This window comes from Ictalurus punctatus, chromosome 24 (assembly GCF_001660625.3).
Source record: "Ictalurus punctatus breed USDA103 chromosome 24, Coco_2.0, whole genome shotgun sequence".
NCBI lineage: Eukaryota > Metazoa > Chordata > Actinopteri > Siluriformes > Ictaluridae > Ictalurus > Ictalurus punctatus.
The window spans coordinates 15,312,724-15,373,671 of record NC_030439.2 but is presented as its reverse complement, the minus strand read 5'-3'; the positions used below and the strand labels follow the sequence as shown (position 1 = coordinate 15,373,671).

Sequence of the window (60,948 nt, the reverse complement as noted above, 5' to 3'; positions counted from 1 at the left end):
AAATCCCTGAGAACTTAACCCATCCTCCACTGGGGAGAGAGAGATGGAGAGATGAACCATGGCAACACCCCCTCCATATTGCCACTAGTGCTACTTGCAAGCAGCAGCACACAACACCGCTACACACAACTGCTCTGCTCATGCATCTGTCACATACCAGACATGTGTTAATACACAGGAAGAACAGGGGGGCAGATACTTATTATACATATGTTCATATTTACACATATGCAGGCAGAACCGTTCCTAGACAGACCATGAACAGTCATTATAAGTGAATACAGACAAGTGGAATAGGTTGCTGTTGAGCTCCTCTCTGCTTCACAGACTCATTGATGCACTCTGCTGGTACCAGTGAAGCTCTTTTTTTTTTCTTTTTTTCTTTTTCTTTTCAGGTTGCAATCTGTTAGACAGATGTAGCAAGATGGGGGGGGGGGGGGGTTGTGTTCAGCTGTAACACTATTGAGTTAAAAAAAAAAAAAAGATATTTACCATTTAGAACCTTTTTTTGCATAAAAAAAAGAGTATGATTAAAAAAAATGTTATAAAAAGAGAAGTGAGAGATTCTGTCAATACAATGCATTTAATAATGGGACTCCTTTACACTATCAGCTTCACTGTTTCATGTACTCATCTACATATAACATTAATGAGCATCATACAGTTGGCAGGTCACAGTATAGCAGATTATGTGTATAATGCTGTATATAATATGGGGTGAAATTTCCTGGTTTTCCTCCCACCTCACAAAAACATGCCGGGTATGTGGGTTGGCTAAGATAAATTTCCCTCAAATGTAAATGAGTGCATGAATGTTTGCATGGTGTCCTGTGCCCCGTTTTGCCGATATAGGCTTCAGATCCACCCTAATCCTGACCAGGATAAGGCTGTTACTGAAGATGAGTGAATAAATGAATGCAATTCCAAAAAATAATCAATTAATAGTCACAGCTCCATAGATAATTTTGCATATCATGTAAAAATCTGACATTCGGTTCTTACTTTACATGTCAGCTGCAGATGTTTGACAGTCATTTGCTTTAGAGCATTACTAGTGATTTATAATAAATGTCGTTGTAATTACACAAATTCTGAATTTGAATCGTGCATTTATATGAATTAGGATTTGTAGTTGTAATATGATGATTGTTGTCATGACATTTTGGTTTCAAACACACTTGCCGATTTAAGAGTATGAGTATGGATTTGGGATTTTATCAAATAAAAATGTCATTTGTATTTATTTACATACAATTATTCCACAAGACTGATGTAAGAACATAATGTTATATAGTACATTGTTACATGTTGCATTGATCTGCTGTATAAAGAGTTCACACTTATACAATGCAATGTGATCACCACATCTTAAAATGGTCAGTCATTTTTATTAGAATATTGAAATGGTCTAAACCTGTTATAAAAGACCTTTCATTAAAAAGGACAAATTGCAAAGAAATAAACCAATACAAAGTGTCTTAGTAAGGTTTTGGGCCACCATGAGCCAAGAAAACAGCACTGAAAGGTTGGAACACCATTTATTTATAAGATCTTCTATTCCCTCAGTTGGTGTTTTGATGATGGTGGTAGAGAGCACTGTTTAACACATCGCTCTGAAGTCTCCCATAGGTGTTTAATTAGTATGACTGAGAAAGCTTTGAAATGTTTATAGTCTGTTTAAATTATAATGATATTAAAAGGTGGGAGGCACAGTGGCTAAGTGGTTAGCACGTGGGGCTGGAAGTTCGAATTGTATCTCTGACCTGTGCACATGTTCTCCCTATACTTTGGGGGATTCCTCCGGGTACTCCAGTTTCCTCCCCCAGTCCAAAGACATGTTGTAGGTTGATTGGCATTTCCAAATTGTCTGTAGTGTGTGAATGGGGGTGTGAATGTGTGTGCCCAATTGGCAGCCAGTCCAGGGTGTCCCCTGCCTTGTGCCCAGAGCTCCCTGGAGCAGGCTCCACCGTGACCCGATGGATGGATGGATGGATGGATGGATGGATGGATGGATGGATATTAAAAGGTAATTGAAGCATGCTATGGATTGTAGCACACACTTTTTCCTTGTACACTTCCCTGTAAAATCACTAGAGGGAACTCTAGCACTATAATCTGAGTCTGCTCTCAGTGACCTTGTTATTCTATGCATTATCTTATCCTCCGTAGGAGTGTCCTGTGCATCAAAAGTGCTATTTATATAAAAGTATCCACTGGTTTACCTTAGGAAGTGAGCACGACTTTAAATGTGAGAGCGTGTTTAAAGCCAGTCATACACAAACATAGCTCTTAAGTAGATCATGCACAGGTCCAGCATAATAACAAAAATAATAAAAATAGCAAAACAGAAAAGTTTGCTTTGGGTTTTTTTGTTACCTTGCTCAATATGTCCATCATTATTCTCAATATACAAAATCCTATGTGTAGAATTATGTGAATTTGTGACACATCACAGTTCATATATATATATATATATATATATATATATATATATATATATATATATATATATATATATATATATATATGAACTGTGATGTGTCACAAATTCACATAATTCTACACATAGGATTTTGTATATTGAGAATATATATATATATATATATATATATATATATATATATATATATATATATATATATATATATATATATATACTGTATCCTTTTTTGAATAAAAATGTAAAATAAAATAACTCCCAATTACATGATGCTACCACCACCATGCTTCACTGTAAAGATGGTTTTCTCAGAACCATGATGAGCCGTGTTGAGCATCCACCAAACATAACACAATGCAAAAAGGTTCATTTGGGTCTTCTCAAACCAGAGAACCTTTTGCAATGTGCCTCATGCATTTTGGTAAACCCAGAATGGGATTTCATTTAAAATTCCTCTCCATAAGGCCCAGCTTTGTGGAGTGTCCAGGCTATGTTGACATGTGATCAGCTACTCCCATATCTCCAGCTCCTTCAGAGTTATCCTTGGTCTCTTGGTTGATTCTCTGATTAATGCCGTCCTTACCTGGTTACTGACATTTGGTGACATTTCCACTAATTGATTTGCATTTGCAATTATATGACGTCTGATGGCATTTGCTTGTACTTAAACTAATCTTGGGGTTTCACGGCAATGGGGGGTGAATGATTATGCAATCACAATTTTTTTTAGATTTTTTAAATTAAAATAATAATCCAGACTGTATTGATTTGTCCATTGACTTCACTATTATGTGTAGATTCACGAGTATATTCATTTATTCACAGACTTGCCTGTATTCATCAAGTTTATTGTTGCATTTGACCATTTATAAATATGAGGCTATCTCCAGCCTTGTTACATATTGCGGGAAGATCCTCGGGCTGTTACTCTCTCCAAGTAAAAGAACACTGCTTTGTGAAGAGCAGACACACATAATATACCAACACGGATATTTAGGAATTTTTATTTGATGTTACTTAAAATATCAACTGATTAAAAGTATTACACATGATAACTTAAAAACTTGGCCACTCTTACGTAAATATTCTCCACATTATGAATCTGAAGCACCATTTGGGATGTATACAGCGCTGATGGGCAGAACAACTGAAATTTATTTATATGTTCAGCACTCATTCATAAACAGTACATGCATGAAAGTTCTAAGAGACACAAAACACAGTATGAGGACACATTATAAACAGAAGGCTATCTGTAATGTAACATAGGCTGAATGAAATCAATCTCACTCATCTCGTCTCTAGTCTTTCAATCTTTTCCTTTCCGTTTGCATCTTTTCTCAGAGCCATCTTTCACTTTTCATTTCCTCTCTTGCACCTTCACTACCTTTAAAGCTCTGCCATCTTGGATTTAAAAAAATTACCCTTTCTGCAAAAGTAATGAAAAGTAAATATGTGAACCATTTCCACTCATTGTATTTCTAAGCCATTAAAAAGAAATATTTGACTACATCAGTGCAATTGAAGGGCATTTGCTTAAGTCTCTGCTGGCTTAGATACTGCTTTCCAGTTGTGAGACTTGTGATTTTAGTATCTGTTCCAATTTCTTCTATTAATTAATGTTATGCAAACGGATATTTTATTGTCATGCATTAATAATATACAATACTGAATGTTATAAAGAACTCTTAAGTGGCAAAACACAGTCCAAAACCCTATATGCAAATCATTTTAAACATAAAAACAAACTATACATGACAGGACACTTGACAACCACGAAGAACGCACACAATATCCAAAAAATACACTACACTGACATAAAACAACCTGGAATCATTTCTCACAGTAATATATGGATTAAAGTATGATATTGAATAACGTATTGAAGAAGAACAAATGCACTTAGTGTAAATTTCACATGGAGAAAAGACAACATGATTGAAACAATCTTTAATAAAAAATAGACTATTGATTATTGGTGTAGCTAAATTAAAATCAAGTAGGAGGTGGCCTTATGCAGAATTTATATTACTGTTATGAAAATTAAATAGGCTAGTGTGCTGTCATGGAGGTTGCCATTTTGGTAGGATATCCATCAGTTTGATCATTTTTGGTATGCGCGTGTCTACTGGGATGGGTACAAATTTAGGTGGAAAAAGATGCATTATTTTAAAGAACAATCATTTTGATTTATACTGCATATTAAATTATATTAAGACACTTATTCATAAGTGCTCAAATACACTCTATATATCTAAACTCTATGTTTAGATAAATATGGCCAATGTCACACAACCACTGAACCTCACCTACACACACCTCATTCCTGTCACTCTGTAGGTAAATAATTTCCAAAACCAGGATTGTATCACTGTCTAATAAGCGGAGGTGGCCAATATTAGTCTGTTAAATGCATAGCAAAGTGTGAGTCCACAAGGCAGAGACCCTCTGCATTTCCTTCTTCCTCCTCATCCTTATCCTCATCCTCTTATCTTCTATCCTCCTCATTCTCTTATCTTCTATCTGGCTCGTTCCCATGTCAGTCGAGGGCTCAGAAGATGGTACTCCAGCGTTTGGGTGGAGAACGAGATCTACTTTCTCCCTGCAACGAAAAAGGAATGCAGGTGAATGGACGTTATCGCTTATTGCTTGTGTCATATCGTGCAGCCTTTCTCCAAAATCTTCTGTAAAGTGCATGATTATGCTGAACAGGAAATGAAATATCTGAATGATAATGCCTTCCAGCTAGTGCTAACAATTCTTATGGAGCACTCAAATGGGAACACAAATAGAGATAGAAGAAATTACAGCCATCACTTGCTTCCTTTGAGTGATGAGTTGCAATTTGGGGCGCTGTTCATTTTTATAGCTTGAGACAAGAGTAAAGGTACAAAGAACTTTTTTTCTTGTAAGGATTGTCATGTGAAATACTGTGAGGGAGAAAATATGTGCATTAAAAGTTGAGGTAGGTCACTGCACTTATGCAAATTTGTATGTCTTCTATGGCTTGTGGGATTATTCCTAGATTATATACCTGAGATGCTGCTCATGCACATGAGTTTAGACATGATTCAAGGATTTATGCCCACTCAATTACATATCCAAGAAACACAACAAATAAACCAATGGATTTCAGAGCATATCTAATACATAAAATGAATGTGAATGTGACAAGAAATAAAACATTTCGGGATATGCTGTTATAGGAAAATAATCAGTGGTGGCATGGGGTATTGTGGCCTAATCCGAAGTGGATTTACTGTTATTATTAAAACGTTGATTATTTTCCTGTAACTACATGCCCTGAAGTGTTTTATTCCTCTTACACCACAGGAATTTGCCAACTTTTTTTGGCAAATTAAGATTTTTCATTTATTATTCATTAACAAAATAACATATATTTTATGATTTTATAAGATAAGATAAGATAATACTTTATTAATCCCCAGATGGAGAAATTAGGGACAATTATAGCTATAATCCATGTTCTGAACTGTCCAGAAAGCAATTTATTTCCCATTAACACTTATAGCAGCTATAAAGAGATGGGTTTTTTTTTCTCTTTTTGAAATTTCTTGTTTCTTTTTGAAACAAAAAATGCAGTTTATCCTTTTAGTCTTGTTACTGAGAAGATTTTCCCAGATGGAAAACTGTTACAAATCACTGACACTGTAGTCTCTGAAACTCATTACAGGCACCTCCACCATGTGTATGGTGGATTATACGCTTTATCTTAGTTAAGTATCACATTTTTTTAAAATCTGTTTATTATTAGCCTATAAAAAGACAACTAAAGATCACATACAGAAAACTCGTGCATAATGGAACAATTATAGTTAATAAGACAGACAAGCAATCTTATAGATTGCTAATTAGATACTGGAATAGATACCTGATTAATGAATTAATACGAAGCAGAGTCTGAAAAGAGAGTCAATTAGATTTTCCTAGAATGAATAAATCATCAGGTTGGACACCATTTAGAGCTGTGTTTCAGCCTCCAGGACAGGTGTCCTGCTTGTCCCCGGAGGACCTGGAAATGCCATGCTTGTTAGTAATGGAAATGTGAAGATAAGGATCAGTGATCAAGGAACAGTGATGTAAAATTCAGTGGAGTGAGGAAAAAGGTAGGTGGGTAGACAGGTAGAAGACATAATGAATAAGGATCTTGGGGATTAGTGTCCAGGGCTTAGGATCATGCAGGTGGACATGCAGGCAGGACTGACTGTTGACGGACAAGGAAAAGGAAAGCCGGGACAAAGGGGCTCTAGGGACACGTGTTACACTGTGATACAGTCACATTTAGCCACTTTGAACGGCTTTGAATTATAGGAAAATTTCATGCTGAAACGTATTAAATATATTTTCATTAAATTATATATGGAGCTATGGTGTTTAATAGGATATCTATCATAAGTGATAACAGTGAGATGTTATTTTCAGCTCCTAAAACCAACTTTTCATTACCATACCCGTCTATCTTTATGCAAACCAACAAGCAAACATGATCTATTTTGATTTCATGTGAATTGAGTCTTTATAAAGCTCATGTCTTAGCTCTCTCCTGATCCCTAGCTATAATCTATAATAACCATTCATAATTTGTCCTACAAGTCGACTCATGCAAGCGCTCATGAGTTTGCAGTCGTGTTGCTACAGCAGGCTCACCAGGTTGAAGATTCTGGAGAGTGTGTTCTGTTCTCTTCGGCGTCTGTGCGGTGATCTGATACTCTCTGAACCACGCGGCGATGGTGAAGCCTACAAACATATCTTACATAAACACACTGAGAGCCCAAACTGGAATCTGCGAACTCTGTGTTCTTATTGATGTTTTATTGAGTCATTTTTTTTCATCATCATATTGTAGCATAATTTTCCTACAATACACTATGTGATATTAAAAAATATATACTATTAAAAAAAAAAACGAATATTGGATTTCATTACTTTCCCCAATATGATTTCCTGTAATTCTACATTGTAAGGTCACATTTGTATTGTTTTAATGCTTTATATATGAGTGGTGTTCTTAAGGCTATTATGACACCTGCATTAGTCCTTCATGACAACTGACATAAGCCTGCATAAACATTTACAAGGGGTAATTCCAACAAGCTTCAGCTGTCATAAATATTACTTTCATTGATACTGGTGTCAAATTAACATATAAGGAAGTCACGTATTGTGGCCTTGATGGAGGTCAGTTTAAAAAAGGTCACTTAAGAGTCAGTAAAATATACATATCTATGTTGTTAGAGTGTAGTAATTATCATGGTTAAAACTGATGCATCTTGTGGAAGTGCCACATGTGTTAGATTTTTCCAATTTATCCCTCACTCCTAAAACTGTCACATCATCATCATTATGTGACTCTGATGTAGCAGAAGTACACTAAGTCATTAATCCTGACATTCTAACATAAGTCAGCCCCTAAAATGTCAACAATTTGTCACTTGACTCAGGTGTGATGTTAACCTCATGTCAAAATGAATGAATGTATTCTTTATGTCACACTGTAAAACCGGATAGTTCATTTAACTCAAAAAATTTGAGGAAACTAATTACCTCAAAATTTTTAAGTTGATAAATCAATTTCTTTAAGCCAAATACACTTAAATATAGTTAACTGAGTAATTTTTTTTGTTGTTGTTATATTGAAGTGTATTTGGCTTAAAGAAATTGATTTATCAACTTAAAAATTTTGAGGTAATTACTTTCCTCAAATTTTTTGAGTTAAATGACCGTATCCTGGTTTACAGTGTGGCGGATACTTATTATAATAAGCCTTTATTATGATAATGCTATTTGTTATAATAAATTGTCTTGAAGGGCTAATAAAAAGAATAAATAAAACAAAATAATAAACTTTCTTAATGTAGCACGTTGCATACATTAAAAATACCTTTCAAGGCGAAACAAAGAGCATGAGATGAAGCGGAAAATATAGAAATAATAAAAGAAATAGAAATTACCACCAAAAAAATCATTCTGAAAATATTAATGAATAAAATTAAATTAATAACATTAAAATTAAATAATACAAGGTAAATTAAATGAAAATAAATAATTGTATAAATAATAATAAAATGCCAAGCACGAGTTGCTAACAGAAGATGCCTGCCATATATCTGACATATGAGAATGTGCTAGTCCATATAAAAAATGTTAAAATAAATACAAGGGCATTAAATTATATTTTATATTGAACAGGATGCCAGTGAAGTGCTCCAGTACTGGAGTAATGAGGTGTCATGTAGCCCTATGAGCACTTTTTAAATAAAGTGTAATTGTGCTTTTTAATTACTATCAAAAGACATTTATAGATGTATCAACTATTAGCATTTTATGTATAAATATGTGACTGTAATTTTGAATAAATATTGAATAATATAACATGATCATCTCTCTTATTAAAAGGCTTTGATGGTGAACAGCTGGAAGGAAAAAGGTAGCATTAAGAAATGAAGAGATTGAACATTCTGGACTCATCGTTCATTAACAGTAGAATGAACCTTGATACACGTGAACACATCAATCAAAGTGCTGAGGTTATCACATGTACACAAAGTCAATAGAAATGTACGTTAGAGACATGATGAATGTGGCATGAGAGAAAAACGCCACTCCCTAGACAATTTATCTTTATTTATTTATTTATTTATTTATTTATTTTTGTTAATTTAGGAAAGTTAATGTTGCACAAAATTGTTTATAAAATCATCAATTTACGTGACTTTAACAAACAGACTTATTTAAAATAATAATGTGTTATCAATCCATATGCTATATCTTTGCATTGTTCTCTTTGCCACACTTTTCTTTAGAAAGAAGTTTTATATCAAGGAAAACTGTAGACTCATGCAGTACATGACTAAGCCAAAAGGGGGCGCTGAGGAGTAAATGTATTAAAAACAACAACAACAACAAAAAAAACAAAAAAAAAAAACACACGTCCAGACACAGATAAGGGAAAAAGCGAGGGAGTGTGTAGTGTTTGATGACTCAGAGAATGAGCTCTGTATCTAGGCCCCTAGAGGAGAAAACTGCTTCAGGCAAAGCTGTGCTGTCTCCATGTCGTCCAGAAGCACAGAACAGCTCTGATTCAAAGTTCCCAGAAAACAAATTAAATTTGAGCTCATATTGACCCTCATACTACAGTGTAAGAGTGTTTAAGTATCAGAGACACTTTCAGCTTCTGGTAGAGCTGATGGGATCAGTGGACTGACTGTCAAAGGGGCACGTAGACTAAACTCTGAAACATACGTAATTGAAATATGCTGTTATGGAAAATTAATTATTATCAACATCTTCTGCATTCAGCAGCACTGTAACATAGGTTCATATGCTCTTTTAAGCACCCAAAACCAGTAACTAAATGCTAATTGCTCTTATTACTGAAGAATTTTTTGTAGTAACTGAATAATATGCTTTAAGATGAATGGCTGAATAATAAACCAGGGATTTAAGGGGTTTGTAATATTTCATGCATTAGTCAATATGATGTGGTTAAAAAACGGTCTCAGTAATGATGTATAAAGGCCAATATTAAAGCTCTCACTGGTGATAAAGGCGTTTTCAATCCTGACTGCTGATTAAATACAGGTATAAGTGCATCAGGAAAACAAATGCTGAAATATAACGTTTTCCAGCTGCTGCTGTTTACTAAACACTACAACAATCTCTGTTCTCTATAATACATTAATAGCACATAGTAAAGCTTATCCTTTTTCTTCAAAAGACTATGCAGAACCCCAACCTCATAACGAGCTCTGAAAAGCATCTTATGTGTCAAGTTGACAGGAGTACCAAATGGCAGCAAGCTGCAATTACGAATCAGTTGTTTAGTTACTTCACAGGGAAGAGAAATGGTTGTTAATGAAGAAGACACATTAGGAACAGTAGAGAGGAAAGGAAAGCTGACTGCTCAAGCCATGGAGGTCTGCCTATGGAGATGACTGTGAACACAAACATGACTTAATTTAAAGCTGGGAGACATACCAGGCCCAAGAGTTCCCTCCACTGCACATAAAAAAGACAGAGAAAAAAAAATAACAAGATAGAGAACAATTAAGTTTCGACATATGAGGTAGAAAATCTCTTTATGGTTATAGGCTGTCTGCATCGTCCATACGATCTGCAGATCTGGGATTTGAACTTGCGTGCACTCACACACGATGTGGAAACGAACGTTAAGAAAGGTTTGATGATATCAGCGATACACTTTTAGAAAAAATCTTCAATCTAGAACCCTTATGTTCTTACTCTGGGTAGCTCTGGGTTCTGTGTAGAAACCCACAGTACAACTGAGTGTGTTTTCCTATCAGAAAGGGTTTCCATGTAAGAACATTTAACTGACCAAATAGCCCTCAAATGTTTAGTTTTTATGTGTTTTGTTATTATTTTTCAATGAGAGCATTCTCACACATGGTTAACACTATTTATCTCCTTTTATATCTCTAAACACCGAAACTCATAAAAGGTTACTTAGCACATGGACCAAAATATAAAATATGTTCATTTTACTGGTAAATTTGTGTCAAGGTTTTTTTTTTAATTATTATTATTCTAAATTGTGAGCTCTCATCCTTTAATAAAAGTCTGCACCAGATGAGACGCCATTTTAGAAATATTGATGATATAATAACGAATATAGTTGTAACTAGCATGTCATAGTGGCAGATACCACTTATATTATTTACATTGAACCTGGGTAGGACCTAAATAACTAATGGAAAAATAAACTTACCCTTGACTTAGGGCGAGGAGAGGACACCTGTGGGGTTATAAAAAAAAAATCACATTACTCACTGATCACCTAGCAGAGCACTTATACATCTAACGATGCAAATTCAAAAGGTGGATTCAAAAGCATTACATGTGATAGTTTAATCCTATTACATGCAATAAATCCAGCAATAACCACTGTGTACTTTTGTAGATGGCAAAGTTCAGTTTGGATATATAGATCAAATCTGAAACCATCAATTCACCAGAGATAAAACATTGGCTAAAATTTTACTTCCCAGGCCAAATTTCTTTAAGAAACGTCACCTTTTCCACCTTTTTGTACATTCATTATTCATGTTTATACCACAGCACTGCTGCATACTCAATTCTAATTGGTGAGAAGCTGCTAATTAATTTTCTATGACAGCAGAAACAGCAACAGTAACAACATACAGAGGGGACTTGTGTAGCAGACACACCACAAAACCAGGAAAAAAAATGGACTGGATAAAATGGACAAGCTGATTGAGATAAAACAAGGGAAACTCATTTTTATAGCTGCTACAACGTAAGTGATAACAGGAACTAATTTCTTTGATGGACGTTCCACAGTATTAAACGCATGTGTAAATGAATGGCAAGTATGAATTTCCATGCTTTAATAAATAATAAAAATTGTCATTGTTAGCAAATTGCTGTGATATAAGAAGAAACATTGTGGAAGGACATTGTGTTATTGGAAATTCAGGTTGGTAAAATTAACTCTACCTGTTCGTTGATTGTTTTCCTATAACAGCATATTGCAACAGTGTGTTCTTTTCCTTACGGATAACCTCTACAAAAACTGCGAATAGGATCTGTGCTACATCACAGCACACTACTACAAGTTACTGTTTAGCATCCCAACATCCCACTCCAAAATCCCACTTTCTAAAGCATCCGCATAGCAAGGAGAAACACAGAGGAGTGAAGTAAGTGTGTGTAATCATTTCTGTCTAGTTAGAGAAACAAGCTGCAGCATTGTAACTGTGCAAACATGAGCTACATGTCTGACATAATGACAGCTTCAGACTGCAAACGTGGGCTGCAAATGGCTCATGCACTCACATAATGTGTTGAAGAGAAATTCACTCCCAGTGGTTGTAGTTATGTTTGCCCTTTTTTTTTTTTTTTTTTTTTTTTGCTTCAATTAGAAGGAACTCTGAAAGGTAACTCAAAGTAGCCGTATGATCTCGCTGGGACAGTGAGGAATATTTTCAAGGCACGAAAGAAGTATTAAAAGGCTGATGCATTGAGACGGCAAAGGTGACACACAAAAGCGTAACATTCAAAACAACCTAAAGACCTTTCAGTGGAAAATAGGCTGAAAAAAAAGGCTGCTGCTAGGGCTTGTGGGAGATGTGCAATTACACTTTCTTTCACCTTTTGTATAAAAGTTAACTAACCAAGATAATTCTCCTTTTTAATATCAAACTGTTCCCAAAGTACCTAATTGAAACCCAAGTTGAAATTTCATATCTGATTTCTGAGAAGCATGGGATTTATGCACTTACAAAGCTCCTGAAGAAATGAAGGACTGGGTTCACATCTCCACGGCGTCGGGATGAGGAATGCTGAGGTCTTGGGGGTGAGGAAGACAGGTGACCACGGAATGAACCCTAAACATAACAGTATAGGTGTTTGTTACTGATTACACACTTAAAAAGGTTTCCTCAATGATACTTTGGATCCATAATTAAAGGTTTTTTGGTACTGAGTACACTCTTAAACAAACAAAAAAAAGGTTCCTCTTTCCTTTCTAAAGGTTACTTGGTTTTACATGTGCCCCTAAAAAAAATGGTCCTGAAACAGAGCATCTATGCAGTTTTCTTTTATTTCCTAGTTGGGTTTTTTTTTTCAGTCAATGCCACGAAGTCTAAAACTCCATCATTACATCATGTTTCTAATGTTAAAATAAAAAGATATTGACGGGCATTTTGTTAAAGTGGCATAAAAACGAATAAATTGTAATAAAATAAAAATCACAAAAAGTTGAAATTGTATTTGCTAGCCAAATAAAAAATGCCAGTGCACACGTATATCTGATATGGATTTATTATTGAATTGAAACAAATATACATATATGTTAGATTTTGATTCAAATGCAAACAAGTGAAAGAGTATTGACTGAATTATTTGAAATCATTTTCATATATCTTTAGATATGCCGATGACTGTGTAAAATTGGTCACATCTCCTCATTCCTAACCATCAATGAATAATTCTCAACCTGAAGACTACCCAACCCTCCAGAGTGCAGTACCTACTACTGTATAAACACAACATGCTACAACAGAAAGGCTGGGAAATAAAAGCAGCCAATGCAGTATATAACAGTTTCTCTTACTTTTCTAGTATGTTAAATTATTAGGGTTCTTTGCCCATAATATCTAGATTTCAACAGAACATCTGAATACCGTTATTGGGACACACCCTAATCACACACCCACATATGCAATACTTTCAACAAAGGATTCAAATTAATGGCATTATTTTAACCTACAATAATGTACAGTTCTATCAGGTCTCCTTATGGATATTTTCAATTTATTTTTTTTGTTAAGTGTTTGTATTGTTATTGTAGTGCACTGTAACACTAAAAATCTGTTTGTTCTTTCTTTATTTCTTTTTTTATTATTTCATTGAATAATTCTGCACTGAAGCATTCTGACTTGTACTGTAATTTTGGTTGCATTCACAGCAACAGACAGCATCACACTTCATACATAAAGCACTTTAGCTTGGAATTATCAGTTCTTTGTGAGAACAAGCTGTTTTCAGGTTCAAAAAGCTTATCAATATACATGACTCGGTTTTCTTTACCAGTAACAAAAGATGTCTCATTATGATGTAAACTACCATTGCAAGAACCAAAAAGGCAAAATGCATTTCTGCAAATTCCATGTATTGCCGCAGATGACATCATCACTCACCTTCCCTCTTTTCTTCTTATCACCTCCAAAGAACCTGCCAATCTGATCCATGAGACCAGGAGCCTTCTTCTTGCGTCCCAGCCCTGAGGTGCCTGCAGTTGCCATTCTGGATGTTGATCTTCTGAGCCTGGGTCGTCAATCTGCACGGCCTGCCAACGTCCTTCTCAGTACAGCCCTGTCTCCACTCTGAGGACACCCCAGCAAGCTTCTCGATAGTCTTTGGTGCATCCGAGGTGGATGGGCTGGCCTTTGAAGGTGTGGTCCCCTCAGTTCTGGGCAATCATTGGAGATAAGGTGGGTCTGTAATAGCGTCAGTGATTCTGGTTTGGTGCCAGGCATTCTTTACAGCCTGTGTACCCTTGGAGTCAGTCACTGCCCTACTCTCTGTTCAAGGAGCTGCCATTGTTCTTGACCACATCTGCCCCGGTTCTGTGAGGCCCACAACAAGGCCTGTGTATGTGAGAGTTGCAGCTCAATGCAAAACAGCCCTTAGCACAATCAAACTATTGTCATAGTGATTCATATCCTTTATACAAATAATTTATGTTGATATGACATGTATGTGCCCAATGATATTTTTAAGCATGATTTTTGAAATCTCTTGAGGTTATTTATTTATTTATTTATTTTAAAATCAGTGTAGTGATATAAGACATTAGCAAAGGTATTCCAAGGCATTATTAAGACATTATTTTCACTGATGAGCACAGGATTATATGACTTCAAGACTTTCATTTTTCATCCCATATATTTGTGAAATATTTTCCTATTTGTCTTCAAATTTTAAAACAATGACCTACCCTTAGTATCACCAACCCTAAGACTCCAGTTCATTTCAGATCATTCCCTAATGGAGCTAGGGAATAATAATAATTTTAAAAAAACACCATAGCATTAGTACATTTAGATTTCTAGACTAGTATACATTGTAAATACTCAAAAATTTGCCAATCTAACAAAAAAATAGGAATAAGTGAATCAAGCAGTGCTAGAATTGGTTAGAAATTAGTTCATATGATTGGAAGATTCTAGAACCTAATGTAATCAGAAAATGCCAAAACTTTTATGACACTGACTAAGACATTTAGACACACCACATATTCATGTTTTATATTTAATATTACCACTCCCTGTGTCTATTCTGCATGGGCTTAACAGATTTACACTGCAAGCATGCCTGCAGTTAAGAGCAATTTTTAGGATCTGAGAGCAAGCAGTTAATACAGTTCACATATATTTATACAGTAAGGTTTAGTGTTCCTTATTTAATTGATGTTCTGTACAATAATAATGTGCAATAATAATGATTAAAGTGTAATAAGTCATAAGACATACTAAATTCTTTTTGTTCCTTTCATGCTTTTCTTAAAGTTTTCTCAAAAACGTAATTGTTTTATTAAGTCTATTAAAAAAAGAAAACAGATCTTTAACTCCTCACACTCCCAGAACCTTCACCTATATCCACTCTTCTTATAAATACACGTCTATTATACTACTACCTACTACGTGCTTTTAAATGAATAACTGATTAAGAAGCTGGAAGCTGAATAAATATGTGTGTTCCAAATTCCCCTGGTCAAAAAGTAAATGTACTTAAATGTAAGTAAATATAAAACTTCATGGGAATAACCACGTAGGCAATATACCAAATTTAAAGACTCTTAATAAGTCGTAAATTAAAAAAAAAAAAAAAAAAAAAAAAAAAAAACTTGAAAAATAGTATTATCTAGACAATATCCGTCTAACATGAAAAGGATGTATCCTTGTTTAGCAAACTGGCCCAAAACTTCTCTCTCTCTCCTTTTATAGCTCTCTCGCTGGCTCTATAAATGGAGCCCAGCATGCCGTTTGATCTTTGTATCATGCCTATTGTACAGAAGCTCATCTGTTGGGTGAAGGGCTTGCTATCTCTAAATCGCCCACAAATTCTTCGAAGATAGAGAGCAGGAATGCAGGGAGTGGGTAGCATGCATTTCAAGTACCCTTGTACAATGAAGACGGCAGGCTTTGTTGCACAGAGAGGGGTGAAAAGGACAGAAGAAGAAACAATACCAGCCATGGAGTGATGCTTGTGAGACACAACCACGGGAGATGGCCCAAAACCACGAGAAGCATGTGTGCCATAACCATAACACCCACAGAGCATCTCAAAAAGCTTTCGCAAGGCTGTGTGGACTCCAAAAGCCTTGGGCTATATGGAGAAATATCCCCAGAGAAAGATCTAATCTGTTTCATATTGAATGATTAAGGAATTTAAATGTAATTTAATTATTTTAAAAAGCATGGCAAGTTGTATGGACCCTTATAATCTTAACTCTCTCTATCAGAAAGGGTTCCAAGGGTTCCAATGGGAACCATTAATTGAAAAAAGCACTTTTTCAAAGCATGTACAAGTGAATGTTTAATATTAAATACCAAATGTACAGCCAATTTTAACATTTTATTGTGACTTTTTAATATGACTTTGCTGATCAATCTTCAAAAAAGAGAAATAATCTTTATTCCTGTTGTAGGTGATATACAGTACTAATTTAATTATATTTATACAAGTTTAAAAATATATATATATACCCTGTTACAGTGTTAACACTTCTATGAAATCTCCATGCAGATTCCTACAGCCAAAAGAGAGGCATGATCTTGTTGAAACATGAAACAAATGGCGGCATTATGCTTACGTCCAGCATCGAGAGTGTTTGCCAAGTGTTGATGGAATCACTGGCCATCATCGGGGAATTAGAATTGCCTTGTTTACCAGCCTAAGGGGACAATAAGGCCAGGCTCACTGACCTCAGGCACCACAATGGCAAAGTATATTTTGAGCCACATGGATTCCCATATGCAAATTCAGAGCTATTTTATATGAAAAGGTTTTTCATTCATCTGAAACTGAATGGAATTTAACCACATCACCCTTTCCTGTTGGAAAGTACATTTTATATCTATTTCTTATGATATCAGGCTGATTAGAGAAAATGACTTGGGCATGAAATGTGCTTGTACACTGATGATTATTTATTTGTAATTATTGTCATTGACTGAATTCAGAAGCATTTTAATCTGATGCCCTCTAGCAAAAATAAATGATTACATGAACAAATCTAACATTAAATTCAATTCTAAATTTCTTGGGCTTTTCGCAGTTCCACACTTACATTCTTGTAACTCTTGTCCTTTTGGACAAGCAATGAGTGTAGGAATGTGAATGCTTCTCAAACTATTTTGGAGAGTAAGTAGATTCTACCATGGCCTCATGTAGGGTGGGCTTGTCTACTGGGTTAAAGAGTTCCACAACACATTCTTCCATTACTCAACAATATCCCCAGTAGAGGTCAACATTCCCTCGCATTTTAATAGCAGACTATGTGCATGGATTTTTGTTCCACTCGTGTGAAACGATATGGTTTCCCAGATCATCTTAGGGGCCACCCAAAAGTCTTTTTTCATAGTATTTCCATCCAATCAATGGGAGCTTGCTTGCCAATGCACAGCAGCACTCCAGGGCAAATGATGGACACAGTCGGCCCAGTGTCAACCAGGGCATACCAGCTGATCCTGCCAAGTGTGTGTGGCCTCTATAGACCATGCTGGCCCACTACATCATTCTTGTCAAGAGGCTACTGATATGGGGGCTGCATGTCCCTCACTGGGTGGCCCCCTCATCATTTCCCCACAGGTTCAGAATCACAGCAGTAGAATGCTATGTTGCAGCCATGTCATGGGCTGCTGGCTACACCCAGCTCAGTCCACCTCCTTCTCACTTGTTTCCCCATTATCCCCTACGGCCAGCATGAAGAAAAGTAAGTCCATCAGCTCTCACCTCAGCTCTCTCTGCCTTGGCAAAGGCTTGTGTGAGTAACACTTGTGTGAATGACACTAGAGCTCATGTAGTGCTCATGTAGTGCTGTATGTTCTCTGATAAGTGTGTTGATGAACACCTTTAGGGCTAGATCATGTAGTACTTCGTCAGAAAAGTAGGGGTAAACCTGCCTCACCAGGGTGTGAAGCTCAGCAGGCAACATCCGCAGACTTTCCTCCCTCTCTCTGCAGCAGTTGAACTACGCAGCAGGGGTTGGAACTTGGCTGCTCTAAAGCCATCTTGAGTACAGTCAGCTGCCTATGCTCTGCTTCAGGGATGTCCATCAGTACCTGCAGTACCTTTCTCTGACTGTCACCTGAAACCTCTATGATTCAGTAGAATCATACCACGGGTTCAGTGCCTCATAGAGTTCCCAGGGACTATTGACATTTTAGCAAAGCAAGCAAGCTATCCCTGTGGCCAAAGAGCTTGTCTGCTGCCGCTTCTCCAGCCCGGGTCACCATCAAGTCCCATCATGTTGTGAGGCGCTTCACGTCATTGTAAGGTGCTTCACTTTGTTGACCATCCTCTACTGTGGCCACCTTTGTGGCTGGCTAGCCCCATTGGGAAAATCATACGTTTGGTACCCAAATCCTGTGGGCCCTTACCACTGACCACTGCTTCAAACACTTTAAACACTGTAAAAACAAGGCACTTGGGGTCCTGTGTAACAGAGAGAGGGAGTTTATAAGAATGAAACCCAGTGATGCCACAGCCAGCCATGCCTGGAAGTCTAGAAAGCAAACTTGACAATGCTTTCTGAGTATGGGAAAGGCATTTCTCTCTCGCCAATCGGACTGACATTAATCCATTGCAGGCATCTGTGAGCTTATGAATGTGGAAGAAGACATACAACACTTCTCCCTGAGTGTGTTACTAGGATGCAGTATGAACTGCAGTTTGAAAAGGTGCAATGGCTGATTTCATATGTCCTGAAGGAAGCATGTACTAGTCCTCACCCTCCATGGTTGGTATCTGTTGTGTGATTGCTGTGAGCTGGCTAGTCATTTTTAATTGTCAAATGATCAAATAGCAGAGAAAATGGTGGTGGTGGTGGTGGTGGTGGTGGGGGGGGGGGGGCTTTGCTTTCTTATTGGCAAACTTGCTTTCTTATTGGCAAACTAATACTTACAGCACAACAGGTTTAGTGGTTAGCACAGAACTGGTTTGATAAGGGAAAAACCAGCAGCAAAACCCAGAGGAGAGATTGGAAGATAAAAAAAACATAAAGCCAGGTGTTGGGATAGTACTTGCTGGCATGGAAACTACAGATTTCTTCATTAACAAAAAACACTTATACTAACAAAATAAAGGCATTAAACATCACATTAATGAGCCATGACGGCTCATGGGTATGCAAATGAATGCCTGTTTACTATGGCACAGTGATGCTACAATACATTACAGTGGAGTGTTAGTAATATACACATGTACTGTGCAAGAGTTTTTACATTTTCAATAGTTTTCTACTGAAATAGGCTGTAGAGGCAAGTAAGGACTTTTCCTAAAATAAACCCATATACTGTGTATACATGTCAAATAAAAAGAAATAAATAAAACATAGCATGGAAACCATTGCTGTATTCACTTAACACATTACCAGTAGTTTTAGTTCGACAATAGATTTATTAGTTGTCCAATTAATAATATAACAATTAATAAACAATTCAATAAGATCAAAATACTATACTAGTAAAAAGTCCAGAACTTCAATCTTTAACATGCAATACTTTAGCTTTGTACTTAAAATAAATACCCACTCCAAATAAATAAATAAATAAATATAAAATTTTAAATTTGTAAAAATTATGTAAATTTGTAAAAAAATAAAAATAAATAAATAAATAAATATGCAATTGTATTGGCAACTTGGTCTGGAATTCTGGGCAGCTCCCGATTTGAACGAGATAGCCTGCACCACTAAAGACTTGGGTAGGAGCTACATGGGTAGAGAGTGAGATGGGTGAGGTGGTGGGTGTAGAAACTTCTTCACACTGGTGGTAAAAATGTTTTCAGGTGTGGTCTTTATCCCCCCTTTATCCCGTTAACTTTTATTACCCTATACTGTAGATTGTGAAGATAATATTTATGGAAGAATCATTGAACACTTAAGGTATAGATTACACTTAGAGTAAGCTGTGTTGCTGTAGATAGCCGACTAATACTCAAAAGTATATGTACAGAGGGACCAAAGTAATGTGATTACCAAAAATATAAAAAGTGGTCTTGACCTTGTGTTCCCTCAATTACTTTAACCCTTTCTGTTAATAATGTGGATTCCTCTAATCAGGAATCCTTGGAAGCCACAGATGGTCCAACAGCATACTGCTTGTCCAAATAGACTGTATTATGTACACATGTCAAGGAAATCTATAGGATATATATAGAGTTGCAAGAACTGTAGCCTTAGTCAAGGAAGGAAAGTGTCTCCCTGCATGCTGCATAGGACAGAGGGTGTACAATGTGGCCATTGTGGTCCCATTCATGTGCTCTTGTTTGTTGCTCCATGCTTCAAAAGCCCTCTCAGAAGATGACAATTTGGTCCCGTGGGATGATAGTTGGTATATTTTATGTACTATTGTAAGCTATGGCATGACATGTTTTAACAGCATTTTAAAAGAAAGCATGCAATACTGTATAATTACAAAGGCTAAAAAAAAAAAAATAAATAAAAAAAATTGAAGGCATTGAAGGTTCAGAATAAACATTTATGGATGCCTTTGGCATTGAGCTTTTTTATATTCATAATTATATTTCTGTAAGAAAAAAAAAAAGAAGAGAAACCTACCTCTTATAAAGTACAATACATTACACACTGTATAATTAGTACATACATCAAATAAAAAAAATTGTGGCTAGTTTGTATCCATAGTGGTCCTAAAATGCTTTTCATAAGACTACAGAATGAGTGTAAGATGATCTGGCTTCGTAGTGTACTTCCACATAAAATAAGGAACCATACTGGAGTGTGCTAAACTAATTTCTATTTGACTGTCTGATATGTCTGGGTCCTGTGGGTCGCTCCTGCGCATTAATCAAATTTACCCTAGAGAGGAAAATACATAACCGCAGATATGCTTCTGTGGGTTCAACCATAAATCCATTTGCTGTAATAAGAGTCAGACCTGTTTCAGCTCCATATACAATTGTGAGATTAACCCTTCATACAATGGTATTAAAGACACATTTATGATCATTCTTTAAATAGCACCAAGCTGTTGAAGTAGAACAATTGCTTATCTGTTTTTCACTTTTCTTTTCTTTTCTTTTCTTCTTCCTTGGCATGAAACCGAATCCAGAAGAATAGAGCATATAGTCTGGACCCCACTAGTTAATTGTAATGCACAGAGACTCCCTCACTCCCTCATCTGTTCAGCAGAAGTTCTGCACCATCACATCTCTATGTCCTCTCCTCAGATAACACTTGAACAGGTAATGAAGCAACACCCAGCCACCACCCTGAGACCATTTCCAAAGCACTGCTTGGAATTGAAAAAGCTGTGAAATCAGAAGAGCAGGGTTGGGAGGGTTACTTTAAAAATGTGTTCCATTACAGTTACAAATTACATCATAAAAATAATCAGTAACAATCCAAGTATCACAATATGAAAGTAATGTAATCTGGATCAAGAGAGAGAATCCAGGGAGACAGATGCACATGCAGAACTTTTTCAGACAACAGACCAGGGAAACAGACTCAAGGAATAGGAAACCAGGCCAACCAGAAACCCCCAAAACTATGGGACTATGGAGCAGACCAATGTCCTCAGCAGAACACATAGAAGGTGTCATATCCTCAGCAAGAGAGGGAAACAGAGTGAGGAACCCGGAAGGGTGAAGGGGCAGCGTGGGATGGTAGTGGAGAGTCTCCAGCTCTGAGCACAAACCCTCTCCTAGTCAAGTCTATTGAGATGTCTCTCCTGTTGCCGAAGGGACTCTTAAGGTATCCCCACTTCACCTCTAGAGCCAACATCCACTCCCTACAGAGAGTGGAAGTTCTTCTGCATCCATGTGTGGCTGGAGCTTTCGGTCATGTGAAGAGTCCAGGGAGATGGCAGAACGTCTTTATTGCAGACAACACACCAGGGAAACAGTCAAGGAATAAGGAACACAAGGGAACCAGGACAACCAGAAACTCAGAAAACCGGGGGGAACAAAACAAAACTAGAAGACATTAAATATAAACAAACAGTGCATAAACCAAGCAATAACAAATGTGAGGAACTCAAAACCACAAACATAACCGACTTGACCCAATGCACCAGCAACTGAGGAGAAAAACCGGGGAACTTAAACAGAGCACTAATCAAGCAGGGAAAATAACAAACACATGGGTACGGTTATACAGGAAATGAGGGAGACAACAGAAGAAGTTGTTCTGCAAGGACAATCAGGGTGCCCCCTAGTGGCCACAGGTGACATTGTCCCTGGGGGCCATGACAATCTGATTATTTTTGGATTACTTTAAGTTCACATATGTAAGTAAAGTCAAGAGAAAAGCAATATGATCTAAAATACTTTTATCTAGAGCTTATTTTAGAGCTTAAAAACATGTTTGGATGTGTCTATATATACATATATACATATATATGTATGTGTGTGTGTGTGTGTGTGTGTGTGTGTGTGTGTGTGTGTGTGTGTTATATATGTCCTTGCAGAACAACTTCTTCTATTCCCTAGGCATAATTTTGCCACTATTAAATCAAAGACTTGATTCTGTTTGTCTCACCCCATTTTCTGCACTAGAACTGATTGTGCTTATTAATGATGTAGGCAGGTTGTAGTAATTTTCCTTAATCACTGATCTAGTGGTAGATGATCTCTATCATATAATCTGAGATGGAGAATGTTCATTGAAATTTTATTAGGATCATCTCAGACAGTGTGAAAAAATGAGAAATTTTATCAAATATTATAAAATTGCCTTTATTTTTTGTATCAGAAGCGTAAGAGTAGGACAATGTAAATTTAGAGTTTAGAAGTCTTACCTATTATTACTACTGTACTCTGATCAGCTTCCATGTTTGCAGCCACAAAAAGAGCAAACTGACAAGTGGGTGAGTATGAAAATGGAATATAATATATACAATATATGATTGTGGAATAAAGCAACCTGCTATAAGGTAAAAAGAGTACAGTGCGTACAGTGACTAATGCATTTGAATTGCATGCCTTTCATCAGTTCTGCCTTTAGGTTCGGATGCAGAGCCATGTAAAGTTCAAGCAAAGTAGATTGTTGCTGTATCACTGTCCATGGTGCTGAAACAGCCACAGGGCTTTGAAAACTTTAGGAAGATGATTAATTATGAGCTTCAAGGATGGTTTTGTATTTTTCTCTTGCTTTGAATAACTGGAAGATTGATTACGTCCTTCTATGAGTAATGACCTATGTAATGAGCGTGGATGAATTCTTTGTGATTCACTTGACCCAGAAAAACATGATCAGCTTCTTTAGCCATGATCTATGTCACAGTTTCTGTCTTTCTCTGTGTTCTGTTCTCTGGGAATAGGCAACTTGTCACCATGGTAACCTCCTTAAGCCCAGCATCAGTACCATGTGGAGCCAAAGTACAAAAGAACAAAACAGGAGACATTCTCTTATTAACAGATGCATCAGTCTGGCTGCTTAATCTTTCTGACTGCAAAGCCTATATACTATGACTATTCCTTTTTCAAAATGTTTCCCCAAGAACAAAAAAGTCAGGAATACATTTTCCTTCTGGAAAGACTAAAATAGATGGTTCCTGGGAGTTTTTGGTGTTAACCTGATTTCTGCTGTGTAGTCTGTATTATGTAATTATTATTCCATTTAAAAAGCTAAATTGAATTTATTTTCAGTCCTACCCTTCTGAAAAATACAGATTGGTATGAGCAACTACCAAATCCCAAAACACAGGCTAAGTTGGTAGATCATCCTTGCCAGATATTGATTGTGGTGGACTTTCCTTTTTAGTATGAGGTCATTCAAGCAAACCAACTTCATGCTCAAACACTAAAAGACAATTACATGGCATGTTTCAGTGCAGTCTTCAAAACTGTCTTTTCCTGACATGTCTTTTTATATTATGTTTCTAGAGTTAATGAATAGCTAATGAATGTGGAACCAATTAGCATACATGTCTTCCTGTAACTCAGCTTTTATCAAAGGCTGACATGTTTTTACTGGGACATACTTTCCAAAAATATGTCCTCATGTCCTTGTCTTGAGGATTCAGAGAAACGTATATATAACAATACTACGCTTCAGTTTAAAAGACAAATATGACAAACAAGACAAACAATTTAAGCATATGATGAAGAAAAACAGAAGTTTCTTGTGAAATAATCAAATGTTCACTCATTCATTCATGTTTTCCTTTTCCTTCCAATACTTTCCTCTGGGGATCGCAGTGGTAACAGGCTAGGATGGTCAGTCCAGATGTCTGTATCCCACAACTGTGAGATTAAATCTCTCCAGCAGATTCTGGGTCTGCCTCCGGACTTTCTGTCCAGTGGGACGTGCCAGATACAGCTCTATTGAGAGCCGACTAGGGAGTTTCCTTGTAAGCTGCCTAACCACTTCAACTGCCTCCTCTTGTTTCCCAGTTGCAGGGGTGGTATTCCAAGGCTCTCCTGAATACAGAGCTCCTCACAATATCACAGATTGTAAGAACCTTGTTTATACCAGCTGTATTGGTGACCTTAATAAAAAAAAATTGCTATTACATTAAAGTTAATGTTACTGATTATATTGTACATATTTATAAGGGACAGAATTATTTCCTCTCTAACTAAAACAATTTATTAATTGTCAAATCTTCATAGGCAGTTTATTGTGATGTAGCTGACCTCATCTGGACTGTCCAGTGAAGCACCAAGTGGATCTAATTCTGTCATTTAAAAGAAGCACAGAGTAAATGAGAGAATTACAGCTAATAGGCTCTGAAAGCAGAGCTTCAGTCAAGAGCTTCAGTTAATATTCATTTCAAATATCCGAATGGGGAAAACATGTGAACTATGTGACTTTGACTTTCCACATGGACTGATTTAAGTCTTTCAGAAAGTGCTGATCTCCTGAGATTTCAATGCACAGCAGTCTCTCAAACAACACATGATTGGCTGATTGGATAATAACATGAACATCTAGGTGTACATGTGCTCCTAATAAAGTGGACGGTCAGTGTAAAGTTGAATTAGCAATATGTTTAAGTTATTTGTCATGCTGCAAGGTGAAATGAAATTGAACGAATTCTGAGGAACTCTCTGGGAGCTGAACAGATAATATTCTTCTAAAAAGTACACTCATCAATGTGGACAAAAGCAAAAATAACAGTTCACTATATAATTCATCCTGCTCCTGCCTGGAAACCCCTCTGGTAATAAAGAGGGCAGTTCCACTTGCAGCATATATTCTCTTTCCACAATGGCTTTTAGATGAGGTGATGTGCCTTGAATCATGAGTAGTTCTATTCTTTCTTCTGCCCTCCTTTTTTTATCTCTCATCCTTCCTTTAACTCTGGTACAAGTTCAGCATTATGTCATTAGGTTTCCATAAGTTATAAGTGGATCTTTCTGTACTTGAGAGTTACTAGTATTTGCATCATATATAAATCATATGCTGTGTGATCTTCTCTCTCTCTCTCTCTCTCTCTCTCTCTCTCTGCCTCTCTTTTTTTTCTTTTTAGGCATAAATTTTTTCACTCATGGCTAAATACTGCTGTTCAAAAGTTTTATTTTCCTTCACTAAATGTCCTCTGCCATGATCAAGCAACGCTGGTTGATTGCAACTCCTTAGCTTACCAGCAACGTCCTGCTTCTTAAAACTATAATAAAAGTTTTATTTTCACATCGCATGCTTTGGTTCGTTCTCACTGTTTCATTTATTCTGATTAGTCATCTTAGCTATAGCCTGCTTTATTGGATTTGACATATTACTCATGTGGAAAAAACAGCACCAGTAAATGTAAATGCCAGCTAGAATAAACTCTACAAATTTGGCTCTATTATGTATGGAATAAAACACAAGGCACACTGATGTTCAAGAAAACAAATAAGTAGCCCACTGTCCAATTATGAACAATTAAAATAAAAGCAACACAAATGTAATAATCGTATGAACCATGTAGTAATTAGTAAATTGTTACATGTTTAATCTTTTTTATGAATGCACAAAGCCTTAATTATAATTGACATTCTATATTTTAAGAATTTTCATTTCCTTAAATGTAGTTAAATGTTGAAAAATGCATTTTAGGGAGGGCAAGTTCCCTAATTTATAAGTGCTGGATGGCGTGTGGACTAGCTATGTGTGCCTTAACGCTACTGAACTAGTCCTATGTGCTTGTATTACGTCTAATTGCTTAGCTGGCTATGTGTGCCTGGACCGGGGAGCCTAGATCTTATTTAACTGTAACTTAGAATCTATGTGTACCCGGCTGACTCCTGGGTTTAGACTAAATAGATGTGCAGATCATAGTGTGAGTTCATGTTGGGGTGAGTGCGTGCCAAGTTTTCGTGAGCTTTTATAGATGGGGATGGAGTGTGAATAGGTTTGGTCTAGCGGACTAGATCTGCTATGCTGCTGCTGCTGCTGAGCGAGTACAAATACTTGCTCTGATAGACATGGACAGACATGGAAAGAAGAGAAGCATGCTGCTGTGGTGGGGTGGACTGGCCATCAGGAGCATCGGGTTTTCCCAGTGGGCCGCTGGGCAAAGTGAGCTGGCCCGCTGCTACGCAAAAAAAAAAAATATATATATATATATGTACATATATATACATATATGTACATATATATTTTTTTTTATTTACATGTGTATATATATATATATATATATATATATATATATATATATATATATATATATATATATATATATATATATATATAAAAGTAAAAGTAAGACTGCATCTCCTTTCCTTTGGTGCAGGTGAGTCACAGCCAGCGCAGCCCAACTTGGTGGGTAGGGGCCGGTTTTGTTGTTTGTGTTTCTCAAAATACTTCTAATCTATTGCCCCCCATACCCCCGCCCCCCTTAAAAATTTGTTTAATCTGCTCCATTGCATATCTTGAAACATGCCCCCTTTTACGTCTACTTCACACAGACAGTGAGATTAATTTCAATGGATGAAAAAGGGAAGGGAAGAAAGATAAAAAGCTCTGTGAAAAAAAATCGTTTAAGGCGTTAGAGGCAGATGCTGTGAAATGTTTCAAATTAACAGAGTTTGCTTTTAGCGTGAAGGCAAGTTGCAGTTCTGCAGGTGCTGACGGCTCTAGCATTACAGATTATTCTCTCTCTCTCTCTCTCTCTCTCTCTCTCTCTCTCATACACACAAACTCTCTTTCTCATACACATAGATATGCTCTTTCAAATATACACTTTCTCATCCACATACACACACAAACACACACACTCATATGAATACACCCCTCTTCTCCTCTTCCTCATTCCCTCCTAAAGCTCTGCTGCCCTGCTCCCAAGAGAAACCCTGAATTATGCAGACATGATCATAGGTGAGTTTAATGTCACATGATGACAGTGTGTCATTCAGATGTGGATTCATGTTAAAACGTTTCAGTCCTGATTGAGGAGTTGTACAGCTGAGTGGTGCAGCTCTCCTATACTGCACCCAGAGGATGCGCCCTAACTAGCTAACATGCTTTCTTGATTGTTTTATATTCTTTATCATACTGTATTTCTGTTTGCCTGTTTCACAAGTATGATTTGCTATCTGTTCAGTGCTACTTCAAATAAATATGTTTAAATAGCATTTATGATTCTGTGTTGTGTTATATTTTTTATGCTAGTAAGTGGTGTTAAAATTGGTCTGACCATCAATGATGGGGCGTGTTGTGGGCCGGATGTGGTGGGCCACTCTGGGCCAGAAAGTCCAGGGCCACTTTTTGGCTCCAGTCCGCCCCTGCTGCAAACGGTACAATTTAGGCTACAGTGAAATGCATTATGTCATACATGGAAGGTGTCAAAGGCATTTCACAACTTTTGCTAAATGGTAAATGGCACACTTATATAGCGCTTTTATCCAAAGCGCTTTATACTGTGTCTCATTCACCCATTCACACACCAGTGGTAGCAGAGCTGCCATGTAAGGCGCTAACTTGTCATCGAAGGAAACTTCGGCATGTGGAGACATGCAGGCCGGGAATCGAACTGTCAACTCTACGATTAGTGGACAACCGTACGATTAATGGACAGCTCTACCACCTGAGCCACAGCCACCCCCTAAATAAATAGCCAAGATAGCAAGATAGATGTCCCAGAGCTGGTTTATGTAATCTTTATTTAATTCTGAATCAAAATCTCAAAGTGTTTTAAATAAAATTTTAAATAACACAAAACAACAAATAATAAGTACAATAACAACAGATATTAAAAATCAAGGGTTAAAAAATTAAGCAGAACAAAGAGTCCAAGTGAAGAAGAAAATGGGTTAGTACAACAATTAATAAATAACAACATTAAATAAAACAATCCACAAGTAAAAGATTTTGCAGGTATTCACTTAAAAACTAAATATATATATATATATATATATATATATATATATATATATATATATATATATATATATATATATATATAGATATAGATATAGATATAGATATAGATAGATAGATTTATCACAGTCACAAATAGTAGGCCTAAGTTTAATAACAGGAATTATGAATATGCCAGATTATAGGTTGACTTGATTAAGACTGAAAAAAATTATCCTATATTTCATATCTTCTGGAACACTGTTCCATTATCGATTATTATTCGATTATGTAAATGTAAATGTAAATGCCATAAATGATTATAATATAAGTTATTCAAGTTAGTTCCAGTCCAATAGTTTAATTGGAATAGCAGCATTCCTAGAGTGCTTATATTTAGTATAACTGCGCTGGGATGTTTCACTGATTGCGTTCACATGCACATCAATATGCCGAAATTACAATATGACAATATTCTGATTCCCCAAATTCTGATTCCCATCCCTGGAATATGCCTGTTTTAATTTGTTTTTGAAATTTATTGCATGTAAACACCTTATTATGAAAATCCACTGAAAAGAGATAAATGCGCATGTTCAGTCCACATGGAATTGTGGGTACTAACAGCCGCTTAGCTGTTGGCTAGGTATTTAGGAATGGCAACTCAGGCATACTTACAACAACCATGTATACAGGAATATTCCCATGCCTGTTCGCATATAAACATCACATTCAGAATATGGCTGCAACACGAACGTAGACGTTAAACCGAATTTGATGTGAATGTAAACGTAGTCAATGTTTGTATCGCTCCACTTGTCTGTATTCGCCAAGGAAAATTCCACTTCTAGCACTGTAAACGTTACTACAGTAGAATTAGTGACATCACCAGTGGACATAGTAAATGATGAATTTCTTATTAATATAACTTCTGACTTGAAATATGAAAGCTCATCAGTTGAAGATGAAATGCAGATGCACCTTCAACAGGAATGTACGAACCAATGTCAGCTATCTAGATGACTATCATTGAATGTGGCTTCTTTGGGATCTATTTCCATTCACTGATCAAAAATAAGCAAGTCATTGTGTCCAAAATGTCTTATTTGTAAAACAGTTGTGTAAAAGCAATATCACACTGGCAATCATAAGGTTATACTGAATATAGTCACTGTTGTAATTCTCTCACAGCCATGCTGATATTCAGTATAACCGCACTCTTGATCACGTGATACTGCTTCAAAAATAAATAAATAAATAAATAAACAAATAACTATCTACCACCGGCTGAGCACTGACTGATCCCAGGAACTGAGAATAAACCTGCCTCAGCTGAACTGAAGTGCTTGAGGTGGGTTATAGTGTTCCAGGAGTTCAGTAAGATATACCAGAGCTAATATGCGATATGAACAATTCTATGAAACTGAACAGGCAGCCAGTGTAAACTGGATACAAATTGGAGTGATGTGATCAGAATGAGATCTCGAATCGACACTGTTTACAGAGTTCACTGATAATTCATTTGCTTTTACTGATCATGCATAGTATGTTTCTGCAAGTTTGTGGCTATTAGAGGTCGTGCTGCTCTGCGTGCCGTCCTCTTGGTAGCGCCCATATAATGACGTTGGACTGCGCCGTTAGAAGCGCGCGCATACAGAGCGCACACCGGCGAGCAGCGGACGCACGCACATGACAATAAATTTATGACTGATTGTGTGTGGGGGGGTGGGGAATCCCATTTTTTGTTCTTGTTTGTTTATATGATAAGGACGCGCTATTTGGAACTTCTGTAGTACGCGTGGATGCACGTGAGCGCATTGTACAGTATCACTGGCGCGCGCTTCGGGGAAATCCACAGACAGAACATAGACAAATAGAGAGCTTTTTTTTTTTTTCGTCGTGTGCAGGAAAATCATGAACATAAATAATCAAAGTGATGGAGGTGGTGTGAAGGAGAGCCGTGCAGACTCGGAGGCACCGGCTAAGTTGCTGTTTGGCATTGGTACGGACAATCTGGTGACGCTGCTGGTGTTCGGGCTGATCTTCGCGCTCGGCGTGGTGGGAAATTCTCTGGTGATCGCCGTCCTGGTGCGGCGCAGAGCGGGTCAACGCCGCGGCACCACTAACATCTTCATCTTTAACCTGGGTGTGGCTGACCTGTCCTACCTGCTTTTCTGCGTGCCCTTCCAGTCCACCGTGTACATGCTTCCCACCTGGGTGCTCGGCGCCTTCATCTGCAAGTTTGTGCACTACTTCTTCACCGTGTCCATGCTTGTGAGTGTGTTCACACTGTCCGCGATGTCCGTGGACCGCTACGTGGCCATCGTGCACAGCCGGAAATCCTCGTCTATCCGCGTGGCGCGGCACGCGCTGTTCGGGGTGCTGGGCATTTGGGCGCTCTCTCTGGCTATGGCCGCGCCGGTCGCTTACCACCAGTGCATCGTGGAGACCGAGGACAACAGCACGTTCTGCTGGGAAGTGTGGTCTGATCCCAAGAGGAGGAAAGTCTACGTGGTGTGCACGTTTGTCTTCGGCTACCTGTTGCCCTTGATCCTTATTACTTTCTGCTACGCAAAGGTAATTATTCCAGATGACTTGGAAAAGTTAGGTGTTCCTAATAAAGTGCCGCTGTACTCTCAGCAGAAAAAAAGTCCTAAAGTGTACTTTTCCTTGTCACAGTCGTGTACTCTATAGGGTACATATAATGCACCTGTAGTATTTATTCCTTTGTTTGTTTGTTTACATAGACTGTGGTGTACCTTTAAAACTGATTTAATATACATCACTGCAACTTAAGCACCACTAATCTACCTTAAATGAGTAGAGAAGTCATTTAAAGGTACATCACAAGCAGATTTACCACCTCAGCGACAAGGGAAGGTACAGCTTAGTACAACAGTGTGAATGTATGTACTTAGATAATGTGAACTCATACATTTCACTTGTGATCCACATGTGATTGTGAGTAATATATGATCACGTGAAAAAAAAAGGATACATGAAGGTGAATTTCACAATGTGGAAACAAAAATGTGACATTATGTGAGTAACATGGGATCACAGGTGAAAAATAAAACAACATGCAAATGCCCAGCATACCAAAATTAATGAATGGTAAAAAAAATAAATAATAATAAAAAATAATAATAATAATAATCATAATCACATGTGGAAAAATAAAAGCACATTCAGGACATGTGAAAAGTCCTCATAACAAATAAAGTGTCTGAAAAACAGATGTGTAAAATACTAATGTGGATCATGTGATTTTCAATAAGGGTTTGCACACAAGCATGTATTGTGGCAGGGATTTACGTTCTGCTGTACTGTAGATGTTTATACATGTATAGATGTTTATAAATGTTGCTATAGATGATTATAATTGCTACTGTAATGCAGTGGTTTGGATCTCTAGGCTACTTGACATGGCAGATAATGTAGACAGAAAAAATGTTTCAACAACTACTGGGAATTGGTTCACTTTTTTATTTATTTTTTTGTAAATATACAGTATTTAACTGCTATGCACGCAGGTACTGAATCATCTACACAAAAATCTGCGAAACATGTCTAAGAAGTCAGAGGCATCGAAGAAGAAAGTAAGAACAATTCTAGTTTGCATCTCGTTTCTCTCAGCTTTATTATGTAGAATAATATTAAATATTTTTTTTCATGATACAACGTTAAATAAGTGAACTTAGAATAGATTAATACCGTGTATGCGAAATTCAAATATTTCAGCATGAGTAAGTGTACTGTATGCCCTTAGACAGCACAGACCGTTCTGGTGGTGGTGGTGGTCTTCTGCCTGTCCTGGCTGCCCCATCACGTGGTGCATCTCTGGGTGGAGTTTGGTTCATTCCCCCTGAACCAGGCGTCCTTCCTTTTCCGTGTGGCAGCTCACTGTCTGGCCTACAGCAACTCCTCAGTCAACCCCATCATCTACGCTTTCCTCTCGGAGAACTTCAGGCAAGCCTACAAGCAGGTGTTCCGGTGCCATGTGGCCAGTGAATGTCCAACACAGGATGCTCGAGAAACAAGAAACAAGATGGAGAAAGTTCCACCCACTAACTGCACCACGGTTTAACTTACTACACCCATTGTCTTGACTTTGTTTTGCTCGTGTAACGCTGGAGATTGCTTCAGGTACAAAAGGCAGATGTTGTGGACCAGCTGTAGTCTTTTCTTTCTGTCATGTAATCAAGCATGCTGTGACATTTCAAGCAACTTTCTCTTTTTTTATCGTCAATAAGAAAATACTATTCTGTATTATGTTAATAAGTGCAGTGAAAGATTTTAATCTGTGTTGTTGTTGTTATTGTTGTTGTTGTTGTTGTTGTTTTATGCATATACCCATGAATTTCTGGACTTTTTTAAAGTCAGACCTTATCTATGACTTGAAATTGATGTTTTGAGACTGAGATTTTGACCTAGACTAGAATATTTCAGTTTGCTTGATTAGTCTGTGTAAAGAATTGTTTCAGTAGCGTTCATTCAATTACACTTCTACAATCTACCACATTTCCTCCATCCACCACCTGATTCCAAGAGGAAGAAGAAAAATGGACCAGGAAACATGTACGAGCCTCAACTAGGAGCATCAACATCTACAGAGACCTAACAACAAGCTGGAATAGACTAAGAGGTTGTACTGTTAGAAATCTGGAAATACACGTTGGGGGGGGGGGGGGGGGGGGGGGGGCTTGAGGGGTGAAACATTTTCACTCTTTTTCAAAGAAACGGTTTATAATAGTAAATAGTAAATTTATACAGCAAATCTTGATCTAATTTTAGTGCACCAGGCTTTAAACCCATTGAGAATCATAAATTGTATGCTATAGTAATTTGATGAATGTTACCTAAGCAAAGCAGAAGAAAAAATGCAGGTGAGGACAACCTTACGACCTTGGATGATTCAATGCTTGTACGCATTCGCAGACTCAGTGACGCACATGCAGACTTGTTTTGAACTGCTTTAAACAAGCCCTGCCAGCCAGAAATTGTGCATCCACTAAACAGGTTGTTGTTTCTCTCTGACATACTGTAACTCTGTAATTATTTTATTGTTCTCTTCGTTTAAGTGAATTATTTCACTGGCACTGTCTAACTAACTACATACAATAACAATCTCTTTAGGGACTAAGCGCTAGCTGGTTAGGTTAGTTTGCCGATCTTGATTAGCTTGTACTAGAGACACCTGATTAAAATAATATTGCTTGTCATGTAGACATTAATATTCAGCACCAATTTGATCACACACCAGTGACCTAATCTGGATGTTCATCTTGTTCCACTGTCTGATATATTTCCACCCGAGCTAACTTCATGTTCTCACATTTATGCAGGTAATAAATGATTTGGTTAAATTGTCCCTTGTGACTTAGATGCACCATTTTAGGAGAGCATCATTATGACATCACTTGACTATACATAGCAGTGTCGAGGTGTATTATTCACTTTAGCTTTTTCCATTGGTGTCAGTTGAAATAAATGAATTGTCACATGAATAGATTATATACTGTATTACCTCTCTATGTACTCTTCTACCAAGTCATTGTGCTTCAGATACATCAGTAAATACAAGTGAGCCATTTCTGTGTATATAATTCTGACATTGTTGTCCTAATTTGGATTAAAAATAAAAATAAATAAATTAAAAAAAGACTTCCACAAGGGAATTAAGTTTAGAAAAAAACATACATTTAACATTTAATGTCACCCCTATTAATTTCTTGACATGTATTTAAATTTTAATGATATTGTAAATGCAAATTGTTGTGATTTTGAATGCTTCTTTCAAACAATGTAAGATTATAATAAGTATAATTTATATGCATAGTTGCTCTCGCACTTAAAGTGCATTATAACTATAAAGGAGAGCCGGCAAAATTGGAACACAGCACAATCGTAACCTGCTAGTTTTATCTAAATGAACACCAGGAGCTGTGACTTCATTACATGCATATGCAAGTACAGCATTCTTCTGTCTGAGAAAACAGAGGGATTCATCCACTCATCCTGAAGGCAAATTTGTGAAAAATTTATGAAAAAATATTTTCTGCCATCGATTTAATTGTGTAACTGAAGCTTAGTGACACCAACTTTATGAAAATACACCAAAAGTCCATCAAATCTAAGTGATTGAAGCTAATCGATTATTTGGTGCTTGGACCCCTAATAAGTAACACATACTGTATTGGCTTACACTATCTTTGTGAATATACACCAAAATCTGCCAAATCTAAGTGGGTACATCTAATTGCTTTTTAAGTGCACCCCCAATAAGCAATTATATCTTTTTTTGAAGCACATTTAGGGGTTATTAGGGGTCCAAGCACTGAAAAAGCAATTAGATTCGCCCATATAGATTTTTTGTTTTCAACACTGTTGGTAATATGTGTTGCTTATTCGGTGTTTGGACCCCGAATTGACTTTGTTTTCAACAAGCTTTATTATTGACTATGAGACAAGAGCAGCAGAGACAAAAATCAATGTAAACTTTGAAAACCAGCAGACTTAACTCAGCTCTTTAGATAAACAGTCAATGATCAGTGCTAGTGGTAGTCCATCATGACTCAAATTGTAAATCGTTCTTGTGTGTGTGTGTGTGTGTGTGTGTGTGTGTGTGTGTGTGTGTGTGTATGATTTCTTTGATTTACTTTAGGCCATTCATATTATTATCTTGCATTTGTGACTAGTATAATATCAAATGATTTTAATATCCCATCTTCACTCACGAAAGCAAGAAGAGCTAGCTGCTTTTGTTTTTCACCCATAATATACATTATATAGAGTTTATAGTCTTTATTCCATTGTGTGTGTAATGTGCAAAATGAAGTAATAAAAAAGCAATCTGTATATCATTTCATCTTCATTTTAATGTCCTGTAGTAAGTAAATCTATAAGAGTAGATTTATTTTAAAAGGAAAAAAAAAGCGATTCTTCACTTCAACATGCCTCCTAAAAGCATGCTGAGATGATTGTGGATGAAGTCTAATAGCTTTCTTCGAAGCACATTTTATAGCGGCTGTGTGTGTGTGTGTGTGTGTGTGTGTGTGTGTGTGTGTGTGTGTGTGTGTGTAATGTCAGTAAGATGTGTACCAGCTGAATCTTTTCCTTTTAGAAGGATACATAAGGATCAGTTGTGAGGTTTGATCAATATAAAACTGATACATCATTGTGCAAAATGTGAGCATGTGTGTGTGCGTTAGAGAGAAGTCCAAATATCAGTTTAAAATGTAGATACGTAGTGCAATAAGATTCCTTCATAAACATTCTCATAAATAGCTACTGTGAGACACAGAGAAAAAAAGTGAATTAGGTGCTATTACAGAATATTTTACCAGAGGGCACTAACATTCTGAATTGTAATGTTTAGCGTATTGATAATAGAACAACATTCATGTATAAACAGCTGGCTTGTTTTCTAATAACCCAAGCACAAACAAGAACAACAGTCAAAAACAGATAAAAAAAAAGTTAAATTTTCTGTCGATGAACTTAGCCAGTCACTTTAATATGTCTAATAGTGTGATGGAGCTAGCTAACAGTGGCGCACTGGATAGCAAAGAATATTAATGTTTGATCTTAAAACCTGTTTTATTTTTAGCTATGATTCATGAATAATGTTAATAATAAACACTGAGCACAAATGAATTTTCTAATCTAGCACTTTGTATTGAGCTTAGCTTGCTTGCTAATGCGTTCTCTAGCTGGCTAAAGTTAGTATTTTTGTTTGTCTGTCTGTTTTATTGACCCCCGGGTATTAAATGAAATCCAATGAAGTAACTCGCTACCTGAGTAGTAATTTTTAATAGATACTTTCTTACTCTTACTGACTACTTTTACTTCTACGTGAAAATTATTATTTTAAACTACAAATACATTTAATTGAGTTTAGTTTTTGGCTACTCTACCCACCTCTGAATAAGAATATCATTTAGTTGTCATTTTCAGCTTTATGAGCTTTGCCTTATATGGAGTTTTGTGAGCGTCACTAAAGGTACATCAGTTGGGTTGTGAGCACACTTGGTAATTTACAGGTAATGGGCATTTATCAGCATATGTACATGAGTACAATGAAAATTCCTGAAACTATTATAAATATGTTGGAAATATTTAGTTCGGTTTAAAAATATTGATAAAGGTTTTTAACATTTGCAGTTTCAGGGTATAACATGCTGAAATGCTCCTTTACATGTTTTTCACATGAGCACATATTCCTCACCTGATGTCACATGATGTCACTTGTGAAAAACTATATAATAATGTGAATGTGACTTTTCTGTAATTAATTAATTGAATCGTTTATTAATGATAATGAGTCTTTATTAGTCATATATACATTAGAGCACTGTGAAATTCTTTTCTTTGCATACCCCAGCCTGTCAGGAAGCTGGGGACAGAGCACAGGGTCAGCCATGATACAGCGCCCCTGGAGACGGTTAAGGGCCTTACTCAAGGGCCCAACAGTGGCATCTTGGTAGTGCTGGGGCTTGAAACCCCGACCTTCCGATCAGTAACCTTTCAGTTACCGATCAGTTTATTATTTTATATTATTGCATGTCCAATGTACTCGAGTGATCCTTTCCGAATTCAGCATCCGATAATAAATTGATAATAAATCCTGAATCCGTTAGTCTTGACTTGCAATGCCACCATTGGGCTCAGCTCTGGGCAATGCTTTCGAACAGAGTCATCAATGCACAGAGCGAGGATGGAGAGGAAGCGGGCAGGTGGAGCAGAGAGTGAAAGGGCACGCAAAAGGAAAGCACTCTAAAAAGAAGCAGCAAAAATGTAACAAAATTACTGACTTGTACAAGGCTTCAAGTGCAAGTCAGTCTCATCTGTAAATACTGTAACTTTGTGTTCACTAACTTAGCTAATCAAGCATTAACCACAGTTTCATTACTAGCAAAAGTTAGCACTATTATTATTGTCACTCAAAATATGATAAAGGACAGCATTATCTACTGTATAGATATAATACTAATAATTTAGTAGACAAATATCCAAATTTACATACAGTAAGTTTAGGGAGCCCTCCATGTTGTTATTTTAAATGTTGAAATTGCAAATACAGCAATAACAAAAAACACTTTTCAAGCTATGAGTCATAAAAGCCAACATCATGTTCAATATTAGGATTTTTCCAAATAGATATTATCATGATGTAGTTATTATTGTGCTAACAGATATTTATGCAATCTAGAAAATTATGTCTGCCCATATGTGAGGTTGAAAGAGAGAGTCAACCTGGCACTAGCTTTGCTGCAGTGGTCACACTACAGCGTTAACCTGAGATGACAAGTAAAATAAGAGAAATTAAATATGCTTTAATATATTTGTATGGAATATAATATGGTTACATGTCAGGTGAGTATGTTTAGTGGTTTCAAGTGTGTTGTGGGTGTATGGGGTGGCCTGGATGAGTGTGAGACTCCTGGTGTGAAATTGTGTCCCAGTCCAGCTCTGGAAGGCTCTCTGTTGGTATACAATAGGTTCATCCTTGACTGTTAAGTGGGGTAAAATAGATGAAATATGAAAGAATATGAAATAAAATATGAATCTATGGATTACCTCTGAGGATCATTGTCACTGGGAACCTCTGCCAACTCGGTGATAAAATATTCCACAAAATGATTTCTGTAAGACAGTGGTATTTATTATAAATATTGCATCATATATCACTACATGATTTGGTTGGAAGATCATAGCATCATAGCGGACACACGAGGAGGTGTCTGGAACAGGTGATTGCTTTACGACTCCATACGAAGTCCCATCATCCATTGCTCCTGATGATATTCAATATATTAGCAAACCAAAATGTTAAATAGCTCACTGCACTATGCCAGTGTCAAAAGCTCTGTGATTGTTCTGGACTTTTATTTGTTTATAGGTCACTACCTTCTTCAGTGAACTTTAGCTAGCTAGTTAGCAGTTTAGCTGTCTCTTAGCACAACAGGGCACACTCTACTAATTTTGTTGACCTTCTTTTGGAAAAGTCTTTTGATGCTCGTCGTTATGAGAAGAGATTGAGAATGAAACAGGAGGCCAGGCCAACAGATGAAACAGATATAACATGTTTACTTGCTTTAAAAACCACCAGCTGCCACTGGTGTCGAGGTGTTACACACCACCATGGCATCTATCCTGGGCACCTTTTATATTCATAATGAACATTATCAGGACAGTGACATTCTTACATTGGACAGGAACTGATGGAATTGTTTTTGTCGAACATGTCAAAGTTCATGTTTGTGGCATGTCGAGATCATGTCTTAAGACAAACTGTACCTTGTTGTCATGGAAACGTGTAGCTTAGTGGAAGTGCCAGCCATGTGATCATAGAGTAAGCAACAGGAGAGACAAAAGTGTCCACAGAATTGTACTCTATGTGTGTGTGTGTGTGTGTGTGTGTGTGTGTGTGTGTGTGTGTGTGTGTGTGTGTGTGAGAGAGAGAGAGAGAGAGAGAGAGAGAGAGAGAAAGATACTCAACATCAAACTGATGTAAGTGTCTTGTCCTTCAGTTCCTGAGTGCTTGATGAGGATTAATTCTCCATCAAAGTTGAGCATCAAATTAAGGATTCATGTGCATTGGGGAATATGACAGTACACTTTACTCGTGACCGTCAAAGTGTGACCCGGTGAGAGATTTAAAACGAGATTACCTGTCAGATGTTAAATCAAGATGATCACTTTGGCAGAAAAGCTGCCTTCTTGTTCGCTACAGATAAAGCAGTTCTTTGTAACAGGCCTATTCTTTGGATCATTTAAGTCTACCATTTTCACGTTAATGGTTCAAAATTTCCTTGTATTATAATGAGCCTAGAGCATTCACGTATTTAATTACTAAGCAAAAAAACAAAAAAACTTCAAAATACTGCATGAGTCTAAAATGATTACGTGTCACCTTTTTGCCACTCACTCCCTGCTATTAGGACTTGATCTGCACTTCTCACTCAGCCATCATCTCTGCACATTAAAATAAATTATTTCAATAATTTTCATTCAGCATGCAGAAAGAGCACAAACAAATAACCTTAAAAAGCACTCAGTAGGACAGAAAACGTACAAACAAGAAGAGCTCTAAAAGGGGGGGAGGGGGGGGGCATGGGCTATATTTTTCTCACTTTCCTGGGAGGGAGTAGAATACATTACATAACTTCCGCCTCAATTTCAACAGGAACACTGGAATGCTCTGATTGCTGTGACATTGTGGTGACCTACTGATAAACGAGTAGAGGCACCATTTTCAGTCCTGTTAAAGACCCTGACCCCTTACATGTTGTGTATAATACATGTAGTTGTATATTTGCATTTGTACATATTTATTGATTGGTTTATTGATTTGAATATTCTTTTTGGCTATTAATCTACACACAATCATCCATGATGGCAAAACAAAAATGTGTTGTTGTTGTTTTTTTAAAAAATGTATTTTTTTTTTTATTTATTTATTAAATAACCCAAACCGAAATATCAGAAATAGCTTAATCAGTCCAAGGAACTCTCTGTAGATTGTATTTTGTTAAGGGAATAAGGGTATAAATCCATTTCTAAAGTTTCAAATGTTAACAGGAACATAGTGGGCTCCATCATGGTGAAATGAAAAAATGTTTGGATGAAAAGTCCAAAACTGTAATATTTGAAATATCTTCATCAATCCAAGGAACTCTCTGTAGATTGTATTTTGTTAAGGGAATAAGGGCATTTCTAAAGTTTTGAATGTCCTCAGGAGCATAGTGGGCTCCATCATGGTGAAATTTGAAAATGTTTGCAACCACCAGGACTCTTCCTGGAGTCTAGCCAAACAAGATGAGCCTTGGTTAGGGAGGACCTCGCACAGAAGTCCTCTGCAAACATGGGAGAAGCTGCCAGAAGGACAACCATGTCAGAAATACTTCCTAAATCAGGCCTTGTGGTAGAGTGGTAGAAAGCCTCTCCTGAGTAAAAAGCATATGGTAGGAGATTAAATGACTCTGAGAGCATGAGAAAAATGGTTCTCTGGTGTGATGAGTCAAAAATTTAACTCTTTGGGCTGAATTTCAAATGCAATGTCTGGTGAAAATCAGTGTGACAACCTGGGAGAACCATTCACATGATTAAAGTACGACTTTTTGAAATGAATTATTATTATTATTATTATTATTATTATTATTATTATTATTAGCATTAGCATTATTATTATTATTGTTGTTGTTGTTGTTGTTGTTATTATTGTTGTTGTTGTTGTTGTTGTTGTTGTTGTTGTTGTTGTAGTGTTTTTGTCATTGTTGGTGTTGTTGTTATGTTTACATCCATTTCAACCAGAAGTAAAGTTACAATAATTTGAAGTCTGACCCAAAAGTGAAAAAGGAGAAAATGACACTTAACGATTTCATCCAAACACATGGAGGAAACACCAAAACCAAAACCACCAAATCCAAACACACCTACCACTACACATATAACCTAATCTACTTATGGAAAAACAATATAACTGCCAGTAATTATTTTAAGAAATGACAAGTTTAAAATGGGAAATCTTTTTTTTTTTCATGAAAAATGAACTTTTGAACTTTTTAAATTTGCAGCAGCATCATTTAAGACTTCTGATTCGTTCACTAACTGCATTATGGACTTCTAATTTCTTAGTTAAATGTATTAAGAGAACATTTCGTAGGTGTATAATTACTGACTGCAACCCATCTATTGCTAAGCATGGTTTGACAGATTCCCTATTTAGCATCCATCAGTGGGAAAAGCACAAGTAGAGGAGCATGGCTGAGCTGATATTTGGGAGACAGGCAATAATCAGCACTGTAGGGACACTGGCATTGTAGAGAGAGAGAGAGAGAGAGAGAGAGAGAGAGAGAGAGAGAGAGGGGGAGAGAGAGAGAGAGAGAGATCGTGTGTGTGCGTGTGTGTGTGTGTGTGTGTGTGTGTGTGTGTGTGCGTGTGTGTGTGTGTGTGTGTGTGTGTGTGTGTGTGTGTGTGTGTGTGTTTTTGACTTTATTATTTTATCTGGCTTAATACTAATTATCATACATGTGAAATATTACAAATTTATGATTAGTACTATTCTTACATGCTCTCACTAGCAGTGGAAAGTTTTAGGTGTTTGAGTATAAATGTTTTCTGTTCCATGCCACTGTGGCCCACTGATATCCTTGAGATGTTATTGTGCCTTTTGAAACTATGTTGGTCTGAATTGTCTGAAGAAGCACACGTTAGGTCACAGTGTTGGGATGAGAAAGGAGAGACTCCGAGACAGCAGTTTGACCCTGAGTGGTGTATATAAGGATAACAAGAGAGAGAACGTGGTCAGAAGGCCATGTAGGCTTTATGATTGTGAGTCGGGCTTCACTTCATTTTGTGTTTGCCTCTCTCTTTTGTTTTTGTTTTTTTGCCATGACAGCGTGTGTGTGTGAGTGAGTGTGTCTGTGGTGCTAGTCCAACAGAATCTGACGTAACATTGTTGCTGGGGTTTTAAAGGTCATTGTCAGGACATAAACTGTGCACAACCAAAAAGATGCAGCCAGTAGAAGTGTTTGCAGTCAGATCTGACACTGATAAAGGGTAGAGCGCAATTAGCATGAATTCTGCCTCAAAAAGCTACATAATTTTCGAGGTAGGTGTGTCTAATAAAGTGTCCAGAGTTTAAAAAGCTCAGCAATGGTGTTGTGATTTCACTCACACTGGCCTAATAGCCGGTCAGTGGTGCTCCCTTTTACTGATTTCATTCACAATTCACAAATTGTACATTTGCACTTAATCACTAAGCACTTAAATGAGTGCATTTTATTTTTTTAATGACGTGAATTCATATGAGAAAATATATTTGTGGTATATTCCCATTGATATTTAACATTTTTTAGTACACCTGGGTGACTAGGAACAGGAAACCACCATATTTAACAGTGAGCATGAGGTACTTTTCCATAAGACTACCTCTCTGTGTGCGCCAAAAGCACCTCTGGTGTTGATTACCAAAAAGCTCTATTTTGGTTTCATCTGACCATAGAACCCGATCCCATTTGAACTTCCAGTAGTGTCGGGAAACTGAAGATGCCTGAGTTTGTTTTCGGTTGAGAGTAGAGGCTTTTTTCTTGAAACCCTTCCAAACAACTTGTGCTACTGTAGGTGACTTCAGATTGCAGTTTTGGAGACTTTCTGACCCCAAGACACAACTAACATCTGCAATTCTCCAGCTGTGATCCTTGGAGATTTTTTGGCCACCTGACTGAAAACCTGACTGCCTCTGCCAGAAAGATTAAATGGGCCGCGGTTGGATCTTCCAGAGGGCAATGATCCAAAACGTACACAAAATCAACACAAAAATGGTTTACTGAACACAAAATCAAGGTCCTGCCATGGCCATCCCAGTCCCCTGACTCGAAACACATAGAAAACCTGTGGGGTGAACTGAAGAGGAGAGTCCACCAGCGTGGACCTCAAAAGCATCTGGAGAGATTCTGTATGGAGGAACGGTCTCAGATCCCTTGCCATGTTTTCTCCAACCTCATCAGGCATTATAGGAGAAGACTCAGAGCTGTTATCATGGCAAAGGGAGGTAGCAAAAAGCACTGACTAAAAGTGTGCCAATAACTTATATTTATATTATACATATATTTAACACACACACACACACACACACACACACACACACACACACACACACACATATATATATATATATATATATATATATATATGTGTGTGTGTGTATATATATATATATATATATATATATATATATATATATATATATATATACATTCATGTTTTGATAAACCTGTGTTTTGCTTGCAGTTGTTTGATATCCATGAGAGCAGAGTATTTTTGTGATTTTTTTTTAAACAAAAGTTTATAAGGTTAAATAATAAGGACGATTTTCAAAGCCGTCTTTGCTCATATTTACCAAGTGTGCCAACATTAATGGAGGGCACTGTATGGAAGGTTTATCTGATGAAATGGTTTATCTGATTTTGGTCAGTGTGTGTATATGTAGTACTAATAACAATAATAGTATACCTGAGGGCAATACAGATTACAGTTGTACAATATCTCTATATAATAAAAGTATGAACAATCTCTCCCCACTTTAATTGTAATGTGTAAATTACACACTCCACCAGCAGAGGTCAGGCATATACAAAAAATCCATTCAGAATCTTACACTCTGTAAAAAATAAATTCCCTAATTAAATAAAATCTTTGCAAGTGAAAATATGAAAAACCTATTTCCAAACATATTTACAAATTTCAATCTTGCTCTACTGTCAGATAATTTTTCAAATGTTTTTTAAGAACCAATTTTTTGTTTGTTTGTTTGTTTTTGAAAGCAGCAAAATTGTGTCAATAGAGTAAGAAACATGAAATGAAAACAAGCTGAATAATATTATATTTCATTTATAGCAATTAGAAGTATTTGTATAAATAAGAAACATTACATATTATTCATTATATATTAAAAAATACACTGTATACTTATACATAATAATAATAATAATAATAATAATAATAATAATAATAATAATAATAATAATAATAGGCTCCAGGCTCCCTGTGTAGGATAAGCAGTACAGAAAATGGATGGATGGATGGATGAACTTATATGTTAATTTAATCTGGAAGGAACAGTGGTGCAGAGGGTAGAGTTTCAGTCTCACAGCTCCAGGTACAATCCTGAACTCAGTTATTGTTTGTTTGGAGTTTCATATGTGTTCACATGAGTTTCCTCAGGGTTCTCTGGTCTCTTTCCACCTCTCAAAAACATGCATGTAGGTAGATTGGCTGCTCCGAAATTTCTGTAAGTGTGAATGAGTGTGTGAGTGTGTGTATGGTGCCCTGTGATGGACTGGTGTCCAATCCAGTCTGTATTCCCACCTAGCATCCAGTGTTCCCAGGATAGGCTCCTGATCCCCAACAGCCCTGACCAAGATAAAACACTTACTGAAGATGAAAGAAAGAATGAATAAGGAACAATTTCAGTACTGTAGTTGTGTAATTGATATAAAGAAATCCTATTGGGGGGGGGGTTGGGGAAAAAATGTAATCAATCTGTATTAGCTGGGATAGTTGTTATTATGCTGGTCCACAGCTGAGCTCTACATTCTCATCTCCAATCTGGCAATCATAAATAATGTCATAAATAATGTCATAAATAATATGCACTAAAATACGAGCGTATTGCATGTGGGAGGACGTTATTTTCTTTCGGCACATTAAAAGCTACTGTATAAATCACTATAAATCTCAGGATAATCAATTCCCAGACATGAGGGTGGTTAAGCTGGAGGGCCTGTAGTCCTCAGACATAAAAGTTCTATTAAGCCATTTGGGTTATGTTCCTGTCTACGCTACACTGTATGAAGTTTGAATGTGGCAACAGAGAAAGTGCATCTTCCGAGAGAGAGAGAGAGAGAGCAAGAGAGAGAGACAGACAGACAGAGAGCGAGAGAGAGAGAGAGAGAGAGAGAGAGAGAGAGAGAGAATAAATAGCAAATATTGATTCCTACAATGAACTGTCTCTCTCCCTTAGTAGATATTATGCCCGTCATCTCACTGCTAAGAGCTGGCAAATTGAGAGAGTGTTGAGAAAGTGGGCTGGGTGGGATTTCCTCTAGAAACTACTCTAAAGAGCTACGTTCTCCCATCACAGGTATCAAATGTGAAACATGAAACCACCAGTGACCCTGTAGATCAGTCTCTTCTCTCATAAAAGGATAGAAACCATGTTGCTAGGTTCTCATTGTATTAATTACTGAGGAGGGCAAGGAACTCACCATCTTTTTCACGTCCAGGTCAAGCCTAAAGCCTTGAGGTGCCGCAAAGAGTTTTAGAAATAAAACACCTAAGGGCCAAATTAGGTAGAGCTGTGCTCTTCAATTAGCAGCTGTCAGCTGAGTAAAGGCAAATTCACCCCGAAAGAGAGGACTGGAATTTGTTATTTGTGTGATGAAGTTATTAATACAAAATTTTACATAATGTTTGGGTAAATTTCACTTCAGAACTTTTGGTGGTTAATAGATTATATAATAGACTTCTAAGCAGAAGTACATAAGTGAGACTTGAGCAAAAATCAGTTAAATACAAATCTACATGCAGAGTATTTTCCCTAAAGCAGAGCAATGGTTGTTACGGTAAATTAATCAACACCTTCTGACCAATCAGATTTGAGAATTCAAAACAATGTGGTATAATAATAAAAAAAAATAATTAAAAATCAGAATTTAATATACTCCTATTTTATAAATAATGGACATTTTTTCAGTTTCTGAGAAAATTTCATCTAAAAGTTTCCGTAATCAAATTCACACGTTCTAGTTAATTCGCATTTACTTGAGAAGACATGAACCTCTTATTGCATAACTATGACATCATTCAGTTGTAGAAGCAAAAACAGAGCAAACATATCTATTTTCCACTTCCACTATCTAGTCACGTGCCCGTGTTTTCCTGCGAGCGACAGCTGAAGTGCCGTTGTTAGCACTTTGTTTTGTTAGCATGTGCACATCCAGGTCTCATAACATTAGGTCCGATCAATGCACTTCCCTTTTGAATTACTGCTCGTGAGCTGTGCTCAGGAAGGCTCATTTGTGAGGAATCGATAAGGCAGAGGGATTGGGTGCAGATGGAGCAGTACATCAAGCCGCTCTTGATGGGGAAATCATTGGAGTCACTGCTGAGGAGGCTGCAGGTTATCAAAGTAGTTACACTCCTGCAATGCTACAGCCTCTGTAACAGCAGAAATGAGAGAGAACTCGCTAGTGCTTTCTGGGCTTCATCTTTTACAGAATGCTGCTTCATTAAGCTCTTTCTTAGCATCCCAGTGCATGTCAAATACACCAATTCTTCACTAGAATTTGTCTTTACTCTTCTATAACACCTATACAGAGCTCTAACATGTGGTTTGTTGGTTTCCATTTAGTCAATGTATTTTCCCTCAGAATATTTTACCTCATAAAATGCCCTTTAATCAACTCCTGCCTTTAGCCATCTAGGTGTAGCATTAAGGGAAAATGGTATATTCAGTTAATATACAACTGCTCTTGTAGGATTATTGCTGGTGTCTGGCAAGAGTTCTGACCAAAAACACACAGGGATTATAGGGTATGAAAAACAGCTTGGAGGGGACAGCTAACATTCTGTGAAATTCAAATTAGGCAGGCTAAGCTAAGTTACCACCATCAGCTAGCTAACATTCCTCTGGTTTTATTTTTTCTAATAAAGCTGGTTCAGGTTACATGTTTTCTGACTCTTTATAGCAATATAGTGTTGCAATAAAGAGTGTTGATTTCTTAATTTACTGTGACTTTCCCTCTGGGTTTAATAAAGTGATCTATTTATCTTGTTGTTTGGTATCTCACTAGCATCAGACTGCAGCTAACATTGTTTATCGCTACCAGGGTTAGCTATAGCAAGCTAAATACAAGGGTGAGGCTAAGAGTGCCGATGGGGTTTTAGAAACCAAACATAGCTAACATTAGCTATCAAATCCTTACTCTTCTAAGTAAAACTGAACCGTAACCATCTGAACAGAGGGGAAAATCTTCTATCTACACCATCCTGACACTGTTTCACCGAGTCACATCTGGACCCCATTGTCATGTCAGTTTCATGATGCTACAAGTGTGAGTCACACACAGCAATTAAATGATTAACTTCCTTTCATCAGGTAGTTTATGTATTTAGTCATTTTCTTTGTTTGAGCTAATTTTGTGGTGCTTAAGTGACAATTATATATGTAAGGGATAATCCACGGCTAGATGTGTATTACTCGATTTTAATGCACGACCTTGAGGCTAAGAACCTCCTCGGAGCATCCATTAAAATTGTGTAATGCACACCTAGCTTTGGATTATCCTACTCATACCATGGTCACTTGCCAGCATTGACAATTTAAAGCTGTCATTGTTATTTGCAGTGCAATATTTGACTAAACTGATAAAAAAATAACGGGACTGGACCTGCCTGAGCATTATATTGTTTTAACGCACACCTTCCAGCCAATCAGAATAGAGTATTCAGACAGACCATAGTATCTTTACTGACATATTATGAAATGTTTTTTTTAGAGCATTCACTCAGTTGAATTGGATTGTAACATGCATAGTATTGTTGTTTTGTTTTATATATTAGTAAAGTTACATTATCCATGAGCTGAATGCAAAATACACTTTAAAGAAGGCATTGAATGTAAATGAAATTTTGCATTTGTTTTGGCATTTAAAATTAACTTAAATATTTAATATGGGCTTTACAGCAAACTATTGTTTTTGTTTACTAAAAATTCTCATTAAAATTCTATAAAGATTCATAATCTATCTATCTATCTATCTATCTATCTATCTATCTGTCTGTCTGTCTGTCTGTCTGTCTGTCTGTCTGTATCTGTCTATCTATCTATCTATCTATCTATCTGTCTGTATCTATCTGTCTCTCTCTCTCTCTCTCTCTCTCTCTCTCTCTCTCTCTCTCTCTCTCTCTATCTATCTATCTATCTATCTTGTTCTATTAAACTGTCATTTATGTGTGGAATAAATTCAAACTCAAAGATAATAGGCTGAACAACCCTGGTATAACGGTAAGCATGACCCGTGCCTGGATCCAAACATATTTTGGGGAAGTTAAAATAACCCAGCACGTTTGGTAACCTAGGTAACCTGGCATTTCAGTAGCTTAGTGCTGGCTCAAATTAAGCTAGTGTGTGTTCTGTTATATTCTGACCCAGCACTAGGTTACATAAATGATCCCAATTGTTCCATTGTTACATTTAACACTGCAGTTTTTGTTTTTGTTTTTTTTAGAATGATGTTTTCATTAACAAGGATGTTAGTGATGTTTTTTTTTCATTAACTGTTGGTTCCACGGCATACACAATGACAGTTTAAAGATTTCTTTACAGCTAAATGGTTTCAGTTGGACAAAATGACATTGCATAGGTCACTTCGCTTACTTATGCAGTCACTTGCCAAAACACTTTGTCCATTATGCAGCATTGGTTCGATTGCGTTGGCAGGATTTAGGATGGATTTTTTTCCGATTTGGTAAATGACTGCGCTAAGCAGCTGCGTTGGGCTTCTGCTCAAATCATTAACACGAACACAATGCCTGAAGCACTGTATGTCCTTTAACATTTACATACCAGTGTCATCATTTTTGGACTCTTCACTTCTTGATTACCAAAGTCATACTGATGATCATCATTGTTTGCTTTGTATGCAATTAATCCTGAGAGCATACAGTATAATGTACAGTGTTTTGCTATTACAAATTGTATTTTACATATTTTATTTGACACCATTATTTACAATAAACAGATAGCAAATATTCTACTAATTCTAGTATACAGTTAGCATTTACCACAGAAATGTATTAAAATAAATACTTTCCCAACAGATAGAACAGAGCTATACTATAATAATGTATTTTTAGTAGTAGTAGTAGTAGTAGTAGTAGTAGTATTTATAATTTATATTATTACTATTTATTTTGTCAGTTTGTTCCAGTTATGATGCTAATAGTCTGTGGCTGTGCATAACGTCCTGTCTTTTTCGCCCTCTCTGTAGTGCCACGTTTGCTGTTTCTTGTAAAGAAAACAATATGTGTCCAATTTATGCTCCGCTAGTCTCCTAAAACGAGCTGAGTTGTTTTTTGGGTTTTTTTTTTTTTTCTCATTTGTTGCGCCCACTCAGCACGTAACAATGACAAAGTGAGAATGTTTACTTGCGATTAGCAGAAAGGCCTGTCGCTAATTAGTCAGATCTACCTTTATTGTTCCATTTGCACATTTCAGACAGACAGATCGTTATTAATTAGGGTCACCGCTGAGGTAAATGAAGTGAACAAGAAGCCCTACAGCTATATGGAGGACATTGAAACTAATCTCCCATTACCCCAGCATAGCATTCAGTTCAGTAAAGTATTGGCACCATTTAAAAGCTGCATTCGAATTGCAGAGGCAGCTCATAAACTCAGAGCTTTAAATAGGTCTGCTAATGCATTTACAAATGTTGCTTGACGAACTTTCAACTCAATACAGTGAATTAACTGGTGACCTTAATAGCAATATGAGCGTAGCACTGGTAAACTCAGATTATTTATGTACTATATATAGTTTGATATAATTATGGTTTGTTAGATATTAGGAACCAGAGAAATCTATTCCTGCTATAACAGACATGATTTTGAGCTTCATTTCAGGTTATAAAATAGTTATAATCTCATGAGTCAGAATGAACGTTTGTCCAAAAAGTCTAAAAAAAAAAAAAAAAAAAAAAAAAAAAAAAAAATTAGCATTAAACATAACTACTGGATAAATTAATAAAAAGCATGATGTGGTGCAAAAGCAATAAACTATACCAAGACTTATAGGAAAGAGTCATAGGAAAATAACACCACTCCTCATCGTAACACACCATCGCAGATTATTTTTCTATAATAACACGGCCCATTGTGTTTTATATCTTACTTAAGGCTGTAACATACATTGAAGGAAGGTACGTACATTTTAGTAAGGGCTATGGCCAAACACCTTGAAAACAAATCTCCTTAGAATATTCACTGCTGCTGTTTTCTAATTTCCCAAACAATAAACATGCATGGCTTTTTTAATGAATGACAAATCATGCTTTTTAATCATTTATATTTACATTTAATGTTGTGGATTGTCTGTTAGACAAGTTATGTTATGTTATGTTATGTTGTGTTTTAGCACCTATAAAAGTTTATTTATTTGTTTCTGTCTCATATTTCTGTTATGAAGACAAAAAAAATGTCATGTTACCAAGAAACCAGAAGGCAAAAACTGACGACTTTCCTGTTTCAGAAAACTAGCTGACACTGGAGACTCCCTGCATAAATGTTAAATAAAGATTTACAAGTATACAAGTATAAGTATAGAACGATGACCTGCTTGACGGAGTGCATTAATATAAACCTGTGATTTGCCGTGCATACACAGCTACTACCAGAGCTGCTGTCATAGAAAATGAATCAACACCTCCTGACCAATCAGATTCAAGAATCAGAATTTGAAGCGATATATTCATGAGATCACATTGGAGGCTGACAATCTCCAAAGAGTAGTATTTCACAGAGCTATTGCTGAATGCAGAAAATCACGTTCAACAAATTATGGAAAGATGAATCAGATGCGATACATATGGGAATATGGACATAAACAATCAATCATTTAATTGAATAAAGGCTTTGGGTTTGTCAGATCCTTCCTGTGATGAAGAGTTCCTTGTTAATGAAGCCTGTTAGTGTTAACAGTCTGAAATGTCCACACAATACAGATCAACCATCTAACCATGTACTCTGAACGATTCAAGGCAATTCCAATTATAAAACCATCTTTACTTAGTGGACTGCTTGATGATGTAATATGAAACTTAATTATTTTGTACCTGTTAAATAAAAATATAACATTGCTAAATATTTGAATAGAAACATGCTTGATGCTTAGGGAAGAGATACTAAAGTGACTAAAGTAATCACCCTACTTCTGTGGACAGGAAACTATCTCAGTTTTCTTCTCAGTGTTCATTAGATTAGTTAAATATAGGTTTTTTTTTTTGTTTTTTTTAGGTCACACTGGATTTAAACCGACTCAAACGAAATTAAAACTTAGACTTAGTTCTATGCCTCTGATATCTACAGTGTGGAAAAAGGAAGGCAAGTGATTTCTGACACCATGAGGTGGTGCTACAGTCTCACGCTTACATTCCCAGTTTGGGATTTTGATTTCATATGGAGAATTTGTGATTGCATGGATATCATAATATAGTAAAGATCTAGGGTTAAATAAATGTGCTGTATCTTTTTCTTTCAATTTGATCAAGTTTAGATGTGTTTGGAGTAAAGTTCCAGGCTGCCTTTTACACGCAGACAGGTCAGGCTGCCTTCCATACAGTATCTGATAGACAGGTTGTCATTAAGCTGGGTTAGGTGTATTAACATAAGTGGGACCTGTGGTAAAAAAAGGACATTGGCTTTTTATGTGCACACCAGAGTGTAAGTAAGGATCCAATTCAAGCAGATCCCTTGCAGAGAAGTCACACCAACTTCACATCATGATTATAAGCACAGATTATTCACATGTGGATATTGCAGGGTTTGTTTTTTTATAAAACACATTTTTATATGCATAATATATGGTTTAATTTTTAATTTGTGATCCCATGTTATTTACATGAGGTCATGATGGGCAATTTCAGGGCGTAACATGGTGAAATACATCTTCACGTTACACACATAATCACGTTAAAAAGCATATGATCATAGGTTAAATATGTATCAAATACGTATCGAATTTTTGCAAAAGGGCAGAGGGTTAAATATCTTGCTCAGTGGATCAACAGCAACTCTCTGGCACTTCTGTATTCAAACTCACTCCTTTCCACATGGTACTTCTTTATACCATTCGTTTTTGTTTATATATAAGAGCAGTCACATGGAAGAGTTGTGCTTTTATTCAACGTAGTGTGATAAATAAGGAATACACCACGGCAAGGTGTGCTGTTATAAGAAAATAATCATCAACTAGATGATGTGAAGCCATTACCACACCACAAAGTTGATTATTTCTCAATGACAACACGTCTCAAAGAGTTTTAGGGTTTTTACACCACAGCAATTTGCTAACAATTATACTTAAAAAAGATATAAACTGTTTTTCATGGTGTGTCCACCATAAAAGTCAATTTAAAGATGTTACTATACAGTAGAAATGATAATGTATTGAAACTAGTGGATTAATATAAACCTTGCAGCTGTAAGTATTGACCGGGCTGCTGTTATAAATAAATTAAACAACAGTTTCTGACCAATCAGAATGGCGAATCCACCAGGGCATGGTATAATAAAAAATAATAGAGTATATGTTACGCCTTACGCGTTTTTGTACATATTGTTAGAAAATCAGATACAGTATGAGTTTGGTACAGCAGTTTTGTGACAAACTTTAAAATTTGTGAAGGAAATTTCCCATAAAACACTGATAAAATTCCCACAACTTCCGAAGTCCAGTTTTCCACTTGCTTCACAGGTGTAAGTTGTGTAAAATTGTGTTATACTTCCTTATGCTGTGATGATTGTGCTATGATGCTTTTGTAAAACCAGGCCATGTTCACACACCTCTCTGTGGTGCTAGACATGCGTGGACTTTGTCTCTATTGATTGAGAATGAATCTATTCAGCGAGTGATGAGGTCACCTTATTTGTTAATAAAAATACGAAGTGCCACCGTGGGACTTCATTAATCAGATCAAATGAGCCTCTGCCCTTCTTTATGATTCTCAACATTTTGTTCATTCAGCAACTTTCAGCACGGTAAAAATGAGACATGGTTTTTTATATATATTATTTATTTTTCTTATTCTTTAATGTTCCAGCCATTCTATCAGTACCTTTTCAAACACTGCCTCACTATATTTCTCTATAATCACATATTTCTCAAGTCATAAGGTCACTTTGTAGCATCAGACAGCTTTGTGGAGTTGATGTACTGTAAACTTGTAACAAATCTAATCTTTAATCGACATGACAGCAAGAATGAGACCTAATACACATCACTGTAATCTATCTTTTACTTATATTTTATATTATTGATCCAGTAATAGACAGCTATTACCATTATAGCTAGTTGTTGTTAGTTATTTTCATGCTAGCTAAAATTCGAGAGGTTATGAATAAAGATGTTGTTAGTTAACCTTATCTAATGTTTTTCCACGTCACTGGTTACTCAGTGAGAAAGGCAGTAATTTACCATCAGTAAATAAAATCAGTGTATGATCTTTTTTTTTGTATGAATCTTTCTTGTGTTTTCCTTCTTTCTTTTTCTTTTCTTTAATTTGAAATTCTACTTCAAATTTAAATTTATTTAGATGAATAATAACAGGCTTGCTATCACTTTTTAAGACTTGGGATTCAGGATTGCTTCCACTCACTTGCTCTGTGGGGGCCAAAGATCAAGTAGTGTCAGTCAATCGCTGAAAAAAACAGATCCTCTGATTGGCTCCTTCTCACCCTGGTGTCACGGAGACGGGTGCTGCAGCGGCCTGTAGTCTTTCAAGCTATCATCTGTCTCTCTGTCGACTGATAAGCCTCAAGTTCAACATCTCCCTTTCGTCACTGGAAATGACCATCCAGCAATAGACACTAATCTTAGAAGACTTTATGAAGGTCCACTCATAATGTCCACTCCTCATGTTGATTTTGTTGGATACATTTGCTTGATTGTCATGTGAAAGAGTAATTCATTGTCTCACTATGATAGCATCAGCTCCTCTCTCCTCTCTTATTTTAGATTCTGGCCTCATGCTCTGTGTTTGATGTTTCCATCCTTCAATAAGTTATACAGCTCTAGGCGCACTGCAGGCTGAGAAAGCAGATATAATGTCATTAATACGTGACGTGTCCCACCAAGATCCATTGAGAGCTCAGGGTATCCCCAGGGGGAGCACCTCTTTATTCCCACAGTCTCAGGAGATATTCTCCCAGGATAAAGATCCAACTGGGGAAGAGGTCAACTATAAGCAAATATCTCTCAATAACGGCTCAAAGTGGATTTAGTGTTTCACAAAGCATCCATATTCTCCCAGAGGATAAAGCTCATAAAGCTCAGACTTTTGTTCTGGGAGTTTTTATAATGTTAATTAGTACTGGAGGTGGTGACCATTTTTCTGTCTCTGCACTATAATAAATTGTTTCTTAGTATGTACATAGTATGAGGTTTTGATCAATCCAGTCAGACTTATTGAAAATACAAACATTTTATAATAATATTTTCCTATATAATGTTTTTACTCAACTTATACAAAAGCAGTTTAGAGCCAGTATTATAATAAAATAATGTATTAACAATTATATATAATTATTATATATAATTATTATCTATTAATGAACATATGATGAACTTTTTATCCATTTATAGTTACATTTAAAGTTACTTTCTTATAGAAGTTCGATAGCATTTATGTTAAAGCAGCTATAAAGAGTTCTTCCCTCACCAGTCTCTCTTTCTTCTCTCGTTTTAAAGTAAATAAGACCAAAAAAAATGCAGCATCTCTTGTTACTGAGAAACCAGAAGTGCAAATTCCGCTGTCCTGAAAGCTTTCCAATGAGGAAAAACTTACTGACTCTTACAAAACGCTGACACCGGAGACGCCTTCCGTAAATGTAAAATAAACGTCTAGATAATCGTATATTTTCCTTTTTTTAAACAACAAGTTACATCTGTTTATTATTAGAATTAGATTATTTGGAGCATTTGCCATACAAGTCCCTGTGGATTAGCTGTTACTATAGAAACGCTAACGTATTAGAACAAGCGGCACTTTAATTTAAAACTGTGATTTGAATTGCAGCTGGCACTACTGTCAGAGCTGCTGATAGAGAAGATTAATCAACACATACTGACCAATCAGATTCACAAATACAACAGCGCTGTGGTATTAAACGAAATGATTCAATTATACTTATAGTTTGTCCTTCGTTCATATCAGCATTTGCATGTGTGTGATGTAAATGGTCACATGACCAAAGACATTTACTTTCAAGCATGTACCTGAGATATCTGCATTAGTGCTCTGAAAGTGAAAAAAATTAAACCATGTTGTAATAAACATACAACTGCCATATTTGGCAGATACAAACTTTAATGTGATTGTACTGCTGCATTTATCATCCACGTGGCAGAATCCACACTGCATCAGTTTTAATTTACTATTCACAAATATTATGAGAAAAATGTATAGTTATATAAAATGAAAATAATTTCATGATGTTTGTTCACAAAATAAAGAAACACATTAGTTACTGTAAGATTTTAAACATTTTTTTTTAAACAAAAGAGGTCAAATTCTTCTCATGTCCCTCCCTCTAATATGAGTGTGTGTATGTGTGAAAGAGAGCTCTGCTTCAAGCTCTGGCTCCATGTTCCCAGTGTGTTCCTCTTATTAGTCTTGCCGGGTGTGTGAGCGGCCCTCTCCTCTGGCCTGTTGTTGTTTGTGAGTGCTAGGGGAGCTGCTGAAATGACAGGACATGCCAACAAATTGCATCACTTCTGCCTCAGTGGCTGAGGACAAAGTAGCGCCATATGCCCAGATTCAGCAATGAATGGGGCTCATTTCCATGGTCCACTCCGGCCCCCAGCAACCTCCCCAAAACACCCCAACCACCCCATCGACCCCCCTTTTCCACCCCAGAGACGTCTGCATGTCATTGTGACTGATGATGAATCCTGCTAGCAATATGTTTGTTTGTATATGCAAAATGCTTCTTTGTGTGTTTATCTCAAGTAGTAATCAATAAATTGGATTATTTATATATTTATTTTAGATTTGCTTATGCTTTTGTTTTGCTTTTTAAACTTGGATCAATATTTCTTCGATGGAAAGCAACCTTTAGCTCTTTTTACTCATTTTATTATGACTTGTGCAACATACACACACACACACACATACACACACACACACATAAAAATATATATATATATATATATATATATATATATATATATTTATATATATATATATATATATATATTTATATTTTTGTGTCCATCCATGATGGCCTTTTTTCTGCACTATACCTAAATAAAAATTCATACAGCTTTAATTTCCACCTTGCTGAAAATAATAGGATGGGAATAATTTAACAAGGGCAAATATATAGGAACATTTCTGATATTATATACTAAATATTAGATTACTGAGAATATTTAGACATATATATATATATATATATATATATATATATATATATATATATATATATATATATATATATATATACTGGAAAAGTAGAACAACTGCTGGAACTTTTAATAGTTGTACATTATATTTGTTAATGGAGTCTACTCTGAACACCACTTTGTCTCCAGCAGAGTCCTGCATCCTCGTAATCACTCTAATTAGAGTGCAATGCTGATGATCAATTAAAACACCGGGGCTAATCTGTTAACTTCACCCTTTGCCCTATGCTAGCAAATTCGCCCATTAGTATCAGTTTATTTTATTAAAAGGGCTATTAAGTTTTGGGAAGGGAAGCAATCCAAAACCTTTATCACTATCACTGCCTATGTGTGGCAGTGTGTTTACTGATTAGATATTTAGAGTGCCTGATGATACATCTAATTACAAAATGTGTGTGTGTGTGTGTGTGTGTGTGTGTGTGTGCGTGTGAAAGAGCGAGAGAGAGAGAGAGAGAGAGAGAGAGAGAGGGGAGGGGTGTGTGTGAGAGAGAGAGAGAGAGAGAGAGAGAGAGAGAGAGAGAGAAAGAGTCTGTCAGTGTTAAATTGAGCATAGACAGTCCAGAGGGTGGAAGCATGTCTGTACAGATGTTGGATGGCAGATTTATGTTCATCAGTCTCCCCAAATGAATTTAGATAGCTGTTCTAATGTATTCGCAGCACTCTGGACAGCTGCTAATTAAGTAACCCTTCTTCCATTGAGAAAAACATGATCATATCACAATCATATAATATCTATCTATGATGTATACAGCATCTGTGGAACATCTGTAATACAGTACAGTACAGTATATGACCATTATGTTTTAACTTGCAAAGCCTCAAACCTTTATTATATTAAATTAATCAGAAAGATAAGTTAAAACTCCTGACTTCTTTACATTTTGTGCTGTTCAATGATGTTGCTAGTATATAATGCTTTGATGAATATGAGCATGTTGGATTTGTATTATAGTAAAGATCAGAGACAGTCCTGAACCCATTCTGCCTCAATTACACACACTTGCTTGAACCCATCAGCTAATTACGATAAAAACATAAAGCTTGTGGTTGGCTGTGGTTTTTCAGGATTGGAATCTGACACTCCGGGTTTCTATATCCTTCCTGGCAGCTCGAACCAACCTGGCCATTTTTCTCTGACTTCTCTTCAACAATTGGTTTCCACCAATAGAACTGTCGCTCACTCCATGTCTTTTGTTTTTCGCACCATACTGTGTAAACTCTAGAGACTGCTGTGTGTGAAATTCTCAGGAGATCAGAAGCTTCTGAAATTCTCAAACCAGCCCCTCTGACACCAACATCCCTGCCATGATCAAAGTCACAGAAGTCACACTTTTTCTTCATTCTGATGGTTGATGTGAACATCAACTGAAGCTTGTGACCTGTGTCTGCATGATTTTTTTTTTCAATTTTGCATTATACTGCTGCCACATGATTGGCTGATTAGATAACTGCATGACTGTGTAGATATACAGGTGTTCCTGATAAAGTGGACGGTGAGTGTGCATTAGTATTTTAAGTTGGCCAGAGTGTGTCTTCAATCATGAGAAGAATTTACATGAACTGAGCTTACTTTCAATTCTTACTGGCTTTTCTCACCTCCTAAAAGTCACATGAATAATGATGTTCTTTAGCAGGTTGCCTCACACCTCTGGGGTTGGGGGTTCGATTCCCGCTTCCACCCTGTGTGCATGGAGCTTGCATGTTCTCCCCGTACTTCAGGGGTTTCCTCTGAATACTCCAATTTCCTCCCCCAGTCCAAAGACATGCGTCGTAGACTGATTGGCATCTCTAAATCATCCGTAGTGTGTGAGTGTGTGCGATTGTGCCTTGCGATGGGTTGGAACCCCATTCAGGGTGTCCCCTGATTCCCTAGGATAGGCTCCAGGCTCCCCCGCGACCCTGTGTAGGATAAGCTGTGCAGAAAGATGTGCGTAACGTGTTGAAATGTACCTTCACATTTCCCCACATGTGAAAAACATATGATTATATATGATTTTTCTGTAAGGGTTTACCTCAGACCCTGGACTTCTTCATGAACCATTTCCATAGCGTGTTAAACTCCTAACTTTCAGCTGTAAAGTAGTTCAAGGTTCTTAGTGAGCATATGTTTACTCTGGGATCAGGGGAATCTCTGTGGGCTGTGATTCTGACCCGGCTCACTGATGATGATCGCTCGTATGTGTTCCTGCCACCTTCTCTGGCTCACTACCAGCTGTTCCCTGGCACTGGGCATTCAGACGCCTTCTCTTAGTGTCTGACCAGGAGTGTGTCGCCCCTCAGGTGATGTTTTAGTGCCAGGCTGACTGGGTTGATGCCAGATACAAATAGTGCTTGTGTCCTTAACAGTCATTATCTTTTGTAGTGAATAATTAAGAACAATCGGTTGAAAAGAAGCAGCTGTTTAAAGAGTAACATTGTTCATCTCATTAATATTGTATGCAATGTGATTTACTTAGAAATCTTTGAAATTATTTTTCCTCACTAAAATCTCACTAAAAAGGAATTAAATATGGTGTTTAATGGCACTTATAGCCCTTATTTGGTGTACCAGGATTTTAAATCAATAGAACGTAGACAAAATAGGAAGGCATTAAAAGACACTGCCTTTTTCATTCAGTTTTTGGAGAAGACTTTGAAAACAACAATCCTTGTTCATGTGTTGATTAAAAAAGTGACTATTTAAGAAAGTCATATTCTTAAAGAGTGTTTGTTTTTTTTTGTAAAACATAATTAAATAAAAGCTAAGTGAAAACATATGTATGGTGTCAAAGTTTTACGTAAAATACCACTTGAAAAAAAAAAGTATTTTAAAATAAAAAATTTGATCCACTTTGACTTTCAAGTCAACACCAAAGCTCATTCCTTTTTAATAAATACAATTTTTTTGTCTGTCTTTCTGTTTTACCAAATATTTACTGGATTATAAAACTGTAACAAACTAAATATGACGTCCACCTCTTTGATTTGGAGCGACAAAGAAAGGCAACACCCACTACTGGTCTTCTTTTGTCCTTCTAAAAAAAAATTCTTCTCTTTCTTTATTTTCTGAAAGAAGATCAAATATTTCTGCTTGAGGAGACCTTTTTAAATCTGGCTGTGACTGCTGTCCCGGCCCCACAGTTATTGCTTAGACACACTGATCCCCCTGACGGCACCCCAAACGTCACCTTATGTTGCAATTCCTGTGTGTGTGTGTGTGTGTGTGTGTGTGTGTGTGTGCGTTGTGGGGGGAGTAATGTCAGGGTGAAGAGTGAAAGTGTGGAAGAGAATCTCATACTTGTTTACCATTACACATGTAGATGAGACAGGGCCTCGACGAACTTGTTGAAATTAAGCCAAAAATTCAGTTTGTGGACAATAATAACCTTAGTATTATAACATTCTCTTTCCCAGTTCATTCTTAACCATAGAATCTCACAAATTATTATTTGAATAAATGTGTACTGATCTACTTTATAAATAAGCATAGTCTAACTTTACATTTTACCACACCTCTGAGAACTGGAAAATAGTAATAAACTAAATGTGATGTCTTTTTTACCTCTTTGATTTGGCGCAACAAATTTACCCACTTTTAGTAACACTGACCAGGATCATGTAGTTAATGAAGATGATGAAGATTTAGTTTTAGTAATGCTAAGTCTGTCTTTGGATTATATCATTTCTGAAACTAAGTAAAATATCTATCTGTATCTTTATCGGTATCTGTTTAGTACTCCAAATATTTGTATCTCTATTCAGATTTTAATCAAAAGGTTTTTTTTGGGGGGGGGTGGATCAATGGTGTACCTCCTATTCATATCTTTATTTGTATATGTTGGGGACACGTTATGTATAATGTGTTTGTATTCAGTTTCATCCCTAGGTTTGAATAAATGAATACTGTCTACACATGCAACAACAACAACAAAAAAAAACATCAATTTTAAAGAATTGTAAAGAATTTGTGTAATGTGTGTTTTAGGAAATGACAGACAATTTCTGCTACTGTAAATCTTCAAAGATGTCCAGGATACTCGGCTTTGGCCTGACTTGGAGCACAGATTTATGTCTTTAGAAGCAGTGTGTGAAAAAAACACAGCTTAACGCTGGAGCAAAGCAAATGTTTTCTCTCTCATTATTTTTTTTCTCGCTTTCTTTCCAGTGACCAGCTGACTAAATCCATGAAGTCAAACATAGCATTCATCATTGCTCCGAAGCTTTCCTGTCTGTTTCAGATGAGCCATGGTTCATGTTTTTTCCAACATTTTTAGCATAACTCCACTTATGCAAACAGCGTTGTGAAAGACTGGGAGTTGTGAATTCTCAGGACTTATTTCCACCATTACAATGGCGTCTTATGGATCGACCGGCTCAGAGGCACCCAAAGTCAACTTTTATCCAGTTGTGTTTGTTCATGATCTTCTTCAGCTTGGATTTTTAACATGATTGGTGTCTCCATGGAAAAAGCTCTCATACGGAAAGATTGACTTTTTTTTTTTTTTTTTTTTTTTGGATGTGTAGCTCTACCCCGAGGCCGTGCATTCGTTTTCTGACCACTTTATTTGAGTGAGAGTAATGTTAAAGTGGTGTTTAATGTTTTAGGAGCTGCTGTGCAGTTTGAGCTCATTTTGAACTCCATCATAAGTATGCTTTGCTTTTTTTTTAAGCTGACACATTTATGCTGTGGTATAAAAGGAATAAAACAATCCAGGACCAAAAATACTGAGAAATTATCCTGAAGTGGAA

At 36.7% G+C, this 60,948-nt stretch overlaps 2 protein-coding genes across 2 annotated transcripts; one reads left to right on the top strand and one right to left on the bottom strand.

Annotated features, from left to right (window-relative positions):
- Window positions 1-3,428: 3,428 nt before the first annotated feature.
- mbpa (myelin basic protein a) lies at window positions 3,429-14,386 on the bottom strand. The gene is made up of 6 exons (XM_017455113.3): window positions 14,140-14,386; window positions 12,721-12,825; window positions 11,187-11,213; window positions 10,439-10,459; window positions 7,109-7,198; window positions 3,429-5,042 (listed from the first exon to the last, which is right to left on the bottom strand). Exons 1-6 carry the CDS (start codon window positions 14,242-14,244, stop codon window positions 4,992-4,994), a joined length of 399 nt encoding a protein of 132 aa, XP_017310602.1. The 5' UTR covers window positions 14,245-14,386; the 3' UTR covers window positions 3,429-4,991.
- Window positions 14,387-30,183: 15,797 nt separating this feature from the next.
- On the top strand, window positions 30,184-33,139 carry galr1a (galanin receptor 1a). Its single transcript, XM_017454076.3, has 3 exons — window positions 30,184-31,049; window positions 32,006-32,071; window positions 32,242-33,139. The coding sequence occupies exons 1-3, from the start codon at window positions 30,387-30,389 to the stop codon at window positions 32,557-32,559; spliced, it is 1,047 nt and encodes a 348-aa protein (XP_017309565.1). The 5' UTR covers window positions 30,184-30,386; the 3' UTR covers window positions 32,560-33,139.
- The last annotated feature ends 27,809 nt before the right edge of the window (window positions 33,140-60,948 follow it).

What these genes read in the sequence shown, in the direction of transcription:
- mbpa (XM_017455113.3), bottom strand. Translation starts at nt 14,244, where the DNA reads ATGGCAACTGCAGGCACCTCAGGGCTGGGACGCAAGAAGAAGGCTCCT. An exon ending in ATAAGAAGAAAAGAGGGAAG is followed by an intron (nt 12,826 to 14,139) that starts GTGAGTGATGAT and finishes TGTTATGTTTAG; the next exon opens with GGTTCATTCCGTGGTCACCT. An exon ending in GGAGGGAACTCTTGGGCCTG is followed by an intron (nt 7,199 to 10,438) that starts GTATGTCTCCCA and finishes ATATGTTTGTAG; the next exon opens with GCTTCACCATCGCCGCGTGG.
- galr1a (XM_017454076.3), top strand. Translation starts at nt 30,387, where the DNA reads ATGAACATAAATAATCAAAGTGATGGAGGTGGTGTGAAGGAGAGCCGT. An exon ending in TTACTTTCTGCTACGCAAAG is followed by an intron (nt 31,050 to 32,005) that starts GTAATTATTCCA and finishes CTATGCACGCAG; the next exon opens with GTACTGAATCATCTACACAA. An exon ending in CAGAGGCATCGAAGAAGAAA is followed by an intron (nt 32,072 to 32,241) that starts GTAAGAACAATT and finishes GTATGCCCTTAG; the next exon opens with ACAGCACAGACCGTTCTGGT.